The sequence below is a fragment of the Dermacentor variabilis genome, chromosome 11 (genome assembly GCF_050947875.1).
Source record: "Dermacentor variabilis isolate Ectoservices chromosome 11, ASM5094787v1, whole genome shotgun sequence".
NCBI classification, from domain to species: Eukaryota; Metazoa; Arthropoda; class Arachnida; order Ixodida; family Ixodidae; genus Dermacentor; species Dermacentor variabilis.
This window is the reverse complement of record NC_134578.1, coordinates 8,189,775-8,261,863: the sequence shown is the minus strand read 5'-3', so window position 1 is coordinate 8,261,863 and position 72,089 is coordinate 8,189,775. Positions and strand designations below refer to the sequence as shown.

General features: G+C 45.5%; 1 protein-coding gene across 2 annotated transcripts; it reads right to left on the bottom strand.

The window, feature by feature from the left end:
* Window positions 1–20,602: 20,602 nt before the first annotated feature.
* On the bottom strand, window positions 20,603–56,113 carry LOC142564210 (venom metalloproteinase antarease-like TfasMP_A). 2 transcript variants are annotated; one of them, XM_075675117.1, is made up of 14 exons: window positions 55,956–56,113; window positions 49,234–49,400; window positions 46,876–46,968; window positions 45,185–45,308; window positions 42,582–42,620; window positions 41,893–42,029; window positions 35,611–35,682; window positions 32,955–33,079; window positions 26,469–26,518; window positions 24,870–24,978; window positions 24,662–24,793; window positions 23,669–23,819; window positions 22,143–22,253; window positions 20,603–20,792 (listed from the first exon to the last, which is right to left on the bottom strand). In XM_075675117.1, the coding sequence occupies exons 1-14, from the start codon at window positions 56,002–56,004 to the stop codon at window positions 20,751–20,753; spliced, it is 1,401 nt and encodes a 466-aa protein (XP_075531232.1). In that variant the 5' UTR covers window positions 56,005–56,113; the 3' UTR covers window positions 20,603–20,750. The 2 variants fall into 2 exon arrangements, with proteins under 2 accessions (XP_075531232.1, XP_075531233.1); XM_075675118.1 differs by lacking the exon at window positions 49,234–49,400 and having other exon boundaries at window positions 55,956–56,107.
* Between the last annotated feature and the right edge of the window lie 15,976 nt (window positions 56,114–72,089).

Below are 72,089 nucleotides of genomic sequence, written 5' to 3'. Positions count from 1 at the left end.
TTGCAAAAAAAGTTATTAGGTTTTACGTGAAAAAACCATTTGTGATTATAAGGCACGCCGTTGTGGAAGACACCGAAAATTTCGACCACCTGGGGTTCTTTAACGTGCACCAATCTAAGTACACAGGCGTTTTCGCATTTCGTGTCCGTCGAAATGCGCTGCCGTGGGAAAAAAAAATCTTTGTAGTGTTCAGTTAAAAACTAACCGACGATTACGATACCCCCAATGCAAAATTTAGGCGCAGCTCTACACGTGTTTGAATTTCCCTATATATTGGCTAGCGTGGACAATCTATCTAGTACGGTACGTTGAAAAGTGAGGGAAGTGTGCCGCGACTGCCTCACTAATCGGGATATCATGACAGGCAGCGCGGGGGTTACGTGTGGGCGCTATTCAGAGCAGCCACAGCACACAGACTTGCGCTCATACAATACTGTTTCCGTACAGACTACGCACGCTTCTCTGGCGCCATCGAGTAGTTATCCAATAAAGCTTCGACTGGGGTTAGTTGTTATGGCACCGTTTTGCTGGCTTTGCTATAATGTTTACACGAAGGACAAAAAATGAGAGCACACATGTGCGCAGTCATAGTCGCCGCAAAGCCTGTCTTGCGTGGCACTACACTTCCCGCCTCCGCTACTCCGCGTTTGCTTTCATCATTCGCTGTGCCTATTCACTCGGTTACGAGGAACAACGCCGACGCTGATGGTCGTCGCAGGAACGGTCGCCTAAGACCGGCGCTCTAAAACATCGGTATTAGTTGTGTGCCACGAATTTTCACTTGCGCAGGCGTTTTGTTGCGATAGCAATTATATGGACACTCCAGACGCTTCTTTGCCGTCGCTGTGGGCTTCACCGTGATATTCCGTGTCAAGTCCAAAGATGATAACACTGTCGCTGCGCACCGTAAGCTGTATGTGTGAATGAAATTAAGCACGCGAGACCCGTCGACGATTGGGGCTCAGCCTGGCGCTCGTGAGAGTGGAAAGTGGAGATCAAGAGTGACGTCTTCTGTCGTGCGAAAGGCCATTTTGGGATGACAGGGAGGGAGAGGGTGTGGCATTGTGCTCCAGCGGCAATTGCTTATCTAGCGACCGGGTGCAACGGGAACAGCCGATCGCGGCTCAGTCTCTCGTGCCGAAGGTAGGATAGCTGAGAGGCTACGCGGGATCGAAAAGGGCGGCTCTTTCTCAGCCAGCAACTGCGTACTTGAACGCCCGTACCTTGAACGCCACTACAGAAGGCTCACGCTTTGTGCGTGCTGCGTTCTCGCCGCTCAGTATGCGCTGAAGCAGTAGACAGCGTAGTCCCTTCGCTCGCTGCTTCCGTGCTTGCTCACGCCAGCGATTTGACAGTGAGAATCCGCGGTCAACGAGTGTGATATCATGCTTGCGTGTGCGCGCTGCCACCACGCTTGTTAATTCAGTTACTAAGCGAATGTTTCCAAGTCCATACGGTCGATAAAAATACGGCTCTTACTTTGTATAGCTGTCTGCTAATTAAATAAAGCAATCGATGCTTCTCCTTTCGGGAGAAACTGTGAGTTTGCTGGTTGCCTAAAGGAAAGCCGCTGTGGCAAGCAAGCACCAGCCCACGGTGGATTCATAAAGGCATCGCCCTCTTTCTTTTAGGCTCGGTAAAAGGAGCAACTGGTAATGTGTCCCAAAGGAGTGAAACTGACGTGTTCAAGTGTCCTTTAGAAACCAAGCATTGATATTACGACCGTGGAGTTAACAGATCAGTAATCTTTGTAAGTTGATCAGTACTAATTAGGCTATCAATAAGAACGCGGATACTGGAGCAAACTGCAGCAGGTCGCTGAAGACATGCACTTGATTTCGTATGCGCAGAAGGCTTTGGTTTCTATTGCGATATCAATTATACGGACGCTAGAGATCCATTCCCTCCACCGCTACCACCGTGCTGTCTGATTGTCGACGGCTCATGACACGGAGTAAGCTGATACGCAGCCCACGCGCGGAAGATGACGTCTTCGTCGACTTGTTTGAATATAATCGACTACATTTTGGCTGAAAGAATTCCGCAGTGCGGTTTTAAAACGTCATTAATAGCTTATGCAACGTTTATATAGGCGATATAATAGTTTTCTCGATCACGAAAGAAGCGCACGAAAGTGACTTTTGCTACGCTCTCTATTCCCTGAGTCTCGCACATCTCGTAAGAAGCTTGAACAAAAGTGATATCTTCTAATGAAAAGTGGTATTTCTAGGCCGGGTATTGGACAACTGTACCACAGCACAAAGCAGGAATCCGGCGAGGAAATGTTTAAGTTGACAAAGCCATACTACCGACAGGCCCGGTGTGCTTTTCTGGCGCTTTCCAGAAATTTTAAGACCTTTATTAGAGTCTATGCAGTCAGTATATGATAGCTGACACGATGGATGCGCCATTAGGCAACTAGAGCAGTGCTTTTTCAGGAACCCAGAAACCAACCCGACAGCCTGAGGCACCGCGTGCTGGAACTTTGCAGGCACCGAGCACAGTCCGAGTGGCATGACCTTGAACTTATAGAGGCCGTCTGGCGTGATCAAGTCGGTGTTTTTGCGATCCCTCTTGTCGACTTCTATTTGCCAGTAGCCAGTCGAGATCCATCGACGAAGAGTATTTAGTGTTGCAGATCCGAACGAATGCATCGTCTATCCGTGAAAGGGGGTACGCGTCCTTCTTCGTGATTTCGTTCAGTAGACGATAATCGACGCAGAAACGTAGGATTCTTTCCTTTTTCTTCACTAAGACTACAAGAGATGCCCACAGGCTTTTCGACAGTTGGATGATGTCATCTCGCCGCATTTCGTCGACTTGTTGTTTTATAGCTTGACGTTCTCGCGTCGAAAGTCAGTAAGGGCTCTGGCGGAGGGGTCGAACGCACTCTTAGGTTATCATGCGATGTTTTGCAACTGGTGTTTGTCTAATCTTCAATGACGACACCGTACGAATTTGAAGGCCAACACATGCAGTTCTGACTTTCTTCAACTTGGCGAATAATCCGCCAACGACGGAGGAGTCGGCTCCAGCCTCTGTAAACGCGGTGACTTCGTGGCCGCCGAGAAGCACGTCGAGGTCGGTAGTTCTTTGTATTCCGTTCCAGTTATGTCTAGGAGTCGGACTACGCCGGCGTCGCGCCGACCTGTGGCTTGTACGTGGTATCGTCAGCTAGTCCTTTGTCGGCGTATAGTTGATTTCCAGGCTTCGTCGGGATGGCGGCGTGTCGTTGCTGCTTGGTTGAAATGATCAGGAAGCGTCTCATTTCGACGTGCACAAACCGCACCTCCATCAGTTGCTGCTTTTACATTTCGGAATAGGGGCTTACGGACCGGCCCCGGACAGTGCCAGTGGCTTGCTGGGTCGGCGCTGCGGCGACAGGTAGCGTTCTGGCGACGGCGCACGCGAAGGACGCCGGGGTCTACACTATGTTGCGGTGGTGCAGTCAGCAATATCACGAGGCCGTTCTAGAAGCTGTGGATGCGGCTCGTTGACGGCGAAGCCTCGTAGTCCCATCTTCCGATATGTACATCGATGGTAGACGTGGCCCCCTTCTCCGCAGTGGTAGTAGAGCGGGATGTGGTCGGGAGCGCGCTAGACGTCTGTCTTTTTTGGTAGTTTGCACTGGTAGAAGAGTGGGCGAGCTGGCGGCAGCAGCAGTGGCGGACGACAGAAGTACAGTGTTACGGGGCCCTGGCGTGGGCGCGGAGCCGTATTTCGACGGCGGTAGATGGCGGCGTACGTTATCGCTTCAGGCTGAAGCTGTAGCCATTCGGCTAGTCTTTGTGAACTCCCAATGATCTCTGGTTTTCATGATGAACTATGTCTGTAATCGAATTGACTTGATACTGTAAGGTTGGGAACTTCCTCTGGAGTTCTTCGCGCACAACTTGTCTGGGTGTCTCTCGCCAAGTTTGGAGCAGAGGGCTTGAACTTCCGTATAGTTTGGCATTGAGCTGCGATTCAAATGCCTGGTGCGCATTTCTAACGTCTTCTCAATCCTTGTTGCTTCTGAGAGAAATTGTGTTACGGTGATGGGCGGGTTCTGCATCAGTCCGGCGAGGATTTCTTGTTCTTCCCCGCGCATGAGAAGGCGTACTTTCATCTCGTCAAACATTTCCGGGCATGCGTTACGGAAAACAAATTCTCTCTTCCGTGTATACCGTGACGTTCTCTTTAGGGAGCTGCGCTCGGGCTTGTAGTAGAAGTTCGGCCCTTTTTCTTCTGACGACGCTTGACAAAGTCTTCAGGAACTCGCTGTAGAACAGATGCCATGTTGTAAACAAGAACTCTCAACTTAAGAACCAAGTCCTGGCAGAGTCTTGCAGAAATAGACGTCACGAAACTTATCTTCAGGGTTCCACTTGTTGTAGGCTGACGCCTTCTCAAATGTATTGATACAGGGACGCTATAATGTAATGCTATTCCAAACTTTTTGATCCCAATTCTGCAAATCAGACCTCCGCAATTGGTCGAAAACTTTTTTGGACCACCCCCACTTCTACTGTCTGTCACGCGACATCACGAAAACCGCGAAAGCTCTCCATCTGATATGACGTCTACACACTGATTATGCATGATTGGACCAAACGAAAGAAATAGTCATTTCTCAGTTTTAGGGCTGCACCCACCTCCCCTGCCTGTCACGCGACATCACAAAACTGCGAAAACTCACCGCGTCAAAGTGACGTGTACGCGTTACAATATGCATTAGTGTGCCGAACAACATTAATTTTTCTTCTTAATAGCTGCAGGCTGCCCCGTTCCGAAAGAAATAAAAGATGGCTGCCGCCGATCGCTCAAACACTGGCTACTCGCATCTGCCGGAGAGCATGGGCTTGTTTGCGTATAATAAAACTTTCTGCGTGGACGTGTAATGTTTTCGAGCATTTTCGGCACATTTACAACCTCGCGCTGCGAACTTTTCTTTGCTGAGAATTCATTTTAGCGGCATTCTTAAGCTTTCGTTGCCCGCCGCTGCAATTTTCAGCCAGCCACCACAAGCTAAATAAGGGAAAGCGCACCAACCGCTGTCGCCGGTACCACTCTTTTCATCCGGTTATCTATTTTCAGTGCGCTAGTTCGGCCTCATCGAAACCCTCTCCACTGAAGCGTGCTCCTCGCATCCTGGCAGCCGGAAACCTACAAACAAGGCATCAAGAGACTTTGACAGCAGACTCAACAAGATGCGGTACATACAAGCCGATTACGAGGATCTAATGAGGAAAGGTGTTGGGACTAGAAATGTGGAATTTCGTCGACCGTTCCCTGTGTTAAAGTCTGCATCTCAGCATGCCATATTGAAGACAATGTGGTATGTGGGAGCTTGCGGTCAAGAAGAATGCGCCTCAATAGGAAATGCACTGAAGTACTGCATAACGAGGTATTAACAAAGAGAACAAACTAGGGTGAAGCATGCTGCATTTAGGCCATTAAAGAAGAGGAAGAACCGTGGGAACGGAGAAGGAAGAGGAGGACGCCGCATTCGAGTAGATTAAATGGTGGAATACAACGATATGTACTAAGCTGTCATTTCCCTTTAGTTGGGTTTCTTAGGAATGGTAGCCTGGTTAAGTTCTCATTGTTCGCAAGCCCATCAAGGGCGACATAGCACTTGTAAAGTCCCCTGATGTTTCGCCAGATACCTGTAGTGTATAAAAACCATCGTTAAGAAGCAACGAAAGTAATAACTATGCCGGCAAAAAACAAAAGAAGAAAATGCGTCTCCATTTCACACTGTGAAAGGAGATGTACGACGAGGCTGGTGCGAACGTTAGACAAGTATCGCAACCCCAAATGACGTTAGACAATGTTACACTTGTACCACCCCGACAAGTGCCGTACGTCACGTGCGCACGCGCGTGCGCAGAAGTGCAGTATGCAACCTCATTATTCTTGGCCGCCCGCAAAGCATCTTATTGAATTAAATTAATGTTTAAAAGTAAATTGCGTCAGAAAAGGCATAAAATACAACTTACACACACGCTGCAGAGATGATAGGCTTGGATTGTTAGTCGAATATACGAGAAAAGATTAATATGTTACGTGGAAACTGAAAGACAAAGCCCTTTTCCAGCTGATGTTCGAGGTCTGTCTGGGTGGTCGCGGTCGCTAGGCGCTGTTAGCGTTAGCACGGCATGCATCATCATTAGTGTAGGCCGTCCGCCTAGTGCAACTACGGTGTTGAAGTAATTTAATTTCTCAAAGTAAAATGTGTCGGAAAATTAGTAAAGTATGACTTACAAACAACCTGCAGACATGACATCATGGGATCTAAATTTGACTATATGAGAAAACTTAATTCTATTACGCACAAACTCAAAGACAAACCCCCTTTCCAGGTCCCATGTTTTTGGTGAGCACGCCACGAAAAATCCCGACCAACAAGAGACTAACACGTTCGCTGCAATAGGAAAATGGCCATGCAACTGTATATGCCGTAAATAGTTTGGCCTTACACCTTTCATCTCAATTCTTCCTTGGAAAATCATCATATATCACGTTTGTCCACGGGACTTTTGTGCGTAAACGCCTCTCAGAGTGCATCCACCTAACCTACGTGGTATTTGCACTTCGGCATAATTTTTGAGTGCATGATATTACACGCTGTGTGAGATGAAAATAAAGAACATTGTACAAATCGCATTTAGCTTAGCATTGAGTTACTCCATTCAGTAAAACTTATTTTCACATTGACAACAACATGTGCATGAGATCTGCCTGATCTTAATTGATTGGAGGGGATAGTATAGAAATTAGGGTCACATTTGCGCTGACTATTATGAAGAAGAGTTCTGCACCAAAAATGTAAAAAACAAAGCTTGCGCTGAATCCTGCGAATATGAGCAGCTCGCTGTGGCTGCTCACAGCTCGCCTGTTTAACCTGTTTGACAAGACAAAGTGTTTTAAGGCTACTTGTACATGTTCCCTTGACATTATATTACAAGTAACACTCAAATCTTTAAGAAAAGACCAGCTTGTCAACGCTGCGCGCTTGCTCGCCCTTTGGACTATCGGTCGGCTGGATCCTCGACCTGGTCATGCGACAAGGCTTTTGAGAATTGTAAAAGTAAACGCATGTAGTAAAACAACATATGGCTAGCATGATTCTGCATGAGATCCGATGCATGACTACTGATACCATCAGACATAGAGAGACGGAGCAAATGCGTGCAAGGCCGTGGCAGAGTGTATTCTCTCTGATCTTGTCAGTTTTTTTCTTTTCCTTGTTTAGTATACCTCTGCGCAATGCAAAAATAAAGAAAACGACCAAAAACAGCCAATAAGAGAAACAATATACCGATACAACGCACACGTTAAAATCTACAGGAGCGAAATCCTTAGTGAAGCGCTTAATGAATTATATGCAATTAATGGTGATGCGCAAAATTCCTCCTGTAATTCTTGTACTCATGTACGATCTTTATTTGCAAGATAGGCTGTCCGTCGTGCGCCGACGTCTCACCGATTTCATGCGCTAAATTTGATGCTGGCGTTTCGGCATAGCTTGTGAATGATGTAATGCACACAAAAACATTTCATATGCTCATACGTAGTATAGGAGGAAAATAAAAAAAATTTACGCCTTGCATTTATTTGAATAGAATTTATTTACTAGCTTCAGCAAAGCTTCACTTCGACTTGATTCTAACATGTTCATCGGATCTCCATGATTTTCTTTTGTTTAATCAAAGAGGTTAATACGGAGGTGAGGGTCACATTGGCGTCGGTCTTTGACCAGAAGCCTCCCTGATTTTGTTTTATTTAATCAAAGAAGATAACACGGAGGCGAGGGCCACGCTTGCGCAGGTCTTCGACCAGAACTGATCCGCGAAATGCCAAGGAGAAGCTTGCCCTCAACCTTTTGTCTATCGTGAGCTCACGGTGGCTGCTCACACGTCGGCTGTCTCACCTCTTTGACGGGAAAAGTTGTTTTCAAGACGCAGGTACATCTAGCCCTGACCTATATGCTGAACGTATGGCTTAGACCTTCATAAAAAGGCCGGCTTGTCACAGCTCAGAGCTTGCTCGCCCTTCGAGTTATTAGCAGGCCGGATTCTCAACCTAATCCTGTGGCGACGTCGTTGTCAATTGCTAAATTAAGCACATAATTTTGAAGCAAGATATACGCGTCACGGTAGCTTATTCGCTGAGGCGCTGCACTACTGAGCCTGAGCCTGCGGTTTTAATCCTGATCGCGGCAGCACAATTCATAGGGGGGGGGGGGGTATGTGTGGGCGCTCGTGTACTTTGACTTAGGTGCAAGTTAAAGTACCCCAAGTGGTCAAAGTTGATGCGGAGTTCCCAACTACGGCGTGCATCCTAATCATATCGTTATTTTGGTGCGTAAAAACACCGAACGTAATTTTCTTACAAGCAATTGAGAAATGCCTTGGGCAGTTGTGCCTGTCACTCCTACACACGAATACAGTACTAATACCGTCAGACCCTCCTCATCTAATTATCTATTTTCAGTATGGTGTTGGGCTGCTGAACACGAGGTCGCGGGTTTGAATCCCGGCCATGGCGGCCGCATTTCGATGCAGGCGAAATGGGAAAACACCCGTGTACTTAGGTGCACGTTAAACATCCCCAGGTGGTCGAAATTTACGGAGTCCTCCTCTACGGCGTCCCTCATAATCATAATGTGGTTTGGCACAAACCCGATAATTGTTTTATCTAATTTCACTGTGCTACCTCGGCCCCATCGAATCCCTGACCACTTAAGCCTGCTCCTGGCCCCTTGTCAGCCAATTAGATAGGATAAATTACTCAATGTAGGCAATTCTATTATTTTCAAAGCAAACAAAACTTCCTACAAAGGAGGAGAGCGTTTGATTGGACTGTTCAGACAACGCTGCGGGTTACTTTCGTATGCTTGTGTCACCGGTTACGTAAATTTGACATCAGGAAATTGTAATATAAGAGATTAGAAAGGTTTTAACGTTAGAGGGCTCATAATACTATAATGTTACGATATTCCAGACTTCAGTAAGGGAGTTAACTACTGCATTTCGTACAGGCGTCAGCTGGTGGGCATCGTCCACCAAGAGTACAAAGCATTACCTACATGTACAGGCAACGACGAAAGTTTATAGACCATGGAATCCTGGAAAACGTTCAATTTCCGAGCAGCCTGTAACAGTAGTCAATAAAACCGACCATCGCAATGTCGTTCACGTATATTCTGGTATAGCCTGTAAATGCGAATACGAGGCTACGTTGTGAGCCTGCGCAGACAGTCAACTTTTTCTCAGATCTCATGTCCCGTAAAGATTTGTGGTTTACTGTATGCTAGAAGACAGCGATCGGGCTGTTACTGTTAGAAATAGGCAAGTACAAAAAGCGAAAAAATGGACAAATACGGACAGAAACTGGCCAACAAGGCTAAAGAAAAACAGGTTATATCTGGGTCTTGTACATTTGTAATTTTCTCACTGTCTTTACTGAGGCAGTATTAGAAAGGCATTTCTCTTTGTTTTTGTGCGGCGAGTGACTACTGTCAATTACCCTAATACCTATTCGAAAAGCCTTGTCGAAAACATCTGGTCTAAGAAAAGTGTGAATGTCACGCCCTGTGATTGTAGCATTTAGGGAAGATTTCATTAATATTTCTGGAGTAAGGTGTTCTTGTTTGTAAAAAAATGTGAATGTGCAGATCATATGATCTAAATTGACACATTTTCACCCGGAGGCACTTCGATCAGCGTAATCTTGTTGTGCTTGAAAATTCGGATACCACGCTCGAAGGCGAAGGAATGATTACATTCAAATGACGATGAAGGCGTAACGACGATGGCATGATGACACTGGAGAAATTACATTTGGAGAAATTCCAGTCACTACTTCTCCGCACCGAACTATGAACACCAGCCGTGGTGTTGTTTCTGACGATGACCTAATGGAGCTTACAAAAGCTGAACTGATGTAAGGCTGGACCGAGCAGAATGTTATTAATGTGGAGCGAACTATGCCAAGGCGTGACGGTAAGTAAATCAAGACAAAGCCTCTAATACTTACTTTTGGCTCAAGCATCCTGCCTGAGACAATCGAGGCAGGCTATGTAAAGCTACGTGTCACACCCTATGTCCCAAACCCTCTTCGATGATTTAAATGCCAACGTTTCGGCCACAGTTCTCAGAACTGCCGAAGCCAACAAACATGTGCTAAATGTGGTGGCGGAGATCATGCCTCTGAATATTGCGAAAGCGCTTCACACTGTGTCAACCGTGATGGCGAGCATGCTGCATACTCACGGTCACGCCTGTCATGGAAAAAAAGAATAAGAAATCGTGACGATAAAAGTCAAAGAGAATATTTCATTCAAAGAAGCACGCAGGCGGGTTTCCTACCTGCACAAGAGCAGCTTTGCCGATGTGGCGCGTCAGGGGGCAGCGCCACAACGGCCTCCGGCGGCTGTCCGACCCACACCCAGTGAGGTAACAGTGACGGGACTTTTGTCCCGTCACTGTTACTTCACTGGGTGTTTCTGAAGAGTTAGCTCTTCAGAAAGAAGAGCTAACTCTTCTTTCTGAAACACACAGCACATAAACCACATTCAACATGCTTGCACAAATAATACACTAAAATGTCAGATGTCTCCTGCACATTCTTCACGACATCAAAGAAATCCTGCACAGGTATACTCCAAAGGTGTTGTGTGTTCAAGAAACACACATCAAACATACCCAAACAAACTTTCTTCGACAATATGCTATTTTTTGTAAAGACCGCGATGACTTCAATAAAACTTGGTGCTGGGCAAGTTGGTGATGCATTCTTTAGAAGTGAAGGTAGCACTAAAAAGGACGAACACGTTTCGCATGTGATGGTTTGCGAGTGCGTGCCGCGGTTCAAAGAAGCAAAGGTTCTGAACAGAAGTGCAAGCGTTAAAGCTAGAGTTTTGCTGGAAGCTTTTCACATACAAACAAAAGGCGGGTTTGTGCATCAGCGATGCTTCAATAAATTTGTACTCGGCTGAGCACACACTTCTGGAAAGATTTGAAAAATCATAACATATGGCCTTTCTTCTATTGGTCATGTGCTCACTTCTTGCTGCTTAGGTGGTCTATCTTTTTTCACTTCCCGTTACTGTTTGCGATATTGCGATAAAGAAGGCTGGCGCAGTTCGGTTGTGCGCATGTGGAAAAGTGATTCTCTTAAATATTGAACCCTTATAAAAAAATAAACCAGTTGTCAGTAGCGTTTCTTCGTCGTTGTGTCGTCTTTTCACAGTGTGTTCGTCCTTTTTAGCGCTACCTTCAGTTTTAAAGACCGCGATGACACTCTCGTGTCATCTGGTGGTGATGCAATCATTGTAGAAAGAGTTGTTGCTTGCCGAAAATTAAAACTTCGTACGCCCCTAGGGGCAGTTGCTATACGAGGGGTGTTGTTTGACAAGCTGGTCCCTATCAGCTCTGTATACATTCCTCCCAATTATCAACTTACTAAAACAGAATTTAAAAGCTACATACGTGAACTTCCCGCACTATACTTTGTTGTAGGAGATTTAAACGCACATAACACTTTGTGGGGAGACTCGTTGCGATGCGAGAGGTCGCCTAATCGTTTTCTCAGGAGCATGTATACTTAATAAAAAAAAGCCGACGTACCACAGCGTGGCACATAATACATTCTCCTCAATAGATGTAAGCATAGTGTCGGGTACATTAATGCCGTACCTTCAGTGGTCCGTTCTGAAGAACCCCTTTGGGAGCGATCACTTCCCAGTTATGTTAAACTTGACAAAACAAGATGGATGCTTGCCACAAGTTCCCTGGTAGAAGATTGAATCAGCTAACTGACAACTTTCCCAAGAACTAACATATATAATCCGGGATGATATCGATTCTCTCAATATAGACGATGCTGTGGCGTATATTACAGGCTTTATAATTGAGGCTGCGAGAAAATGCATTCGTGAAACTAACGGACTGTCGAATAAGCTTCGTATCCCATGGTAGAATGAAGAATGTAAAAAAGCACGGAAAAACCAAAACAAAGCTTGGGGACGACTTCGTGACTTTCCAACCACCAAAAACATCATTAGTTTTAAACAAATAAAGGCTCAGGGTAGAAGAACACGTCAACGTGCTAAATAAGAGAGTTGGGAAAAATACATCTCTGGTATAACTTCCTACACGGACGTAACAAAAGTGCGGAATAGGGTGAATAAATTAGTAGGCCTACAGACGCATCCTGTACCCTTTGTAAGAACTCAAGTTGATAGGCTGGAAGATTAGGCGGATTGTCTAGGTGAACACTTTGAATATGTGTCATGTGCATCGCACTATACAGAATCTTTCCTGAGGTTAAAAGAACGTGAAGATAGACAGCCCCTTAATAATAAAGACTCATCGAATAAGGTTTACAATCGTCCATTTAGCTTAGCTGAACTTAAGGCGTCTCTCGCTTGTTGCAAAAACTCGGCGCCAGGTGGCGATCACATTATGTATGAAATGATTAGATACCTACGCCCTAAAGCACTGAAAACGCTCCTATCGCTTTTCAATGCCATGCTGGGCGGCTGGGTAAAATGTGTCCTCGTGGAAAGAAGCGTTAGTCATCCCGATACTTAAACAAGGCAAAGACCCGTCCTTAGCCAGCAGATACATGCCAATAACACTAACATGCTGTCTGTGCAAGATATATGAATGAAAACCAGCGCTTAACCTTTTTTTCTAGAAAATAGCAAAAGACTGGACCCCTTCCAGTGTGAGTTCCGAGTAGGTAGATCGACAATGGACCACCTCGTTCGCATCGAGGTGAACATCAGAGATGCGTCTATACATAAGCACTTTTTAGTTGCGGTATTTATAGATTTAGAGAAAGCATACGATACGACATGCCGCTTCGGGATTTCGCGAGATCTTTCCGGGATGGGGTTCCGAGAAAATATCTTAAACACAGTGAAAACCTACTTATCCAACCGCATGTTTCGTGTGAGAATGGGCACTGCTTTATCTAGAACATTCAACCAGGCGACTGGGGTGCCGCAAGGGGGTATGCTTAGTTGCGCACTGTTTATTGTAAAAATGAACTCCCTGTATACAGTCATACCACGCACAACGTTTTATTCTATGTATGCCGATGACGTACAGATAAGTTTTAAATCGTGTAACATTGCGATCTGCGAACGACAGATAGAGGTTGCATTAAACAAGTGATCTAAATGGGCGGGTGCAAATGGTTTTAACATAAATTGCCATAAAAGTGCGTGTATACTCTTTTTAAACATAAGAGGCATAACACTAGTGCCAAAACTCACCACCAATTCCTGAACACAGATTCATGGGAATAATTCTAGACTCTAAGCTTACTTTCATCACCCAGCTTAAATATATGAAGGCAAAATGTATGAAGACGATGAATATTTTAAATATTCTGTCTCGCACAACATGGGGGGCACTAATCGAAAATGTCTTCTGAACATGTACAGGAGCCTTCTCCGCTTTCGTCTTGACTATAGTGCTATAATCTATCATTCTGCAACGCCGAGTGCGCTAAAAATCCTAGACCCTGTGCACCACCCAGGTATCCGTCTAGCGACCGTTGGTTTCAGGACAAGCCCTGTAGAAAGTTTCTATGTACAATCAAACGAGTGGTCACTCCGTCTACAGAGGTCATATTCCAGCTTTACATATTATCTGAAAGTAAACTCGAATCCTGAACATCCTTATTACACAACTATAAACGATGTATCCTGTGACATACTTTTTAATAACGGGCCTAAAGCCAGAAAGCCCTTCCCGCTCCGAGTAAGGAATCTTAGTGAAGAAATGTGTGTCCCACGTGTAGAACACCCTCTAATGCTCCCAGCGAAGCTGTCACCGCCATGGCAGTGGCAGCTAGTGGAATGTGACATGTCTTTTATTGAAGCCAGTAAGTGTGATCCTGAGATGCACATTCAAATGCACTTCCTTGAACTTCGATCGAAGTACTATTGTCCAGAGTTTTACAGCGATGCATCTGAGTCACAAGCCGCCGTTTCTTATGCAGCAGTTTGTCCGTACTTTTCGGACTCTGGCATTCTGCATGCGCAAACAAGTATCTCTACGGCTGAAGCCTAAGCAGCATTATCGGCTTTGAAACACATAAAGCAATTAAAACTAGGAAAGTCAATTACATATACTGACTCTCTGAGCATTGTTAAGGCGTTAGTATCGCTAAAAAGCACAAAAATACTGTAATTAATAATCTTTATCGACTCTTGTGCAGTGTTTACGCATATAATCAACGTGTCATTATATCATGAGTGCGAGGGCATAGAAGCATCGAGGGTAATGTGCTCGCTGAAGAAATTGCCATATCCACAGCAAGAAAAGGTTTCAACACTATCCCCGCCATAGATTTCAGACCTTTCATTAGCAAAAAATTAAGAGGTAATTGACAACGCTTGTGTGACTCGCAAACGTTGAATAAACTTCACTTAATCAGGCCACATTTAAGCACTGCCCCATCTATAATAAAATTACGAGAAACTGATGTCGCGTTCTGTCGATTAAGAATAGGGCACACATACAGTGCACACAACTTCTTGCTGACTGGTGATGAACCTCCTACATGTGGTAGATGTGGTAAAAGACTGACGGTCATCCATGTCCTTGTGGAATGCAGGGAAACAGAATATGAGAGGAAAAAGCACTTTCTCTTGGCGTATCAGCACCGTATCCAATTACATCCAGCACAATTTCTCGGCGCGAACCCATTATTCGACACCAAATTAGTTTTAAATTATCTAAAGGACATTCTTACATTGCCCATTATCTGACCAAATGTTACGCAGTACGGCTTCTTACCAGAGGCTGCTGCTGCGTTCGTTACATTTAGCATAGCACGCATGTCCAGGCCCTTGCATTCAAGGGCCCTGTTGGGGCATCAGTGTTGCGTCCATTACGCGTCCTGTTACATAATCCGCGGGAAACAAGACAGTATCATAGTTCATATCTCTGGCCATTGTCATTGTTTTAATACTTATATATTTTACGAAATCTAGATCGACTGATTTTAGGCCTATTTACAGCCATGCCACATCCACAATTCGAAGTACATTCCTCCATTTCACGAACAATTCATTGAAAACCGATCACCATGTGTATGGCGCTTTGACCATATCTGGCCTTTCACCCATCAAGAAATTGTGCTAAAATAATAAAATAAAATAAATAAAATAAAACCCCAACAATAAATCAATCAATTGTGTTGAATTGGTTCTCTAAAGAGCAGTCATGAATAAATTACGATAGTTACTAAGCTGACTGCTTGAATATTTTTCAGAAGGTTCGCATCTTTGTGGTTTCGTATGACTTACCCTGCTCATAGTAACTCCAATAAGCTTGAAGACGATGCTAGGCATCCTCATCTCAACATATCTGAGATTCATCTGGAATAATGCGCACAAAAGTTTTAGGCGAAGCAGGCTGACCTCGGCACGAAGAAAAACTGGAACTGATATTATATTTGCTCGTGCACACTGAGCAAAAGAAAAAAAAAGGTGGTGACACTAGCTGCTTTTATTTCGGTGCGCGTGTCTAGCAGCCGGAAGGTGGGACTAAAGATCACCACAACTTTTCAAAGAAAAAAAATGAAGACGTCACACACGCCTTCAGTTGAATAACTATGGTAGCTGAGTATTACTGTAATTTATTTGTATATGCAGGCACGCACCGACCCCCAAGTAGTTGCGCGCAGGCATAGTTTAGAGACGAGACCAATTTGAAGTCTAAAAAAAATTGTTAAATAATACGCGTGCCACTGAGAACGTCGCGTGTATGAACAGAGTTTACATGCTTAGAAGCAACATGCATGTGCGCAAAGGCGAATAAAAAAAACAAGAGGCTTAAAAAACAGTTGGTAGAAATTTAACTCCCCTGGTAAATAAAGTATTTCTCAACCTTTGTAAGGTATAGTTTGTTCTAAAACGGTATATTCCCCAAAGTTATGCGTATCTTGCGATGCGTAAAAGTACACTTTATCTATACATGCTAGTTCCACAAGGAATTGATCAGGCGAGTGAATCTATCGCTCTTAAACGATACAGCGAAATAATAAATATCGTTGCATGTGGTATCTCTGAGGAATTGAATATTGTTCAATTGGACTTCTTGGAGCCATCCTCCCTAAACAGAAACCGCAGTTACTGATTATTCCTTTAAATTTATATTCTCACTACTACATAACGAGATAAAAAAATTCCTTGCTAAAGTACAGCCCATACAAATATTGTACGTTCCTTTCCTGATGCTCACCTTATTTTTGGGAATCTCTCTATGAAGACGCCACTTCATATGAAGAGCTTTTGGGTAATAGCAGCAGTCATTATTCTAAAGTTCCGTCAACACTGACCATCAAAACACTTCATGTGTGTCTCATCACATGAAGGCCATTAGTTTTCTTATTATCATTGACGTAGTAACACAAGCGTCCTAAGCTCGGAATGTTCAATAGTCTTAGCGATTTTAACGCTCTTTGACTTACGTTAATCCGTGAACAGTCGAATAAAAAGTTGTTTTAACCACCTCTTCTGGCAATTCTGATACTTTAGTTATTCTTTCCATACTGTCGGTGCGAGAGATAAAAATAACAGAATATTTTAGACACATTAAAGCACCATCTCCCCCCAAAAAAAATAAAACAGGAAAGACTATCATCTCCATGAACTCGTATCCGTTGTAATCTGAAAAATACATTCAAAATTCTTCGCAAGGCCTCTATGCTGCCGACGTGTGTGCGCGCACGCTAGCAGCATGCTTCCCGCCGAGCGCATGGATGGATGGATGGATGTTATGAGCGTCCCCTTTGGAACGGGGCGGTGGGTTGCGCCACCAAGCTCTTGCTACTATGCTGCCTAATATGCTACCTAGGTTAACCAATGAAAAAAAAAAACCCTATAAACTACCACGTCCCAATTTTCTAATCCCCTATTGCGAACTGTGCTTTTGTACGTCTCCGTCTTTTGTCGTTTCCCTACTTTTCTTCCACCAATCCTCCAATCGCCTCTTACTAATGTCTATTGCGGACCTGTTTGCTTTACCACTGCTCCTGCTGAACCCAAGGGCTTCAAGGAGGCCAGTGGTGCCTAAATCGACCGCTGAGTGGACGTCTTCACATTCTAATAAAATATGCTCCGCCGTTTCCCTAGCTTTACCGCAGCAAGCACATGCTTCTTCTTCCTTCTTATATATCGCTTTATAGGTGCGTTTTCTAAGGCATCCCAATCTCGCTTCGAAAAGTAATGAGCTTCCCTTTGAGTTATCATAAATGGTTTCTTTTCTGATTTCGTTTTTTCCTCTTAAGTATTTACTCATGGCAGGTTTCTTTTCCATTGCCACCACCCATGAGATTAATTCAGCCTCTCTGACTTTCCGCTTCTCCTTCTTTGTTGCTGTGTTGCCCACCCCACAGGCCGCATACTTGCTGGTAAGCTTCCTAGTTCTTTTCCTCCACTGTGAATCAACGTTTTGCCTGTACAGATAGCTGAACACTCTCCCAGCCCATTTACTTTCTTCCATATTCCTCAGCCGTTCTTCATACCCAATTTTACTGCGAGCTTCCCTCACTTCAAAACTAGTCCAGCCCATATTCCCCTGCACAGCTTCATTTGTAGTCTTCCCGTGAGCGCCCAATGCGAGGCGACCCACTGACCTTTGGTTCCCGTCGAGTCCTGATTGTACCCTTGATTTAAAGCAAACAACCGCATTTCCAAAAGTAAGTCCTGGAACCATTACCCCTTTCCACATACCTCGGAGGACCTCGTACCTGTTGTATCCCCATAGCGCACTGTGCTCAATCTAAATCTAAAGAGGCAATCTAAATCAGAAGAGGCCTCCTTGTGTCGCAGCTCTGTACCTTTGGCCCGCATGTGTTCGTCGGCTCCACTGGCCGCCTCAACTTGCGTCGTGCCAAATATGGCAAAGTTATCGCGCATGTATGCCTTCATAACTGGTGTCCTTGGTATGATGTTGCACCATGCTCTGAGAACCAATTTTCCGAGATCTGTAGTGACCTCCTCTATCTGCCTGCCAGGGAAGACTTATGCACATCTTTTTCTAATCCAGCCTTGTTATTAATGGTTTGTGATAACAATTATCTGAGGTTTATGCATAATAATTACATAATAATTCTCTCTTTTATATCTTGATACAATGAATTGATTCTTTTTTATTTGTCTTATTGTGAGGAGAAAGTACTCCCTATGCAAGTCTTCCATGTGAGGGTGTTGAATTCTCCCTTTCGCTGACATTCCTGTTGTGGAAAGTAGCCTTGACGGCGGCGCCAGATCCCACTGATCACATCGAACAAACCAAGCGCAAACAAAAGAACGCACCTTGATGACATCATGAGCAACGGCGCGCACATAGTGGCCCAAGGTGGTAAACAACGTGCGTCTCTCAGCCTGGGCCTAAGATTTTAACTAGATAGATAGATAGATAGATAGATAGATAGATAGATAGATAGATAGATAGATAGATAGATAGATAGATAGATAGATAGATAGATAGATAGATAGATAGATAGATAGATAGATAGATAGATAGATAGATAGATAGATAGATAGATAGATAGATAGATAGATAGATAGATAGATAGATAGATAGATAGATAGATAGATAGATAGATAGATAGATAGATAGATAGATAGATAGATAGATAGATAGATAGATAGATAGATAGATAGATAGATAGATAGATAGATAGATAGATAGATAGATAGATAGATAGATAGATAGATAGATAGATAGATAGATAGATAGATAGATAGATAGATAGATAGATAGATAGATAGATAGATAGATAGATAGATAGATAGATAGATAGATAGATGTGCCGCTTTTTAAAGAACGTCTTTCACGCCAACGCATTGGCGAGCTGCGCCATGAATGCACTGGGTATGCACCGCTCGTCTAGCCAACTTGGGTCATTGAGTATGTGCTACTGTGTGTGCAGCAAGTGAAGGAACAATTCTCAGCGTGTGCAAGCACCGGCACCACGATTCTCGTCTCGGAGGCCACGCACAGACTTTCGGCCGCGCTTTTAGAGGGCGCACCTCGGTCAGAGAGAACAGCGAGAGAAGAGTTCGGCTCCCACGTGACGCGTTTCTCAGCGTTCGCACGCACCTGAGTAGTATGAAGAGATAAAGGAAAATGTGCTGTCATATTGCAGTCTGCAACGTGTGAATAATTACTTTGGAAATTTGTCATCTTATGTGATTAGTCCAATAAAAATAAGCTGTTGCTACTCTTAATAACTTGTTCCCTTTCCACTGTCTTTACTTCTTTGAATTCTGCCCCCCCCCCCCCCAAGGCTCCAAGAACCAGCACTCATCTCCTGCTGACACCAGCCATTGCTCGTCCACTCCCTTGTACGAAATAAATTTGATCTAGAAGCTCCCGCATCTTCAATCTTCTTCCACTAGCATATTTGTTGCTGCGTAGAATCTGTTAAGTTTGCGGTGTGAATCGTAAAAGTAAGCAATTCATATGAGGCAGCGACCGCGCGAAACCGAGGAGAAGGGGGGCAGCACTCCCAGGAAGGGGGCGGTGGCCCTCTCGGACCCGCGGAAGTAGCGAGGAACCAAGACCTCGAGCAGCACAACGCACGAGACTGACGTAGGGGCCGCGTCGCGGTAAAAGCTTGTCCTCCCTGCGTGGAGGGAGCCTAACCGACTCTGCAGGCATTTTCAATAAAGTTGTTCTCTCTCTCTCTCTCTCTCTCTCTCTCTCTCTCTCTCTCGTGTCTGCACCGCATATATCGAGAACATGCAGCTGCTGTGAACGAGGTTTAGGGATGCATTATTACGGTCACGGTTAACGGTCTCTGACATAACTGCAGGCTCGATAGTTCTCTTGGCGACATTCATTATTCGTCTTGTTTCGGCAGCCAAAATGTGCTCACGTAATTGTCTACCACACGTGTGTGAAGTTTTCTTTAAACACCCTTTAAACATTTCTTGCCTTCCGCCTCCAAAAGAAAATTTCATATACATGCTGAGAAACATTTCACCGCTTTTTGTTGGAAGGTAATGCGCGCTTGCATGCGAACTTTTCAGCTGTTCGAGCGACGGGTGTAGTGAGGATTTTATGTTGAGCGATCGTGGGGGCTCCTATTCCTTATATGTAAATTCGCGCGTGTGTTTGTATATGTGTGTGTATATATCTGTACACACAATCTAAAAACTTCGGGGGGTTCGCACCTCTGTGGCTACGCCAATCGTTCGAGCTCAGCCTGCATTAAAAAGTGTAATCTTTCTCAGCGCTTGCGAACAGTTGCCGCATGTAGCTCGCGACCCGCAGACAAAAATCAAATGCAAGCTGTTAATAGGTATACAATTAGTGCACCCGTTTATGCTACTGGTAGTATGCCGCATGTGTGTTTGCTGAGCTACAATAAGCGGCGGATTAGGTGGAGGGGCTGTTTGCACTGAACGCCCAGTTACTGATATTACTTTAACTACGAAGGCCAAGTCTGCACGGGCGTTCGTGCCTGTGTGTTGTTAGTCACACCTGTAGCACAATAGCCTGCAGAGAAACCAAGAATACACTTAAGTAATAATTTTAGTACTTTTAAAGGGCCTTTGTGAAAGGAGTAATCAACCATAAGGTGAAAGATAATAAATGCTTTATTGCTCATTAAAATAAAAGTAAGCTTCTTGTATTTTCATTGCTATTGACATGTTCAAGATCAGTTTGGTCCACATTTGGGCTGCTTTCTTGGGATGGAAAGATACAAACTTAAAGACATTTCCTGAACTAGAACCACTCATGGATCGCACACACTCCTCTTCTACATGTCTGCAAGAAGAGAAGAATGACACGCTATTTTCTCATTTTCAGCACGTAGTAATAGAAATGGCTTTGAGCGCGAGGACGAGTTTTATTCTCAATACTATGTGGATGACTGCAGCCACCACAATCTGCTAGGGTTAAACATGTTTATCAAGAAGAGAAGCATCGGTTATTTAAAAAGCTGCATTTACTCAGACGATTAGTCAGTCCATGACCTACAGAAGACATATGCACGTAGACGGTGCGATCAAGAGTGAGAAAAAAAAACAGTGCCACGTGAGTGTGATATTCAGTTACAGTGGCTGTGATTAATCAGTTACAATAAAATCAACCAAGCAGAGACAGAAACCAAAGACATGACTGAGGAAAGTGTTTGCTTATTTTATTGAAAGGGACAAGTAATACGCGAAAGGGAAAGGAATGTGTACCAAATGGACAATTCTTTGCAAGAGGGGACCGAACACACATCTTGCATGTTACGCGTGCGATGCTTTACGGATAGAGCTACCGCAATTGTCCTTCTGGCCTCCATTTTATTTTGGTATTTGCATATGCGCACTAGATCTATTATCGGGAGTGTGAGTTATCGCCACCACTCACCACTCACCGACCCGAAAAATTGGGGACCTCAACTCCTTTTGTTCTTTGTGATCAATGTATAACGAAGGGCTCTCTTTTGGAAGCCTTGACGCGATGACAGCGCATACGATGGGCAGTTGGCCAGTTCCCTTCTGATAATTTCTTTTGCGACTGGAGGACGCAGTTTCTATGGAAATGTCTTTGGTGTCGCAGGGGACGGGTCCCACATACACTGCCCCAATATTAATAATAATAGTTGGGGTTTTACGTGCCAAAACCACTTTATGATTATGAGGCACGCCGTAGTGGAGGACTCCGGAAACTTTGACCACCTGGGGTTCTTTAACGTGCACCTAAATCTAAGCACACGGGTGTTTTCGCATTTCGCCCCCATCGAAATGCGGCCGCCGTGGCCGGGATTCGATCCCGCGACCTCGTGCTCAGCAGCCCAACACCATAGCCACTGAGCAACCACGGCGGGTTGCCCCAATATTACGTCAACCTTTGATGTGAATAGGTTTTAGGTTTAGCGATATTTAGGAAAGCGAAGTAGTGTTCTACATAATCTTAATGCCATTTCGTAAAACATTTCTTCCGATTGCAAAACGTACGTTGTGCTTTGTACTATATGCCCATGCGCAGAGTACTGTCTAAAAAGGGAAATCCTTCTAAATAAGAAGGAAACTCTGCAGTATATCGCCTATTGCATAGGCTTAACAACTCTGTGATGCAGCTTCTTACACTAGAAAACTAACTTATGATAACGAAAATACGAACCTTTCTAGAGGAACAGCGCATGCCTTCCAGAATATCTACAACCGTGCAGTTTACCTTTTTGTAAATTTTGGTGCAGCATTCCATTTTGCATTTCATACTTAATTCAAGAGGCTGAAAATAAAAGAATAATCACGTATGAACGGACGAATTTCTTCCGTTGACTATCTCGTATCAATAGGACGCGGTTGGTGTTAATTCCCTGCTTAATGTATACTGAATTGTCTTTATCACAGGAGAACCACGAGACATATTGCATATTGAAACCCAAATTTACGTAGTCAACACACTCTAGAATCGAAAATGTCGTTTTAAGAATTGCTCACAGGATATCGTAGCAGAAGGGTATGCGTTAACAGACATGAGTCGTGCGGCCTAGGAAGAAAAAAAAAAGACGAAGCGTTCGTTTGGTGTGCTGCAGCAGTCTATAGAGCGCTAGGCATGTAAACCAAATTCTGGCATTATTGTTGCCTTCGTCTATCTGTGTAACGTGCTTTTTTCCCTATACTTTTCTAACGGTACCACTACTTAGTGACTGGCGAATAAAGGTTTTTGGCGAGGATTTGTGAAATCGGTGAATTCAGTGACGCCTGCGATATTGCATTGGGACTGTTGAGGCTATGTAACAATTTCGTTCAAGTAGTTTTCATATCGCTGATTAGCATCGCTCACAACCAATGGGCCCTGAAACACCTTTTACGTAATCATGGAACGGCTTCACTATTAAATGACGCCGTCTCAGAAATTCCGGGCAGCGAAAATTTTTCGAATTCTTCAAGTAAAGTGGAGTTATCGCACCTATAGCTTGATGTTCTTTTTTCTTTTTGTCCCGGCTAACGTGCTGGAAGCTATACAGCGGAAAAGCCAGGAGAGAAAGCGCCGACCAAAAGTTGAGTGTCGCGGCAATCCGTGGCGGCCGCGGTAGACTAAGCCGCGCAGCCCGCTGCCACCATCGCAGGGGCAACGCGCAGCTGGCGCAGCTACGCGTAGTGCAACGATCAAAGGATTTTTCTGTCTCCTTGAGATCATAGGCACATATGTTTTTCATATATTTAACTCAAAATTAGCAATTATGTATCACTGAGAATGCTTTCACGATTACGAAATCAGCCAATGGCTTTGAAGGGTGCAGCTGCTTTTGATGACGCTTCACGAGCGCAATGTGGAAGCGAGAGGAAGCGACGTTTGCTGTTTTGGACACGAGATTTTAAATTACCAGCCGCACGCAGTACAGTAATATTTGGCTCACATGTTCACAGCAGGCTCTACGACAGATCGGCACGGTTTTCTTACTAAATTAAAGAAGTAATTCAGGGCCCCTAAAGCATGTTTTGGAGAGATAGCGGGAGAGAAAATTAAGAAAAAGAAGGAGAAAGGATGGTTAGTAAGTGCCCCAGCTTTTTTGCCATGGGATAAATATCTCAGCTTGTTTACCGTTGTCAAAAGTTTTCTACAACGCTACGGAATATGCCCAGCGTATCCACAAATGGCGCTCAGAATAACGAATCAACAAGCATTTCTGATTATACCTTCTTAGCTATGATTCCTATGTCCTTGTTAGGTTGTCTCATTATCTTCCGGCAGTAATAGAGCTCACTTATTTTTTGTCCAGGATAAAACTTGTAGCGAGTCATGTAGTTCTTGCTCGAGAGTACGCTTACGCATCTACGAGAAGCTTTCCTGTAGTGAAGAGAAACAAAGTACACATATAAACTGCTGACTCTCGAAACAAAGAAAGCTGAAACAAATTTATACGGTATAGAACTTGCCAAGAAATAGCTAGGATACGTCTGACAACCCGAGACCGACATTTAAAGATGACTTTGCGAAATCACTCAGGCATATATTTTTTAGAAGGATACGCTCCGCTGACAAGTGTGCATACATTTATTAAGCACACTGGGTATCTTCGTTGCTTTAACGTGACGCCTCGTGTGCCTAAATTCCACATGAGCACATTCCATGTGAGGCTACGAGGATGTTCGTGCATCAAAAATGTTACAGCTATATGTACGAAGGCGGACCCGAGCTATGAAACAGCACGTGTCAGGACCATTACTATGGTACGTTCTTACACTTCAGCGGTTATCGAAAGGTATCCTTGAATGCACGAAGACATCCCTGCAATATAGGACAGCACCACAGCCGCATTGTTTGTTAAGACAAACGGCGACCACGCTTGTTTGCATCACCCCCTTATTGTCTTTCCTCGGCCTTGATGGGAAAAGTTAATCCAGAAAACTGCCTTCTACCATGGTGGTTTGAGTGCCGGCGCACCAGTGCCTTTAATCTGCCCTTGAGAAAATTCAGCACACGTGATCAGTGCCTTAATTTTTTTTTTGTACATGTTCACACTTAGGTTTTTCTTCCGAAAGGAATAAGCAGAACGAAATCAGTGCCGTCCTCATCTCTTGAGTCTTCGCGCTGATAGCCATAACTAATTTATTTGTCACTCTAACGACGTCACTAGCTTCAATCTAGCAAGCTATAATCAAGAAGGCAGTTCATGTACAGAAACTTACTGCATCGTACTTCTTATACTGTCTCGACTGCATGGTGACAGAGTGTATTTTTTCGTTCCTCCATCCGCATAACTCATTAGATATCCTTCTTCCCACGGGCACCGTGGCGTCTTGTCATGTGATGCTCCCATCCTGCATTATCGAAGGGGGGCTCAGTCCTTTACATCCACCTGGTGTGTTGTCTTGTGCTCGAATCATAAGCACTTACGTATGAGCTAGCTCATGAGCCATTGTGCGGGTTCCAGAGTAAGACGTAGCGATATCCTCGCCTTCGGCAACACCCTGCGTTGTGCAGACTCTACCAGTATATGCGAGTCCTGAGGGGAAGAAATTTGTACCAAGCTAGAAAATCGCTTCGCTCTTTCTTAAAGCGAGTGTGAAAAAGAGGAAAGAAAGTTCACTAGCTACTGCATGCGACACTCCAATTCAAAGAGTAGTATACACTTTTTCTAGGTTCTATGCTGCATTTCGTAAATTACACTGCGACAACACTTGAACCTAACAAGAAGACTAATGGAACACAAGCCGAGGGACGTGATCAATTATTGTAACTTAGTCATATGGAATACTTGTCGGATTGCGTTTTAGATATCGTCTCAACGCATCCGGCGGACGAGAGGGCTGACGCTTAGATGGAAGGGGCGTCGTAGCGTAGAGTTTCATATAAAAATTTCCAGGGTGCACTGTGCTGCCGCGATCGTTCAGGCACTATGGTAATTAGCAGTAGTACATCGATTAGGTTAACTTTCGAGCTTTGGCATCAGAGGTTCTTGTGTCGCTGTTTACTACGCTTTAATTTTCTAAATTCTGAGACCTAGTTTTCCTAAACACAGAAAGGCAATAAATTTCGGTGTGCACATGTATAATCCGTGGTAATTGTTGCATTTAGAACGCACTATATTACGGCAAATGATCGATTTCCAGAGGTGCGAAATTGTTTGTAGAAATAAAGAATAATAATACAGGTAACTTCATAAGTAATCATCAAATAAAAGCGCGTTGAAACTAGGGGCAGACATTTCTGTAAGGATATTTCAAAAGAAACTTTGCATAGTAAGAGCGCCAAAGGTCACAGTGCACCAGGAGCAGCAGCAAGAGCGGGTTGGAAGTAATGCGCTAGTGACCTGTTGGTTTGTGGTTACTGCAGTCGCTGTGTTTGTTTACTAGTGAAAAAATGACATAAAAGACCACACACAAGAGCTTTGGTCCCTATAGAATTTCACGAGCAGAAAAACACAGAGAAATAGACGGACAGGAAGCTTAAAAGATGACTTGTATGTTGCGTTTATTAATTGGTAATGTACAAATGCATTATTAGAAGGGAAGAGATGCCAAAGTAAGAACTATTAGGGACCTCCTAACAAACATGTTATTGGGGCGAAGTACAGTAGCCGGCAGGCTGTGACGGTTTGTGAAATAATAAATGCGCAACAGTATACGATTTATACTCAATTGTAACACCACAGTAAATGCAGATTGCCTAAACAAGGGAGGCATCTCCATCTCTATCACTCATGGGTATAATGAGGAGCTGTTAGTTTTCATTCAAGTAGAACTCCAAAAGGCGTTCGAGCTAACAAATCGAGGTAACGTATTGCGCGCTGTGAATTGGTGTACATCTAGCAAACTGAGTTTGAATGAACGAGTTATTTGTCCGGAAGAGTCACGTTTATTACGGTGCCTTATTCAAGCAGACCTGAGTAAGTACATGCATCTAGCCTGACCTGCCAGTGTCGGCCAGCGCAAGTAATTTCTGATATCTTTCAGGAGATGCCCCGCACGCAATCTCGCATAATTGTCCACTGACCTGTGAAAGTTGTGTCCAGTTTGCCGTCTTCAACGCCGGAGAGGTCTTGGCTGCGAGTGATTTGTATTACGGGAGAATAATGAAAGAAGTGCGCTCATGAACAGTCAGTTGTTAAGCGGTGCTCATTGCAAGCAATGAGTTGCGTTGCTCAGCTTGAGGCGATGAGCGTACGCATGATGTCGTCATGTATACCTGTGTTCCCTCTCTCACCAAAAAACACAAGAACAAACAAAACAAAACAAAAAAGGAATAATGCAAAAAGAAAACTGAAAGGACTACTTCAGCCTTGGTAAATGCAGGACCTACATTTAACTGTCACATGAGCTACGGAGTCAAACAGAAGAATTATGCAAGGAACGAGTGTAAAGGGAAAATTAAAACATAAATCTAGTAGCCACAGAGTACACTCTAAGAACAGTTTACACACCTTGGCTTGCCCCTTCTGCCACATAAAAATAATCGTCATCTGCCTTGTTGCGTTTCCTTTTTTTATCGCTGCGAGCCCAGAACTTTCCAGTAACGAATGGCACGCGCGTTATCAGCATAGAACAGTTTACACCCTTTGGAGTGTCCCTTCTGATAACGCGCGTGCCGTTCGTCACTGGAAAGTTCCGGGCTTGCAGCGATAAAGAAAGGAAACGCATCAAGGCAGATGACGATTATTTTTGTGTGGCAGAAGGGGCAAACCAAAGGGTGTAAACTGCTCTTAGAGTGTAATGCAGACAGCGTAAGATGGAGCAAGAAAATATCGCAACGTTCCTTTAGTGCGGACGCCCTTCCGGTTGGATCAAATCTTGTAACAACATTGGGATCTTAGGATGGATGGATGGATGTAAAACTTTAATTGGTCCTGCAAGTAGTGACAATTAACCACTAAGCGGGCCGCTCCGACGTCGGGACTGGAAGGCCAAGCCTCACGGCCACGTCGTGAGCCTGATGGACAACCCAGTATTGTTCATCCAGGTCCGGGCTGCGAAGTGCAGCCTCCCACCTGGACGCGTCCTTGATCGCCGAGTCTTCAATTATGCATTAAAGCACCGCAATCCTGGCAAAAAGGCTCTGTATACACCTCAGGATAAAACATGTGCAGCCTCCGTGGGCAAGGATAAGTACCAGTCTGTAGTAAGCTTAATGTAAGTGCCTGAGCCCTGTTTAGTTTAGGATGCGGCAAACCATAAACACTGCGATTAAAAAGGCAATACTTCGTGATCTCATTGTATATGGAAGGGGAGTCTCTGTTTTCGAGGAGTACCGCCACGTCGTGGTGCGGGCCAGAGCGGAGGGTAAGATCTAGCGCTGCCTCATGAGCGGACTCATTGAGATTCGGAGGGGCTCCCTCAATCATCCCAAGGTGAGCAGGGAACCAGCATAAGTAGTGTTGAGAGATCTCACAGGTCTGCATAATTTTAAAAGGAACCTTAGCCACCGAGCCCTTCTCAAGGGTCCTAACGGTCGACTTTGAATCACTACACGCAAAAGGTCTGCGCCTGTCAACCAGGGCGAGCGCAATAGCCGCTCGCTCCGCGACCTCTGGCCTATCAGTCCGAACGGTAGCAGCGTTAACGACACCGCTCTCGTTGTCCACGACGACTACGGTAAACACCTTCCTCTCCTCGTTAAAAGTAGCATCGACGAAGCTAGCCTTCTGATTCTCATCACGAATGAGTCTCAGCAGGCGAGCCCCCTTGGCCTTTCTTCTACCCGCATTTCGTTCCGGATGCATATTCCTGGGAACAGGCTTGACGTGATACCGCTTACGGACCTTCCAGGGAATACCGACGTGAAGCTGCGAAATCTTCTCCTGAGGAACACCTAACTCTCTCAAAATCTGCCAACCCGTGCTAGTCGTAGAGAGACGCACCATCTGCGTCCTCTCCTGAGCCTCGGTTATCTCACTGTTATCCTAGTGTTGCCTAGACAAAAGCTTACTGTGCTCCTCAATCAGCTCATTCAGCTCGGATGTCTTTTTAGGCAGCCTGCGATTAAACCGATGTGCCTTCCACCTAGCCAGCACAGACCGCTTGTCTTCAATCGGATGGGCCAGACTGCTATCAACACTGTGCACCTCCAAATCCGTAGTGATCTCCTTCGTAGCCTCCTTTACATCCTCCCTTGCCTGGGTGAACCATTCCTCCAGAGACGGATGGTACAGGCCTTGGAATTCCTTCCTCCTTTTTCCTCTGTCCTCCCGGATCATCCGAAACTTATCCCAGTCTATAAAAGTTAACGCCCTAGGGCGCCTACCCTCAACCCCAAAAACGACTTGGTTACTGTAATGATCACTACCTATAGGTCTTCGGCAAGATTTCACCAACTAGGCTTGGCCGCGTTCTTTACAAAGCAGAGGTCACAGGTAGTATCCCTACACGTCGACGTCCCTATACGTGTCGGAAAGGCAGAATCATTGACCAGCGTAAGCTCAAACTCCGCAGTGTTCTGCCAGAGGTCTCTCCGTTTAACTATGTCATGCTTGTACCCCCACACGTCATACGGAGCATTAATATCCTTGGGCACGATTAGCGGACGGTCTCCGGCAAGATTAGAAGCATTCTGCAGAAGCAGCTTGAATATCTGCACCCTGTCGCTAGGGGCACTGTATACGTTCAAAATAAACAAGCTTTTCTTGTTCACCCCGTTAGGAATCACCTCAATAATGACATATTCCAGGGAACTGAAAGGTATCTTAAGATCATGAACCACCTGTGTCAGTTTGCTATTCAGCAGAATGCAGGTCCCCCGAGCTTTGGATCCCCCGAAGACGGTTCGGTAGCTTCTCAGAGAACCTTCTTCCGTCATTGTCTCCTGGAGTAGAATAGCCTGGGCCTACCCTCACACGCGCGAATATACTGATGTAGAGGCGCCCGTTTACGAGCATACCCCATACAGTTCCATTGCCACACACAAAAAAGTCTAATTTTGTCGCGCCATGTTGAAGCAGTTGCTGCCATCCATCTTGCTAAAACTGACACTTCCCCCTCGAGGAACCAGCCGACTGTGATTCCGACCTAAGAAGGGGAGAGGCACTCAGACGACTTGTTTTCGAACGCCTCTATTCTACATTGCAGCTCCTTGAATCTCCCATTGATTGAGCCGAGCGACTCTGTGAGACGCGTATTCAGCTGCGCCAGACCATCGTTGACCTGTTTAACACTATCCACAACACTCGACAACATCTCATTCACCTCAGATCTCAGCTTCCTCGACGCGGGCTCCGCCCCATGGGTCATCGCCTTCCTCTTTGAGAGGCGCGACCCACTAGCCTCATCTACATCAGCAAAATCCGTGCTCCCTATGGGCTCCGGAATTGCCCTCTCAGCCTCTGCAGGGCCTGCCACACCCTTAAGAGCCGAGATTTCTGCCCTAAGCAATCTCACCATTTGTCTTAACTCTGTGTTTTCCTGCTCTAGCCTCTTGAATCTCGCCTCATTCTTGCTATGCTCTGGCCTTACCAAACTAGGCATCTCCATTCGAGCACTTGGGTGCTCCGTCCAGGTAGTACCACTGGGCGCTCCACCGGGGCCCTTGCCTTGTAGACCCTGCAACACACCACTCTTGCGCACACCCTGTCCCTCAGTCCAAGTGGAGCCACACGCAGTCTCAGTTCCCAACTTTCTGTCCAGTCCGAAGCGCACCTTAGACGACGATCTACTCCCAGACCGGCCACCGGAGCGACTGCGAGATGCTCTTCCTGGTTTCTTTGATCTTGATCTTGAACGTCGACGCCCATGATCTTGTCCTTGCGCAGCCTCCAGCGTCTTCCCCAACGTCGGGAACTGGTTTTCGGCGTACCTGAAGCCTCCCTTCTCTTCATCCTCAGCCTTGATATCCGCCATAGCCCGCTCAAAACGACGGCACAGGACCACATATGGGGTACGCAACCGCTGCTGGCACTCCTTGGCAGCCGTAATATGCTCTCCCCCACACAGTTCACACTTGGGCGTACACCGGTGGGCCTCACCGGGATTGGTTGAACCGCAGCCCCTGCAAAGCACTTCTTCCGGCGAGGAGCAGACGTCAGCACGATGCCCAAGCTTTCCACAAGCATAACAAACATCAGCCTGCTTGCGGTAAAACGTGCATGTAACCAGCGCGCTACCCTAACGAACGTAGTTGGGCACCTTGTACCTATCGAAGGCGATGATGACCGTACACGACTCCTCGATGCGTTTTGCCGCCAGGGCCAGGGGATTACGCGGGTTCACAATCTTGCGACTGAGCGCTTCGGGTCCCTCGCTGAGAGGAACATTTCTTATGATTCCCTTGCACGTTTCATGCGTCGCCGCACGATATGCCGCAGCTTCATGCATGTGCCCAGCAATGCATAATTATTATTTAACAATACTGTAGGCCTTTGCACAGGCCCAAACAGGAAGTGGATTGTACAATATACACACAAGCATGGGAAAAACAGGAAAAAAGAAAAACAAAAAAATATATAAAGCAAAAAAAAATGCCATACAACAGCACTGTTATACAACGCAAGACACCCTTATTTTGTTTCACATGAATCAGGGAAAAGATACTCAAAACAATTGCAATATTTGTCGTATAATATTCTTGTAGTTATTGTGGATCTATATAACACCACTACTCAGCACATTGCAATATTTACATTTGAAATGCAATCACACGTGCACTAGTGTCCAGTCAATCAACCAACGCATTACCTTTAAACTATGCGCTCAACTACTTTCATGAACAGCCAAAATATGACTCCAATTTTGCGACAAAGCCATCCACAGAATCTGAGTCTACAATTTCCTTTGGTAACGAATTCCAGATTTCAATTGCCCATGGGAAATATGAATAGCTGAACGTGTCGCACTGTGTCGGATATTGCCTGATGTGTTTATTATGACAGGTTCTATTGGAGTGTCGGTGTGGTGGCTGCACGTAATCTCTCTTATCTATATTAATTTTGTCATTACATAGCATAAAAAGAAATTTCATGGCAGCCACACGACGCCGACAAACAAGGGTAGGCAGTGCTGCCTGGCTTCTAAGAGCACTTACGCTTTCGTGTCGAGAATACTTATGGTAAATAAATCGCAACGCTTTATTTTGAATGCTTTCTAATTTCTGTGAGAGTCCTTTCTGGTGCGGGTTCCACACTAAGCTACCATACTCAAGAATTGGCCTTAATAAAGTTCTATATGCTGTTAGTTTCACGTAGGATGGTGCTGCAGTTAATTTTCTTCGCAAGAAACCGAGTGTTCGGAAGGCCTTGATCCTCAGCTACTTCGTAGCATGTTCTTCTTCCTGCGTGCTAACCACCACAATATTCTGCTGATAATTGGGGCAGACCGTGTCCGCTTCTCGCTTCACCTCGTCTACGCAAGCAGCAGCCGTGATTGCATCCGCCACCGCGGCCGCCCCAATTTTAGCAATATTAAAACCTCCCCTTATCCTGACGATAACCTGATATCATTTTTCGGCAGCGGAGGCCTTTTACCGCGCCGGATAAAACCCGTCTTGACGCTAGCAGGCGAGTTTGTACTCACTTTGCCGTTCTTGGGTCCCAACCCACCGTTAGTGCTAACAGCGTTGCCGCCGTACGATAGCCTTGCCTTGGTCATATAATTCCTCTGGGTGTTAATTTTCCAGGAAGCATCCTCCGAAACGTCTTCTGGAGCAATATCTTCACCTTCCACAGCGTATTCCATAATGACAAAAGCGTCAGGTGGCCGGGGAGCCGGCGCGGCCCACGAGCGCGGTGGGTTCGGCAATAAGGGTTAACATCCGGCGGCGTAGTCTAGACGAGAACGGCCGTAAAGCCACGTACAGTCCACTTACTGAAAAAAGTCCTATATCCCGGTGTAGCCTGTAACTTCGTGCATCCGTTTAGCACAGAATTATGCAACAAAGAGAGAAAAATCCTGTCAACACTGCCCATAAAGCGGAAGCCGACGCGGACACGTCTCACTACTTGTAGTGAGGATCTTAGGAAGCGTTTACCTTTTAAAGGTGGATAATTAACTGAGAGATATTGCAGTTTAACTTGACGATGGGGCTCTTCCGTTATGGGGCACAGTTAAAATAAGATTTAGTGAAAGTCTTCTACTTCAATAGTTGTGGTGGCACCTGTATAAGTAAGGTATCCTGTGAGCTGTGGCTTTTATTCGCAGAGTTCTTTGTTAATGAGACATGCCAGTTCTCGATGTGTCCTTCATTTTGCAATCACCGAGTAGTGCCTGTCTTTGCTGATATTTTAGATGTACTTTATCTCGCATATATATGTATTCTTTTTCGAACAAGCGTTTGTTGAGAGGTAGCACTTGTGTCTCAGTCTTTCAGAGCTATCATTCGTTAGTTTCGTGCTGTGCCTTCTTAAAAACGACGGAAGACTAACTTTCCCAACTATTAAACTTAGTTAAGTGACTGGTAGGACAATCTCGCGATCGCAAAGACTGTCAAAGCTCACCTCCAGCTCAACGTGTAACGACTTTTTCATTACGAGAATAAAAATATTCCTCGCAAATCGCTTACCCTGTTATAAAGTACACGACGTCAGGATTCCCAGGTATGTTCCCTTTGGAGTAGTATTCCACGAGTGAATCCAATGTCTTGTCAGCGTCGAGAGTTCCTTCATTATGTACAGCGAAAGATTCATGCTGTGTAAAATGCAAGCATTGGAGGTTTACAAGGGAAACCTATCAGCTTCCTCGAAAAGAGAATATTCGTCATTAATTTTGTTGCTTTTGTGTGGAGGGGGGGGTGCGGGGAGCTTTCGATCAACTAGGACTTAGAACAACCGCATACAACAGTTGTTGTATATCAACTTCCACGGGACGGTAATCGTGAAAGAAGCGACTTCGTAGCCATCAGACTAAGACTTTCTAAATTTTGTTGCTTGATGTCACGAATAACCAGATACAAGGGGTTCAGTTTTTTGTCCGTTACAGCCACACAACAAAGAAGACCGTGAATACAGATAAAGCATAGGGGAATACAAATTGTTCTGTTCAAATTAAATGTGAAAATAGTTAACCAAAGGAAAATGAAAGCCGACCAAGCGATAAACTGCCGCAAGCGGGAACAGAGCCCACACGGTGCGCGTAACGCGTGCAGTGTTCTACAAAATAATCAACCGCGACACCTTTCTTTCGCCGGCTTTATTTGCTATTTGAAGAGTGTGTTGACACTTGGGCGGGATGACAAGCGCCGCCGGTCGCGTTGCGGGCATCGCACGTCGACGATGCGGGAGATGATGAGACAGCAGAAAAAACCGCCGGCGTCGGTAGCTTGAAGTTCATTGTTCAATCTGCTCAGACTCCTGCATGCACATAGGTGGTACATGGGAGGAACGCTAGTGTATGTGCGCACCATAACGTTTCACGTATTAGGTGCTAGAAGGGACTCTGGCGCTGTGACTGTTCAGCCACCTTGGGAAGAATGGTTAGTACACGAATTTGTCTGGTCTTCGTGCTTGTGGACGCATCGGTTTTGTGGCTTTGAGTATGACGCTTTATGTGCCTTCATTGTCGTAAATTTCAAAGTTATCTATGCTTTTCTCAATGCATAAGATTCTGCTGGCTCGCATAATTGCTACTAATTCCATCGGTTCAGCGTATCAAGGGGATCAAATTGAAAACGCGCCAAGCGTCTCGACACGCTGACGTGACCATGAGAAATTCATTTTCGGCTCAAGCGCTCGTGGTGTAATGGCTTTTCAATATCGAGATTGTGAGTTAGAGGTCTTGGGTTAGAATTCTGCCGTCGGACAATTTTGATAATGTTCACCTAACTATGTATAAATCACACTACTTTGTTGAAAATGTTGAGCTCACGTAGTCAAGAAGCCTTTCCAAGCCAGAAGGACAAGTTAAGGCAATTTCATGTATTAACCATCGTTTCCGTGCTGGCTAAACCACCCGCTTGCAGCTCCCGTAGTCAATAACGCCAGAGTTGCCTCCATTGTTAATGCATGAAACTCTATGGTCTAGACAACGCTCTAGCAAGCAATGGAAAGTGGAACGCTGTCCTTGATCTGCTGCAGAGGCGATTGAGCAGAGCGTGATGGGGCGTTTACTTGGCTTCATCGTTTTTGCGTGTCAAAAGGACTGAGCGCTTGCCTTTTGCCTCGAATTTGTTCCTCCATTTCTTCTCATACTTTTCCTGCTTCCTTACGGGCTCCTCATTTTCCCCTCTTACTCTCTCCCGCAGGCTTTGGAATGACGTCAAAGCATCTTCCTAGTCTTCGGCCTCAAGCTTTACGCTTCACTTTCGTCTGCGCGCAGTGGCGTTACACGATGGAATTCTGACTGAAAGCTAGGCAAAAAAGAATTATATACATATGATTTTAGGAAACACCACACAGCAAGTCATTTCAACCTACTTATGAACCAAACTCGCATATGAAGATACAGATAAACTTTTTCTCAGCTGCGGAGTTCTTTAAAAGGCAAGTTAGCCCCTTTTGTTCTTTTTTCTCAGACTCGTTTGCTTTCACAATATTTCCTCCATCTTGCGATATTGTGCAGAAGTAACAGCTGTTGAGGTAGTGGGAATTATATGTTGATTACGGCGAGCGGAGGAGACATTCTTCGGTATTTTGTCAAGTCATATGCGATCATGGCCTTACGAAGACTTCGCGAGGCCGACACTTCTATAGCAGCAGTAGAATTCTACAAGCACTTAAAACAGGAAAGCGAGAAGTAGTATGGCCCAACCTACTGCTCTGCACAATGTAAGCATGAAAGCCGACTAAAAATAACATGAATAAATATGATGTTGAGCACACGAAAAAGGGATACGTATATACAGTAACCGTAAAACAAGTGGTCTCTTTGTGGTGTCGAGTCCAGTCCTGTGCTCTGCAAATAGTCTATTATAGGCTTTGTAGCTGCTCTTGCTTTCGTTAGAGCACTCGATGCGGAAAAAATTGCAGATTTCTGCTATCCTTGCCTTTATATGGCGGCCTAATCGTATGATAATGACTGACTAATAATGATAATGACTAATCGTATGATAATGACTTTGGTAAGCTATAGCTCAGACTGCAAATCCTGCTAACCTGTCCAGTCTCCTAGTGGAATACCGCAGCCACGGAGGCAGCTGCACCCAAACGGCTGCAACTCGCACTAAAGTTTTGCCTTTCCGCCACTCGCTTTCTAAGCCAGTAAAATTGTCCAAATGTACTTACCTTACTTCTGGTTATTCCGACAAGCCTAATTTTTATTGCTGGATTCTTCATATCCAGGTACCTTAGGTTTGCCTAGAATTAAATAGCAGCTGATTAGTATTGCGACCAACAGTACGGAAATGTATAGCAGATATGGCTTTTGAAAGATGTCTCTTTTGCACATGGCCTAAATGTTAGAAGGGTCGCTTCAGTGCCACATCTGCTATGACTTTATGCGGTTGAGCGTGTTAATATAAGAGCGAAGAAATGGCTTGCGCAAAAAGAAAGACGAAGTGCGGCGATCGAGCACGCGTGGCACGGTAGCTGTTCGTCTTCTCGCTCAATTAAACAGCGCCGTAAGACGCGCTGCTCTGGACTCTTTCGGCGTATTGTCCTGCACCGAAGTTGAAGCCTGGTCGAACAAACAACCAGGTCCTCGGTCTTTACAGAGGGTTCAATTTCCCGCCGCAAGTGAACCATTTCCTGGGACAAAATGCAGGTTTGCCACACTTTGTGGTAAGGATCGAACTTTGTAGTGGGGAAGTACGCATTAGCACAGTTGCATGACTTTGGTGGTACTAATTATTTCGAATTCTCTACTACGGCGCTTCTCATAGCCCCGGTGCTGCTTTTCGACATCGGGCTCGATCAATCAAATGGTCAGAGAGTCATCGATTCAAAGATGTTGTGGTTCCGTCCAAAGTGCGAAACAGTGAAGGTGCACAATGGGTTAAAGACACAAACTCTCGTGACATTAATCGTGGAAACATTTGCATCGAGATGCCAACAATCTCTTGCTCGCTATTTAAATAATGACACGTCTCGACTGCTGGTGGTTGGCCTTGAAGCCGGCGCTTACTAGGCGGGAGTGGAAAGCAGAAATTAAAAGTTAGTATGCGAATTTCAAAAAGCTATAGTAATATCTCTTTCAGAAATACCCCAGAAGCCATCCTCGATGATTATCTAAGCCAATCCGAAGCATCTTCCCGCTGGGCGTGGCGCAACGACCGTGGGAACTGGCGCTCTCCCGGAGAAACGCTCGCTCGGCGACCGCCACATGCGGGGCCGTCGATACCCTGGCTTCGTACGATCGAAACCAGAGGAGGTGATAGGCGCTGCACGCCGCACCAAATTCGTCTTTGACAGAGTCGTTTTCAAAGTACGCGTCTGCGTCCTGTGAGTGCTAGTCCCCCAATTGGCTTCGCTTGGTCTCGGCGGCCTGTTTAGCGGCACTTGGTGTGCCGGCGTTCTTCGGCCGGGCTTTTCTCCTTACTCGCTTTTCCACGACCGCGTGTACCTCCTCGACCATTACTTCACCTCCTGCGTCGCCGCTATATGGTTGCGCGTCGCATACCTCTGTGGTCTCCGGACAGCCTTTGCACTCCTCTCCTTGACACTTTAGAGCACCCGTTGTTGTATCTCCAAGTAGAGGCCTACTCGAAAGATAGCGCATCTAGGGCAACCCAGCCACGTCTATTTGTGTCGTGCACACCCGTGCCGGCGAGCAGAGCAAGGAGACTCTATTAAGCCAGTAGCGGAGCGCGAACGGGCACGGGAAGGTGGGCGCGCATGCGCGTGGACCAATAAAGATCCGCGCTAATAGCAGCAAGCGAGACAAGACGTTCATTTGAGGAATCACCAGTCGTTTGTGCGCAGGCGCGAGTAAGAGCGCGCGTGAGAGAGAAAACGTGGGGGCTTTTGTTCCTGGAATATATGACTCTACCTAGGCACTACGGAGGAGGTCTCTTATCACGTGTTGTATGCGTTGTATGCGTTTGTCCCCTAGACATTCCGGCATTGCGGAGTGCGGTCGAGTTTGTTTACGCTCTGCCGCTGGCTGCCCGCGTGGTGAGGCAGTTGGTACGGACGCTGCATTTGGTGATCGCTGTGTCGGAAGAGGCAAGGTTCTGACTGGTAGGTGTTGTATAAGTGGAGGGTCACTTTTTTTGTTGCGACGATAAGGCTGGATTTTTCCCAAGAACTTCTCCAGGAGGGCATATGTAACCGGAAAACGGAGACCTCAGGCGAGCACCTGAGGTTATGCGGCGCAGGATCTCCAGGGCACCCAGGGGTAGCGGGTGATCATAGCTGGAAGCAGGGCGACCCGTAGGTTGGGGCCACGGAGGCCGAAGCGTGCCAGGGGGTGTTCGCATAAAAAATTGTCTGACAACCGATCTTCTACACTCCTGGCACGCGCAGGCCACGGCGAGCCACGACCCACGGACCCGTCCGGGTGCTAGCTTTGGTATTTCCGTTGCTGCTTTGGTGTCCCGGAGGCGCCGCCAATAATGCGAAATAATGACACGTTGTTACAATTAGTAAAAAAAAATACGTTTGAACAAATATAATTACGTACAGCCGCCAACTAGTGATGCTAAGTCCAGCACTACCGCGCCCCGCGACTTCTGCAACACCAGTCAGAACTTTGCGTGTGAAGGTAGTACGTCGGACAGACTTTCTCGCGCCTGCGGCGTTGGTGCTGGGTCAGTCATCGTCAGCGGCGGCCTTTCAGCCACTCGCGTTCAATCGCGGTTGCTAAAGGGTTCTGCCTTCCAGATTTTAAAAATATGCGGCCCGGGCTGTACTGTATACGATCGCTACTGCTCCTACAGAAACATCTGTGATGTTATTAGACAATTTTAGTTGGGCGTCCGCAGCAGCTCTGCGTACGCAGCAAACACGTGGATGCGCCAGTGCGCTTGTGCAGTACGCAGGAGCACGCACGGTATCTTGCGTACGCTCGCAGCTTTTCAAAAGCTGCGTAGCGTCCGCTGTGGGCTCAGCGGCCTTTGCGGAAGGTTGTCGCGTGTCCACGAGAGCGCATTTTTCGATATCGCTGTTGCTCAAGATATGATTCTGGCATCGTGGCGATATGACTTCGTGGCGGCTGTTATTGCCTACACAGTTTCAGAAGGTGGCATGTGGCGGCGCTGAGTAGCACACTACTGGTTCCTACGCGCGCAAGTCAGCAATCCCCTTGTCAGCTTTTGCGTGCGGCCAACTTATTGCCGTATCGAGCGCGCGCGCTACGCTACGCACGCACAACCTCGCGCCCTGCGCACGTGGGTGGTTACGGACGCCCGACTAAAACTGCCTATATACAAGGCACATCGCCGTAAGGTGCGAGAAAGCTACGATCCGCCACGACTATTAGCCCGCTGCTTCACCTACTTTACCGCGCCGGCAGCCAGCGTCCGAGCGATGCCCATAAATCTGGGATGCCCATGTCCCATTATTCTGGGTATATAGCGCCGGATGGGGCAGATATATTTTATTTGTTTGAAGCGGCAAGTGGGTAGTTTACACCTGTTTTTCCGTCTTCGTTTTGCAAGACTTACTGACGGAAAGCTATATGCACATGAATAAACGCAAGGGATACATGCCGCTTGAAAAAGAAGACAATTACTTCTTCTCCAAAGGGAACCGTAGAAAACTATGTTAGAATAAAAGCAGCCACTGCGGCTGCAATGCACGGGCAGTCACTGCGCATCATTAAAAAATAAAATGAAATAAATAAGAGAAAGAAAGGCATTTATTATAGGACATAAATACATGTCATATGCCAGTATAAACTCCATTTGAGGTGTCGCAACACATATACCATCGCGCGAACTCCCTTCTTTGTAGTATCGCCAGCAGTTTCCAACGGCGGGACCTTGAAGCGGCACACTCCACTTCGATCGCAGCGCCGCCACAGCACTTTTTGTCGTCGCGCTCCTCACTGCAAAGCATGCGCCGCCCCAGCAGCCCGTACCCCTCCACCGTATTGTAGTAAACTAAAATGACCGCTCGACCGCGATAAACCGCCACATACGCAGTTGAAGCCGGTGTAGAACGCCGCCCTCGCCTCCCTCCTCTTCCCTCGGTGCCTCGCAACGTTGGGTGCCTCTCGGACGACGGAAGACGGCGCGCTTCCTCCCTGCTGCCCTCCCAATTTCGTGGGCGAGATTGATCGGCGATCGTCGGTTCACTTCGCACGCTTTCACTTGAATATACAGCGTAGGGCGTGCGGCGACGGTGTTATTGCCCTTGTATTTTCTATGGAGCATCACGGCGACGACGAAGGGGACGGTGGCGGCCGAAATGTGCCTGGAGTGTCCATATAAGTGCTAGGCCCATAAAGATGCTTCGCATTCAGATCTTTTTGGGCTGGAGATGATATCGTGAAAATGAGGCCGGACACTCACCATCTTCCTATAGGATTTCGTAGACGCCACCAAGTAGTGGAGAATTGGAAACGTTTTCCTCTCACATTTTTGTTAATTCAAAATGGCTGAGTATTCCCTGACGAGACTTTTCGACGTGGCTCTTTATGTCACTGTGTTAATGTGAAACTTGAATACATGTGTAAATTGTATATCACTGCATGGTCATCGGTAAGATTTTTGCGCGAAACAACCAGCTTTGATTTTCTGATTTCTTTAGCTTTCACATTACCAGCGCAAACAGAATTAAGCTGTGAGAGAGCTGGCGCAGCTATGTGTCTGCAGTGGAGTAAGGGGTAAGCGCTGGCTTCACCTATGCGCTTAATAATCTGATGGGGTTGCCACTCCAGAAATGTTTATTTTAAATCGGCTGAGTATTCAGGGATGCTAAATGGGAAAATAGACTGATATTAGTAAATAACTTATTCGAAAAGATTAAACTGATTTTATATGCAATAATACGTTTTGGAAAGGGTTCAAACAATATTTGAGAAACTTTACATAGTAACATTTTATTTGTAGCGAAGGCATTCGCAAGCAACAGTCTGCTTTAGAGGAGCACGCTTTTAATTTTCTTCTCTCTTTATTTGCATCCTCCATATAAATATTTTGGCCTCGATTCTCGTTTATCCCTCCCTTTCCCCTTTTACCACGTCTACTGGACTGTGCTGTGAGTTTACTAAAGCTTTGATATGGCGCAAGTTCGGAAATATATATCTGGGTTTTTTGTAGCCTGCGTTGTGAAGACAGTTGCTGCCGCTCTTTCGTTTCATTTCGTGCATTTAAAATATACAAGCTTCGGCGAATGCTTTCTCTGGCATATTTTATATCCTTTTCAGACGTGTGGAAATCTCCTCTGGATAATGGCTTTCATCATTATCAAAGCAGTAATGATACAAATAAGCTGAACAAACAAAGATACTTAAAGACGACACCCTAAGTCTGTGTTAACACCGACACCGACGAAGTCTGTGATATTTTGTTACGACTTGTTTTCGAGAAAAATAACTTTTTTTAGACGTACAGCTGCATCGTAACAAGCAACAAAAAAAAAACAAGCAAAACGAAAGTGTGGTATTCAAGTTCCCCCAGATAAATAGTGATGCCGAGGAAACGCCATGTGATGATCAACCTGTAAATATGTGTTCATAAAAACAAGAGATGTATTAATTTGGATTATCTAGAGGAATGGACTGTGTATCCATATTTATGAAGGTGCTTATGGAAGAATGTGCCCCTGTTAGTATGACCAAGGAAATACTTTTGCAGAATCGTAACAGGCTGGTTGACCATAACAAATTACATTAAGAGGTGTCAATAGGATTTTGTTGGGTCTGTCGAAGGTGCACATTTTATGCCTTATCAGGGTAGTTTGTTGGGCGAGTTGGTACGGGGTACTGTGTATTGGTTTCCAGCAAGCAATGTCTTTCCTTAGTTTTTCCTTCCTCTCGTGTTCCTTCGCTGTTCTACAATTCTGTTGTATGACGTCCCCTTGCTCAAATCGTTTTTATGGCCAGGAAAGTGGGCTGAACTGGACTGGTTGGTGCCTGTTTAGAAGTGGATCGAACAGCGCTACACGGGAAGGACGAAGTGAAGACGGCCTGCCCAGCGCTGTATCTTCACTTCGTCCTCCATATAGTGCTGTTAATTTCCCTTCTAAACATGTTGTGGCATATCTGACGGGGGGCATGAGAGTGATCTGGCATTTCTAGTAAAGTTATGTTTTGTCGTTTTCAAAATTGTACCACTAGAATAAGCTGTTCTCATAGTGATAATATTGCTTTGTTATCGCCAAGCGCCATTATTATCGCCGAAGGCTTATTATCGCCCAAATGAGCTTCGAAGTGCTATTGGTAGAGAGTAAAGCGAGCAGTTGAGTATGCCATCGGTTTGTTGCTTTCATGGTGACATAAGCGGTCGCTGCGGCCCTCCCTCGCTAACATTTGACAGCAGAAAAACACGTATCACTGTGATTGCAGCAAAACGTCTTGATTAGGCTGGCATTTCACATGCACCAAATATCATGGATGCAGTGCTAACAAGCGAATGGTGAAAATGATTAGGCACAAAGACGCACAGTTTGAAACAGCATACTCACAGCATTGGCCATGATGGCCAAGTAAGAGATTAGATCTTCGTTTTCTCCGAAGTGCTTATTATGAGCCTGGTCGGAAATTACATGGACCTCTAAGACAAACGTGTCAAAGGTAATTCGTTCCTCTTGGTTCCTGTAAGCTAAGGAAACGAGCCGACGTAAGCAATGTAATATTATTTTCTTTTTCAGAGTTGTCATTGTTTGAGTTGTTTATTCAACGCATAGAGCTTTTCGCGTGTAAGGTCGAAGGCTGAACGATCTCCAGTTACCTTGAGCGCGCCTCTAATTTCGCCTCTTCATTTTATCAAGCACAGATTCTTCAGTTATTGTGGTACTAATTACCACATCAGCGAAACACATAAGAACAGTCGGTCGTCAATATGCTTGAATAAGGTGAGTGAAAATGAGTGCGATATCGTTGAATAGCATTATTAATGCGCGAAATAACGTTGTCTGCAACATCTAACAGTTAAAACGTGTAATTTTATTCAGTATGCTTTGGGACAGCCTTCTGCGCATAAGAGTGACTCCGTTTTTTTTAGGTTTGCTCATACTTGCCAATTACGTGAGACTGATCGGATGCATGATTGTTTATTATTTGAAAAAGCAATTTTCACTGCGCTTTCTACTTCTTTATGCTTTATTTGAGGAAGTGCTATAATTTCCGCCATATGTTAAGTAGGCATACTGACCTTCATATTCTTTACCTTTGTGCGTGCCTGTGGGCTTGACTGAAAAGCAAATTGAGGCAACTGAGATGGAGCAAGCAGTCACATCTATACTGACAATTATACTGACAATTATACTGACAAGCACACAAGAAAAAGAACATGGGAATCATGTATTAGAGGGTAACACAAAGGATAAGTCTAGATTAGAACACGATGTTACAGTGCTCAAATAAGCATATTACATCTAGTGCAACAACAAGAAAATAATCTGTGAAGTGCCAGAAAACACACGCCCGCAGACACTATGGCGTAGCCAGAAATTTCGTTCGGGGGTGGGGTGGGGTGCGTGTTCACGTTGCATCTGTCACCTCGTTATAGAATTTCTCGAGGGATCAAACACATGTTTAATAACTGTATTGACATTGCCAAAGATATTTGAAACTAATTCTTGAACGCTACTCACAGTAACGACAATTAAAATATATATCGTTTAATGAAAGAATATATCCATATGTCTCAAAAATTGTGCAGGAAGTAACTGATATCGATGCTTCCATGTTTCTTGTCTGTTTAATAAGTAAATGTCACACATATTTTGGAACTATATCAGTTCGAAACCAGCAAAGCAGTGCATGGCACTGATATAAAAAACGTAAAGGCCGTGAAATGAACAAGTTGAGGACAAATATTTTAATGAAATATTGTCCCCCAAGAACCTTGTTTACATTTTTCTACATATGCAATGGCCAGTGAAAAATCTGAGTGACGCTGTGTCTTTCGTTCGAATATGTTGCGCAGGAGCAGCTGTCGCCAGTTGTGTATTGTGAGTAATCGCACCGACATTATAGTCACAAAATTGAACACATTTAAAAATCGGCATTCTGCAAAATCTACATTAGAAATGCGAAGAACAGAATTACACAAATGCGAAGATACACCTTCATAAAGGGTAAGAAAGTGGCACTGGAAAGAAAGTTCACTGCACGTATACAAAAAACCTAGCAACAAGGTATGTAAACATGGGTATAAGTCTGCAATAAATGTACATACGTATCTGAGCAAAAGTCACTGCATAAAATGTGTCAAACAAGGCAGATAAACATGTTGCGTAATCATATTCACAGATCACAGAATAGTAAGGCCCGTCCCCCCTCCCTGCACTCCCCCGAAGCACTGCGCGCGACGGAAGTCGGCGCGCTTTCTCCTCGCCTTTCTTTCTTGTGCACACACGAGCTACCCGCCATCGTGGGCTACCCCCTCCCCCCCCCCCCACCGCTTACACTCGCACATACAGCATACGGCATGGGGGTACTATGTTATCGCCCTTGCACTTTATACGCAACATGATGGCTACGGCCACTACAGGAAAGAGTCTGGAGTGTCCATATAATGGCTATCGCAATAATAAATTTATTCAGAAACTAAAGAGTATCGTACCCCATTGCTTTCTGTAAAAGAAGTAACAAAATCGAACTTTTACCATGCGACAATTCGCTGCGCCGCAACAATGTCTTTCTTTTCTTATGTGGTGTGGGGCCGACGAAATGAAACAAGAGAAACAAGGGAAAGCATGTTGGCCAGAATGAAATGCCTGCTTTGGTCCCCTAATGCGCTACTGAAAGAATATCCAAGAAAACGTCAGACGCTTAGCCTACAGAGAATCATACGCATATTGATCGGTATCCTACACAGGCGAGACAAAATACTTTCCGGAGAGGTTGCGATAACATCGCAGTGAAGTTGATGCCCTCAAGCGAATGCTTTGCAATCCGTGCAGTCCCCACAGTGATGGAGAGGAGCGACCATTGTTTTTTTTCTCGTCTGCTAGCCAGAAAGCGTCCAAAACTCAGCCAGGCCAAAATCCACCCTGCCAGAGAAAAAGGAACGCGCACCGAAGTGCGCCGCGCAGGGGTCGGGGCAACAACAAGAAAAAAAACGCATGCACTCTCGCTGGTTCTGGATATATATAAACCGGGGTGCGCTCGAAAAGCACAAGCCTCGTCACCCACTACAAACGGGACCAACGGGGCTAGTGCAGAGTAGAGTATAACCCCGGGTCGACGCTTGGCCAGCGTCACGACTCGTTAAATCGTCGTTTGCCGGCACTTTATTAAAGTTATTCCTATCCTATCCTATAAAGCGCCACAACGCAGGCAACTAGTATCCCAATTTTATTTGCCCACGTCCAGTGCGTGCAATATAAGGATCACCACAAATACGATGGCCTAGTTGTTTTCTTCTTTTAAGAGCATGAACTGGATCCTTATCTCTATTCAGCCTGATTTTGCGACTCGGAGCCTTTGGAATTAAGATAGAAATCACAGTGTTCCATTACCTGGAACTGTGTTCTGCCGCAATACACGGTCGCCACCCCATAGGTTTGTCGTAGTGGTGGTTGTATGGTATTATTTAATGCTGCTTGGACAACGTTTGACTTATGGCTTAAGTTGTATTGCGATCGCCAAGGAAAACATTTACATGCTACTGTGTTTCGCAGACACACGTGAAAAACATGACCGAGCCATTAAAATTGAGTGTGGTGAAACGGAAGGAAAGAACGTAGAAGTTTTAATTTTTTGACCTACTTCTTGTTACTCCCTCTTAAAAGTAAAAAAAATGCTTGCCTGAATCTTTGAAATTCTCTTTTGTCTCTTGCACTTCATATAATTTATGCAGCACTTGACCTTGCAGGGAACGTTCACCTTCTGGGAGAGGCTTAATTCTCAGGTTGCTGTTGAGGATCCCTTCCTATGACAAAAAGTGGGTGATACTCATCAGCAATACACGGAAAATGTGTGCGCTTGGTTTCTCATTTTCGAAGGCTGATGCTGTGAATGGCAACCACTGGATAGACGAGCAATATACCAAAAGCAAGGACTAAAACAATTTAGCCAAAACATAAGTCTCGTAGGAAAAAAACTGCCTTGTTGGAGTGACGCTTTTTCTCAAACGAGAAGGAGGTTAACCGAGGGGCTCGATTTGTATTAGTCATACCATAAGAAGCCAACAAACACTGACACCAAGGACAACATAGGTTATATTACTGGTGCTTATTAATTGAAATAAAGAAAGGATAAAAAAGGTTGTGGGATTGTTCCCCACCTGCAGCAAGTTGTTTTTTCATCCACTTTCATTTCCAATAATTTATCGTTTCTTCATTTCATTTAATAAGCATAAGTAATTTCCCCTCTGCTTGCCTTGGTGTCCGTGTTTGTTGGTCTGCACGTCAAGCCATTTATATTGACAGACACCATCTATTTAACATTTAGAACAGACACCATCTCTCTGTGGTCCTGGTGCAGAGTGTGTTCGTTGAGATGTGCAAGTATAAATAAACTAAACCGGCAACATTCTTTCAAAGTTATTTTATTATATAGATCAGAAAGAGAACTGCGCTATAAAAAACAAGAACTATAGCAAATTCTCGACCTTTCGCGCAATAAACTAAGCTTTGAAAGCAGAAATGAAACTGGCTTTCGTTAAGGGGGATTGATTCCACTGTTTGAGTGAGATATTTCTACTGGGTTGTAATGAAAGGCAGCAGCAATGGCTAAAAAGAACCTAGCGGTTCATCGGGAGCACTTGTGGGGCCTGAAAAGTAACGCTGGAATAAATTGTACGCGGTCAATAATCGCCGAAGTTAAACGTAGTTCTCTACATACTTTGAAGATTCGTCATTGTGAGTCAAGAGAAGTCGGCTGTGCTCGAGTTGGTTTGAGCATGTTACTCAAGTGCAGTCAACGATTTGTAGCCGTTTTTCACGCCGGCCTTTCAATAACATGAGTCCCTATCAACTTGATCAACTTTCACTAGAGTAGCAGCTTGGACTTGTTGGTTTTCCATGTTGGTGTTAACAACGCAAAACCTAGACGGCACACGAGACGAGAAGACTCGTCTCGCGTCCCTTCTACGTTTTGCGCTGTAAACACCAGGATCAACTTTCAGCCCTCCTGATTTTCGAGAATGCAGTACCTATTATAGGTTTAGCGACAAGCTTATAACCTGATTTTCAAATCATCTTATCAGGCTAAATAGCACAAGTACAAGGTACAAACGCATCTTTTTCGAGACCTATAACAAAATAGCAGCAATAACCTTATGAATGCTATCAACGGCTGAACAAGGCTGCAATAAAAAGAAATATGAAGTGGAATTTCTGATTTCATGTTCTCCCCAAAATACCCTTGCATGAAAGCAGCAGTACGGGCAGAGATCGCCTGCAGCATAAAAATGTTCGGTGCTTGTCTTGCATTTACTGCGCTGCCATTCACTACTTTGCTCTCTGCGGACCAATAGACTTTGAGAGAAAACTCACGACTTGCACTGTGCCATCTCTCTGGTGTACCATCACAGAGGATTGGTGGTTAGTGTCGTGGTATAAATCTTCCTGAATACTTGTTGTGTTTACCTAGAAAAATATTCAGCATGAATTCACCATGTTTTTTCACCATGAATTCGCTGTTGTAATATAGTACAGAAAAATTGCTGTACGGGCTTTCAGGTTTTTTATATTTATACGGAATTTATTCATTCTATCTTACCACCAAGAAAGCGTACATTTTGTTAGCACGGAAGCAATGACTACAAGGACAAAGAAGGGTTAATTCACAACTGCTCTTTATTCTGGAAAGATTGACATATATATCGAAACAAACGCACACGCACAATAAATAAGGAAGAAGAATTTCTGCAGATTAGCACATGGATAACATTTTAGAGTCAGCAGAGAAGGACCAAATAGAGACGCATACGCCATGGTGCACACCATCATGTGCATCACGGTACCTTCGTCTCTTTTCTATCGGCGGGCACTAAAATGCTATCGAAACTTATCATGCCACCATGACCAAAACACACAGTAGTGCTGCAGATTAGCAGGGTAAAATTGGACGTGCATAGCGATAGCCTAATATTCGATGCTCAATTGATGCTCTCTGTGCAATCCATCAATCAGAACTCGCGGCCGTTCAATATCCCAAACTTAGTTTCAAACCCAATTCCTTTCGGAATCAGGTAAGTGAAAACTGTCTGTCTACTGACATATTGATTGGTATTGACTTATTGTGTTTCCCACTACGGAAACGTTTCTGCTGATTTTATGTGCAATTAAGCTTCACAAGAGCGTGTGCTCATGAGAAAACCATTGCGCATTTCCTACTTTTTTAATTGAAAGCAGGCTTCGAACAACTTATATAGACAAAAACCCTTTTTCTAAGTTTATGTGAAGTAATCCTTAAACAATCTTTGACGCTATCAAAAAGAAGTAACATCACTCTTTTCGCGAGGTGCTGAGCTGTTAAAGAAAACAACCCACTTCTTCGAAACAATTTGAAGTGCGTTACTACTAAGAACAAATGCTGTTTCCAGCTCACTGCTTTTCGACGCAACAAAATCAATAGGAGACCACTCATTTCTCGATATAGGAGCGACACAGATGAAAAACTGTAGGTGCCCATCAATGCTCGTATTCTGAATTGTGCGCTCAATATTTGTAGAACAGAATTACATCACCATTGGGTCATGTCAATTAATCATCTCATAATTCATCATCATCATCATCATCATCAGCCTAGTTACGCCCACTGCAGGGCAAAGGCCTCTCCCATACTTCTCCAACTACCCCGGTCATGTACTAATTGTGGCCATGTTGTCCCTGCAAACGTGTTAATGTCATCCGCCCACCTAACTTTCTGCCGCCCCCTGCTACGCATCCCTTCCCTTGGAATCTAGTCCGTAACCCTTAGTGACCATCGGTTATCTTCCCTCCTCATTACATGTCCGGCCCATGCCCATTTCTTTTTCTTGATTTCAACTAAGATGTCGTTTACCCGCGTTTGTTGCCTCACCCAATCTGCTCTTTTCTTATCCCTTAACGTCACACCCATCATTCTTCTTTCCATAGCTCGTTGCGTCGTCCTCAATTTCAGCAGAACCCTTTTCGTAAGTCTCCAGGTTTCTGCCCCATATGTGAGTACTGGTAACACACAGCTGTTATACACTTTCCTTTTGAGGGATAGTGGCAACCTGCTGTTCATGATTTGAGAATGCCTCCCAAACGCACCCCAGCCCATTCTTATTCTTCTGGTTATTTCAGTCTCATGATCCGGATCCGTGGTCACTACCTGCCCTAAGTAGATGTAGTCCCTTACTCCTTCCAGTGCTTCGCTACCTATCGTAAACTGCTGTTCTCTTCCGAGCCTGTTAAACATTACTTTAGTTTTCTGCAGATTAATTTTCAGACCCACCCTTCTGCTTTGCCTCTCCAGGTCAGTGAGCATGCATTGCAATTGGTCTCCTGAGTTACTAAGCAAGGCAATATCATCAGCGAATCGCAAGTTGCTAAGGTATTCTCCATCAACTTTTATCCCCAATTCTTCCCACTCCAGGCCTCTGAATACCTCCTGTAAACATGCTGTGAATAGCATTGGAGATATCGTATCTCCCTGTCTGACGCCTTTCTTTATAGGGATTTTGTTGCTTTCTTTGTGGAGGACTACGGTGGCTGTGGAGCCGCTATAGATATCTTCCAGTATCTTTACATACCAGATCTCATAATTATCACGCGATTATTTTGCATTATACGTACATCACTTTTTTATCTCAATGCGCCATCTAAGTCAGAAAAGTGTCATCCAAATAATAAACTCATCCAGTAAAAACACCTCGCACTTACTGCTTCCAGCTGGGTGCTCTCTTTGCTGTTGGTAGCAAACAAGAGTGTCTCTGCGAGAACCGAGCTTTTTTTGAGATTAAGTGTGATGTCTTCAGTGAGCCTGATTACTAAATGTTTCTCAGTTGTCCGCCCTTCCAATATAGTAGGGTAGACAAATAATTCCTTTTCTGTTCGAATAAAATGATGAAAACACCAGTGAGTCACCTAAGATATCGTACTTTGATGATTAGAACAAAAATTATTTAGATATGTTTAATAATTCGTAGGTTTCACGTGCCGAAACAACAATCTGATTATGAGGCATGCCCTAGCGGGGCACTCTGGATTGATTTTGATCACTTGGGGTTCTTTAACGTGCACGCAAATCTAAGTGCACAGAGCGTTTTCGCACTGTGCTTCCTTCGAAATACGATAGTCGCAGTCGCAATCAAACTGTCTGCCTAGAGTTTAGCAGCGCAACACCGCATCAATAAGCTACTACGACAAGTACTCGAGTATTTTAAGTAATCTACTTGTTAATAGGTTAGATGTAATGACACGCTGGCAACTGTTCTTGTCGGCTTTCAAGACAGCAATAAATTTTGTATGAAGGATTGGTAACAAGAACACATAAAATTTACTTTTATAATGTGAGGGGCACCATGGTGTAAGTACAGAAAGCACGTTTTGCGCTTTGTTGGCACCTCACAAAACACTAGCACTATTATCCCCAGCGTGACTGTTTCCCTCAGTGGTCATAGTGTTCTAAGCGGGGTAATTATAACAACGTACACAATGGGAAAAAGGGAAGTAAACATGTAGGACGCACAGAATAATTTGAATGTAAGCCATTGCCTCCGGATGTACACTGCTCAACGACTCCAACCAAATGCAATCATCAAATCCAATTCTTATTCTGTTTACATACAGATCGAAGGACAGCGAAAAAAGCTGTTTTAGAACAGGTGGACTATTTTGCAGCTGTCCGATAAATTTCGGAGCGGTAACGGCACATCGTTAAAAAAGAGAAGGAACACTACACATGGGGTGCATTACAGTAACATATACAGACTAGAAAATGAAAGCGTCCAGGTAAAGCAGAGTTACGAACAGTTTGAATCAATATCTGTTCTAGAAAACGCAACACAAACATTTTTGAAACTTCAAGAAGCTTGAATACAATAAAGATAAAATTAAATACAAGATATCTGAATAACAGCCCTGCGCAATGGAAACACACAAAAGAAACAGGTATAAGACCGATAAATACAACTAATTAATACAACTACATACAAGACTATTGATTTCTCACTGAAACACACTGCGTAGTGCAAGAAGAAACCTGGGAAACATGTTTAAGTACTTCAAGTATCAAGTCTTCAAGTTGCTCTATATAATTTGTGGATATCTCTGCATGCACAATAAAAATTATAAGGATAAAAAAGTGTCAACCAAGTGTCGGCGCTAAACGAGACATGGTCGACAACATATTTGTTGAAATGATACCAGGAGCGAACCTTAAATTGAATTTAAATGTGAGGTTTTACGTGCCAAAACCACGATTTCAATATGAGGGACGCCATAGTGGAGATCTCCAGGTTAATTTTGACCACCATGGAATCTTCAAAATGCCCCCAAAACTCGAGATATGGGCAGGAATAAATATTGAGTATATGCCTTACTTGTGACTATTTTCCTGTTTATGAGTCACTTCGTTATCTCTATGGAGTCATATCTCACGCAGAAATACGTTAATGCGCACCGGATCTCCTTGGCAATTCTGCAACCTAGGAGACGCTCTTCAAGAGTCTCCGCAGCCATGCATCTTTTGTAACCGCCAAACGCTACTCGATATCCTGCGGTAGAACGTTCATCGACGAGCGGCAACATACCTAGTGACACCTACGTATAGACTCAAACTTTGTGACACCTACGTATAGTGACACCTACGTATAGACTCAATATGGTTCGTTGGAGAGCAGCCCATCCCCACTGGCACCTAGCCATTGACCAAAGTTGGCGTGAAAGAGGCCCGTTGAAGAGCAGTACACACCAAGTGGCACACACCCAGTTACTTAAGTTGGTCCACTAAAGGTTGATTTAGAACCTGATTCATCCAGCACAACAGCCGTGTATTCTACCCCTTAGACCATGTATTAGCTAGTGACCAAAGTTGCAAAAATGTTACTTAACCCCTTCATGTGTTGTGCACACAATTGTGCACGCTAAGCTATGGTGCATCAGAAATAAAAGCGCAGACGAATATAATTAGAATTTAGTATGCATTGCATGCATTTTGAAACACTTCTCATTGGACTTGTGCTGCAAGTTTGAATAATATGTGTAAAGTGCTTTGGTAAAATGAGTTAGATGGCAGATAGTTGAGCGCTTGCTGTCAGTGTCAGTATGTAGTTATGCAGCGAGTTCACTTCTTTCATTTTTTTACTATGTTTTGCACCAGGCATATTTTTCAAGTGGCTTCACAGGTTCTCCCCATGTATGATAGACACGAAATAGTTCATGTTATCACATTTCCTGTGAAGTTCTCGTATAGAGTTCCCATTATGTAAACTCGAGAACGCTCACTAAAATCCTAACCCTTTCTGCTTCTGTAGGCTTTTTATGATTCTTGAAATGCAGGACTTGTGGCGAAACTGCATTTTCAATGAACAGAAATATTTGATGCCAGAAGGGGTGAAGAGCGGCACACACCAATGCCACCTAGCGATTCTCCCAAGTTAGTGTGAAAGAGGTCCGCTGAAGAGCTTTATACGCCAAGTGGCACACACCCAGTTACCTAAGTTGGTCATCTAATGGTTGATTTGGAACCCGATTCATTCAGCACTATAGTCCGATGATGTACCCCTTAGACCATGGATAAACCAGTACCCGAAGTTAGCGTAAAAAAGGCTCGTTGAACATCAGTACAAACTAAGTGGCATACACCCAGTTACCCACGTCGCTCATCTAATAATTGATTTCGAAGTCGACTTATTCAGCACAACAGCCCGATGCTCTATGCTTTAGACCAAGCACTAGCCAGTGATCCAAGTTGGTGTAAAAATGTTCGTTAACAGCGCCACATACCAATGGCAACTAGTCATTGACCCTTGTTGGCATGAAAGAGGCCCGTTGAAGAGCACCACACAAGTGGCACACACCCAGTTACCTGAGTTGGTCCTCTAATGGTTCATTTCGAACAGGATTTTTTCCGTGCAACAGCGCGAAGCTGTATCCCCCAAATCATGGACTAGCCATTGACCCATGTTTGCATAAAAATGTTTGTTAAAAGTGGCTCATACCAATAGTACCTAGGCATTGTACAAGTTGGCGTGAAAGAGGTCCGTTGAAGCGCAGAACACGTTAAGTGGCACACACCCAGTTACATAAGTTGGTCCTGTAATGGTTGATTTCGAACACGATTTATTCAGCACAACTGCCAGATGCTGTACCTCTTAGACCATGGACTAGCCATTCGCCCCAATTGGCATGAAATGTTCAAGAGTGGCACATACCAATGGCACCTAGCCATTTACCCATGTTCGCGTGAAAAAGATCCGTTGAAGAGCACTACACAACAAATGGTACACACTGTTTTCTTAGTTGGCTCTCTAAAGGTTGATTTCGAACGAAATTCATTCAGCAGAAGACCCACATGCTGTATTACTTAGACCATGGACTTGCTATTGACTCAAGTGCGCGTGAAAGATATTCGTTGAAGAGCTGTACGCACCAAGTGACATCTACCTAGTTACCTACGCTGATTCTCTAGCGGTGCATTTTGAACCAGATTCATTCACCACAATAGCCCGATGCACTACCCTTTATATCACGGAATAGCCAGTGAGCCAAGTTGGTGTAAAAATGTTCGTTAAGGGTGGCCCATAGCCCATGGTACCAAGCCATTGACCCATGTTAGTGTGAGAGAGGTCTGTTGATGAGCAGTAAACACGAAGTAGCACACACCCGGCTTCCTCAGTTGGTCTCTAATGATTGATTTCGAATCCGATTCATTCAGCCCAAGAGCCTGATGGCTTGGACCATGGATTAGCGTGTTACCCAGGTTGGCGTAAAATGTTCGTTAAGAGCGGAACATGCCAATAACACCTAGCCACTAAACCAACTTGGCCTTAAAGAGCTCTGTTGAAGAGCAGTACACACCAAGTGGCACACTTGTTCACCTAAGTTGGTCCTCTAATATTTGATCTCGAACCCGATTCATTGAACATACTAGCCTGATGCTGTATCCCTTATACCATGGACCAACCATTGACCGAAGTTGGCGGGAAAGATCTCCGTTGAACACCAGTGCAGGCCAAGTGGCATACAGCCAGTTAACTAAGTTGTTCCTCTAATGGTTGATTTCGAACCCAATTCACTCAACACAACAGCCTGATTCTCTGCCCTTCAGACCATGGACTAGCCAGTGACCCAAACTGACGTAAAAAAGTTTGTTAAGGGCGGCCTATACCAATGGCACCTATTCATTGATCCCAAGTTGGTGTGAAAGAGATCGTTTGAAGAGCAGTACACACCAAGTGGCATACACTCAGAGACCTAAGTTGGTCTTCTTATGATTATTAAACCTGATTCATTCAGCACAACAGCCAGATGGTGTACACCTTAGATGATGGACTAACCACTGACCCAAATTGGTGTAAAAATGTTCGTTAAGAGCGGCACATACCCATGCACCTAACCATGGACCCAAGTCGGCGTCAAAGAGGTCCATTGAAGAGCAGTACACAACAAATGACGTACGCCCCGTTACCTAAGTCGATCCTCTAATGGTTGATTTCGAACGAAATTCATTCCGCACAACAGCCCGATGCTCTACCCCTTAGACGATGGCTTAGTAATTACACCAAATTGCCATAAAAATGTTCAAGAACGGCAAATACCAATGGCAACTAGCGATTGATCCATGTTGGCGTGAAAAATGTCCATTGAACAGCGCTACACAAGTGTCATACACCCAGTTACCTGGTTTCGTCCTTCAATGGTTGATTTCAAACCGGATTCATAGAGCATAGCAGCAAGATGGACTAGCCAGTGGCCCAAACTGGCGTAAAAATTCTCCTTACAAGCGGCACATACCGATTTCGCCTCGCTATTGGCACAAGTGAGCGTAAAAGAGGTCCGTTGAAGAGCAGTACCCAAGCGTCGTATACTCAGTTACCTAAGTTCGTCATCTAATGGTTGATTTCGAACTCGATCCATTCAGCACTATAGCCTGATGCTGTACCCCTTGGAACATGGACCAGCCATTGACCCAAGTTGGCGTGAGGGAGGTCCGTTGAATACCAGTACACACCACGTAGCATACACCCAGTCACCGAAGTTGGTCCTCTGATGGCTAATTTCGAACCCGACTCGTTCAGCACAAGAGCCCGTTTCTCTACCCTTTAGACCATGGACTAGCCAGTGAACCAAATAGAGTAAAAATGTTGGTTAAGAGCGGCACATACCAATGTTACATAGGCATTGACCCAAGTTAGTGTGAAAGAGGTCCGTTGAAGAGCAGTACGCATCAAGTGTCATACACCATGTTAGCTAAGTTCCTGCTCTGATGATTGCTTTTCGACCCGATTCATTCAGCAGAACAGCCAGATGGTGTACTTCTTAGAAAACGGACCAACCATTCCCCCAAGATGGCATAAAAATGTTCATTCATAAGAGCGTCACATACCAATGGCACATAGCCCCTGATCCAAGTTGGCATGAAAGAGGTTCATTGAAGAGCAGTGCCCACCAAGTGGCATTCAACCAGTTACCTAAGTAGGTCCTCAATGGCTGAGTTCGAACTCGATTCATTCAGCACAACAGCCGGATCCTTTAACCCTTAGATCATGGGCTAGCCAGTGACCCAAGTTGGCATGCGTCGGCCATAATGGCTAGAGATGGACATAGATAGATCGATAGATGGATAAATAGATAGATCGATAGATAGATAGTTGATAGATAGATAGATAGATAGATAGATAGATAGATAGATAGATAGATAGATAGATAGATAGATAGATAGATAGATAGATAGATAGATAGATAGATAGATAGATAGATAGATAGATAGATAGATAGATAGATAGATAGATAGATAGATAGATAGATACCGGAAAGTGCCTGAGTTATCCTATGAAGTCTAAGTGAATCAAACTGATTAAGCAACAGTAACAAGAACGACATAAGCTAATTTACATAAAATTATTAACACTCTCATGAATAAGTGCCTTGTACATGTGTTATTAGTACCCAACAATGCCACTGTCCTCAAGAAATTTTCTCAATGCTATAAAATTGCCCTGTTGCGTCACCATTGTTGGCGTAAGTTCCTTGAGATCAAATAGAACAAAGCGTACGCTTGTTTATTTTCTAAATTTTAGCGAACAGAGCAGTACACGTTGTTTCACTGAATAGGCCAGGTGCAGCAACAATAAAATTATATGTTTTAGCATTATATAGTAATCCCCTCATTTGGACGCCTGAAAAGCAGAACTTACCCATCTCGGTGGCTTAGCGGCTATGGCGTTGATCTGCTACTCACGAATTCGCGAGTGAGGTTACCGATAGCAACAGCCACCTTTCTATGAAGACAAAACGTTAGGGGCGCACTAAATAATTTCTGGTGGTTGAAATTATTCGGAGTGTTCCACTACATCGAGGCGCGTAATCATATAGTGATTCTGGCAAGTGAAACCCCAGAACAGTATGTGCGGTCATTAAAAGCGCAATTTTACACCTACCAGCGTAAGAATATGCTGCCAATCGAAGCAACACGATGAGGGCTAGCATTTTGCAGCGGTCCTCGCTCGCTATGCACACCTGTGCAGCTGAAACACTGTGCGTTTGCGAATCTTGGAAACACCGTTATATAGACCGTGCACTTCAAAAAAAGATGGTAAGCTTGAGTCTCCTTGTATATCATGGGAAGTTGCAGTACCGGTAAGTACACCAGGAGTACTAGATCAATCAATATGCTTGTATGCCTTGAAGTTAAACCTTTTCACTGTCGAGGGCGTGATGTTAACCTCAGCGGCTGACAGGAGGGAGATGGGTTTCACCTGTTAGTGGGAAATGTCTAGAAGACACGTTGCATCAGCCGTCCATCAACTCTTTCAGTGAGAAATGAAGCCGTACCCAGGCGGTCTTGATGCAAGAAAACATTTAAATTTAGCTGTGGACGCCTAGTTAACTCGTATACTCTCCATAATTCAGGCATGACGTGCACTTTGGTATAAGGACGGAAAAAGATGTGCCCGCTAGGTCGTATCATGGTCGTATCGTCGTATCAGCCCGTCGCAAAGAGGTTGCCCCATCTCAGACGTACGTAAAAGCATATTTGACAGAATAAGCTCAGTGAACGTCATCAGGAAACAATAGCAAATAAAAAAATATATGGACCGTCTCCTAGGTGTGGCATTTGCGTCCTGACAATGTAATATCTATTCGGCTGCAAACACAGCAGAATGCGTCTCAATTTCCTTTCCAGCTTTACGCTTTGCAAGCTGCATTTGCAACGTTGTTCCGCTGGTCGGCGTTTGTATATGTTATACCTATCTAAACGAACAACAAAACTTGCCTAATTCTGCATTGTATTTTTCTTGTTTGCGTGTAAAGCAGCTGCAAGTTTTGGAGAGGCCTGGTAAATAAATAAAAACATTGAAAATCCCTAGATGTGAGCTTAGTGGTTGCCGCGTAGCATATTTAGGGCATTGCTAGTACAACAGGTCTCTGTGAAATAGTGAACCGGGCGTTGTTCCTAAGCACAGCTCGATTAAATAAGACTTTTTCAAATTGATATCCACATACTTTGTATTGCAAATGGCGGAAACGGGAGAAGAGGACAAAAAAAAAGGAGACAAAGCAAGGGTTACTTAAATTTTTTGTTTCGAAGACATAGGATCCTTAGGTTGTCCCGACGAAAGCATGAACAATTTGACAAAAAGAAATCTAATCATTTTCTGCAGATGAAATCAAGTGTTTGACCAAATCTCGTTTCGTCAGAAATTAACGGCATAATGGGCCATCAAAACTCTCTGCAGGAAAAACGACATTGCGATTTTGCCAGCTGAGAAGGGTAATGCGACAGTTAAGAACACCAACAGACGTTTTCCGATTCGTGCCGCCGGAACACACGTCACTTTACTATTCACTTCTTGGCCACAACGACTACGCTCTGGCACTGTATGGTCTCCCGAAAATCCACCAGTCAAGCACTCCGATGCGGCCCATTGCGGATTTCACGCGTTCCCCTCTGTGCATACTGCCCAATTAACTACCTTCACCGTGTGTGGGCTGCACTTATTGCGTGTGGCCCCAAGTTTATTCGCAACTCACAGGACTTCATTGACAAGGTAGGCCACCTCACGGTGGATGATGATGAAGTCATGGTGCCATTTGACGTGGTTTCCCTTTTCACTTGTGTCGCTGCGGCCCGTGCAGTGAACGCGCATACAAAGCTGCCCTATTGGCTGACGAGAAGATTTGTGAACGTACGGCAGTATAAGTCCAGTACCACGCCAGATTACTGAAATATTGCTTGAAAAATACTTACTGCAATTTCTGCGGTGTCACAAGCGAGTACATGGTACACCTATGGGCTCGTCAATTTCTGTAACCACTGCAAATCTGGATATGGGTTCCGTGTAAAGCCGGGCCTTCGCTTCCGTTTATCCTCCTCCCGAACTCTTCTTGCGCTACGTTGACGATTGCTTTTGCATCATAAAAAAAGACGCCTTGGCTGCCTTCACAAGTCGCCTCAATAGCATTGAGGAAGCCATAACTTACACTGTCGAAGAGGAGGATTCCGGACGCCTACCTTTTCTACACGTGGCGGTAGAACGGGACAGACAGCGGTTATCTTTCAAAGTTCACAGGAAGGACCCGTACACAGGGCGGTAACTTCACTTCACTTCTTCGAACCATGTTTGCCACTAGCGGTCCGTGGCATTATCATTATTGCAGAGAGCCCGAAGGATTTGTGTTAAGCCATAAAACTTGGTTTCTGATTTGGCCTGCATACGACGCGTGCTTGGCGCATGCAGCTACCCAAAAAGCTTTATTGCTTCTTCAGAAAAAAAGAGACTCACGCCCTAGGGTCTCACGTGATTCCTCCGGCCAACGTCGCGCCACTATACCACATGTTCCCGACATCAGCGAGCATGTCAACGTAAAGGACATACTAAGAAAGGGAACGTTTGCTGCCGTTCTATATAAGATACCGTGCGCGGACTGCATTTACGTTTACGTTGGTGAAAGTCGCAGTTTCGAGCCGCGACTAAAGGAGCGCATTAACCATGTCAAAAAGAAAAGAAAGGTCACTTCCAGTGCAATCGCTGAACACGCAGAATCTAAGCAACACGATTTCAACTGGAGCGAAGCTTCAGTCATCGCCAAAGAAAAAAAGTGGAAGAAGCGACAGTATTTGGAATCCCTGACTATTCAAATAACAGCACACGCGCTTAACAGAAACGATGGCAAACTCCCTCCAACATATGCAAGTGTCTGAAGCGATTATTCACGCGGAAATAGGCTGAAGCTTTCTTTACTCTCAGTTCAGTGAACACGGCTTCCGTGTGGAAGCCAAAACATATCAGATTTTTTCGACAACGCCATTTTGGTCAGCGTTCCGTTTTTTTCCCCATTATGCTATTTTCTGCAGATGAAGCCACCCGAACACAGTTAGCAGGTTTCTAACGAATTCTCCAGTATTGTGGGATCAGTAATATAGCGATTAGCATTGAATTATAAACAAGCCTTTGTATTCTTAAGTTTACGTAGAAATTTGGAAATACTGTTTTAAAAAATTATTGGGTTGTACGTGCCAAAACCACTTTGTGATTATGACGCACGCCGTTGTGGAGGACTCCGAAAATTTCTACCACCTGGGGTTCTTTAACGTGTAGTGGTCAAAGAACAGGGGTGTTTTCGTATTTCGTCCCCATCGAAATGCAGCTGCCGTGGGAAAAAAATCTTTGTAGTGCTCAGTTAAAAACTAACCAACGATTACGATATTCCGCAATGCAAAATTTAGGCGCAGCTCTACACGTGTTTTAATTTCCCTATATATTGGCTTACGTGGACAATCTATCTAGTACGGTATGTTGCGAAGTGAGGGAAGTGTGCCGCAACTGCTTCGCTAATCGGGGTATCACGACAGGCAGCGCCTGGTTTACGCATGGGCGCTATTCACAGCAGTCACAGCAGACAGACTTGCGCTCACACAATGCTTTGTTTCCGTACAGACAACGCACGCTAATCTGGCGCCATCGAGTAGTTATCCAGTAAAGCTTCGACTGGGGCTAGCTGGTATGGCATCGTTCGGCATACTTCACTATGCTGTCTACACGAAGGACAAATAAGATAGGCACACATGTGCGCAGTCATCGTCGCCGCAAAGCCCATCTTGCATGGCACTACGCTTCCCGCCTCATGATCCCGCTGCATCCTCCTCCCCCGCTTTCCTCATCGCGCTCTCTTCGTATCCCGTCTCATCTCCCGCTTCGCGTTCGCGTTCATCTTTCGCTGTGCCTGTTCGCTCGGTTCGAGGAACAACACTGACGCCGACGCTCGTCGCAGCAATGGGCTCCTAAGACCGGCGCTCTAAAATATCGGTGTGAGTTCTCTGCCACGCATTTTCACTTGCGCAGGTGTTCTATTGCGATATCAATTATATGGACACTCCAGACGCTTTTTTACCATCGCTGTCGGCTTCGCCGTGATATTCCATGTAAAGTCGAAGGACGATAACACTGTCGCTGCGCACCGTATGCTGTATGTACGAGTGAAATTAAGCACACGAGGGCCGTCGACGATCGCGGCTCAGCCTGGCGCGCGTGAGGGCGGAAAGTGGAGATCAAGCCTCACGTCTTCCGTCGTGGGAAAGGGCGTTTTGGGATGACAGGGAGGGAGGTGTTGCGGCATTGAGCTACTGCAACGGCTTATCTAGCGACGGCGTGCAACGGAAACAGTCGATCGCGACTTAGTCTCTCGTGTGGAAGCGAGGATAGCTGGGTGGCTACGCGGTATTGAAAGGGGCGGCTTCTACTCAGCCAGCAACTGCGTACTTGAACGCCCGTATCTTGAACGCCACTGCAGAAGGCTCACTATTTTGTGCATGCTGCGTTCTCACCGCTCAGTACGCGCTTAAGTAGTAGACAGCGTAGTCCCTTCGCTCGCTGCTGCTTCCGTGCTTGCTCACGCCAGCGATTTGACAGTGAGTGTCCGCGGTAACGAGTGTGATATCATGCTTGCATGTGCGCGCTGCCACCACCCTTGTTAATTCAGTTACTAAGCAAATGTTTCCAAGTCCATACCGTCGATAAAAATACGGCCCTTACTTTGTATAGCTGTCTGCTAATTAACTAGTGCAATCGATGTTTCGCCTTTCGGGAGAAACTGTGAGTTTGCTGGTTGCCTAAAGGAAAGCCGCTGTGGCAAGCAAGCACCAGCCCACGGTGGATTCATAAAGGCATCGCCCTCTTTCTTTTAGGCTCGGTAAAAGGAGCAACTGGTAATGTGTCCCAAAGGAGTGAAACTGACGTGTTCAAGTGTCCTTTAGAAACCAAGCATTGATATTACGACCGTGGAGTTAACAGATCAGTAATCTTTGTAAGTTGATCAGTACTAATTAGGCTATCAATAAAAACGCGGATACTGGAGCTAACTGCAGCAGGTCGCTGAAGACATACACTTGATTTCGTATGCGCAGAAGGCTTTGGTTTCTATTGCAATATCAATTATACGGACGCTAGATATGCATTCCCTCCACCGCTACCACCGTGCTGTCTGATTGTCGACGGCTCATGCGCAGTCCACGTGCGAAGGATGACGTCTTCGTAGACTTGTTTGAATATAATCGACTACATTTTGGCTGAAAGAATTCCAGATATGTTGTTTTAAATGAGAATAATAGCTTTTGCAACGTTTATGCAGGCGACATGATAGTTTTCGCCTTTGCGAAAGAAGCGTGCAAAAGACACTTCTGTGCGCTTCTTCAAAGCAGGAATCCATCAAGGAAATTTTTAAGTTGACAAAGCCTTACTACGCACACGCCCTGCGTGCTTTTCTGGGCCTTTCTGGACATTTTAAGGCTTATATCAGAGTCTATGTAGTCAGTACAAGATACCTCATACGATCGATGCACGATTATGCAACTAGAGCATTGCATTATTAGGAACCTTGAAAGCAATACGACAACCTGAAGCACCGGGCGCTCTAACGTTGCAGGCACCGAACACAGTCCGAATTGCATAACTTTGAATTTATAGAGGCCGTCTGGCGCAATGAAGGCGGTGTTTTTGCGGTCCCTCTCGTCGACTTCTATTTCGCAGTAGCCGTCTTGAGATCCACCGACTAAAAGAATTGAGTGTTAAAGAGCTGAACGAATGCGTCGACTATCCGTGAAAGGGGGTTCACGTCCTTCTTGGTGGTCTTGTTCAGTAGACGATAATCGACGCAGGAACAGAGTGGTCGAGCGCACCCTTACGTTATTATGTAATGCTTTGCAACTGGTGTTTGTCGAATCTTCAGTGACCAAACCGTCTGAACTTGAGGGCCATTATATGCAGTCCTGACTTTCTTCAACTTGGCGGCGAATAATCCGTTGATGACGGAGTAGTCGACTCCAGTGTGTAAACGCGGTGACTTCGTGGCCGCCGAGAAGCACGTCGAGGTCGGTAGTGCTTTTTATTCCGTTCCAGTTATGTCTTCGAGTCGGACCACGGCTGCGTCGCGTTGAATTCTGGCTAGTACGTAACATCGTCAGGTCGTCTTTCGTCGGCGCATAGTTGACTTCCAGTCTTCGTCGGCATGGCGGGGTATTGAACCGTTCTGTTATGCCGTTCGTTTGCGGATGATAAGCTGTAGTCGTGCGATGGACGGTATGGCACGTGGTCAGAAGGGCGTTAAGAACTACGGAAAGAAACGCACGCCCTCCGTCACTCAGAAGTTCCCGTGGTGCCCCATGATGCATTATGAAGTGATGCAGGAGGAAGGACGCAATGTCGCGGGCTGTCGCTGTTTGCAGTCCCGCAGTTTCTGCATAGCGGGTGAGGTGGTCGACAGCGACAATTATCCAGCTATTGCGGGCTTATGTGCAGGGAAGAGGACCTTAGAGATTGATGCCGACGTGGTGGAATGGTCGGGACGGACAAGGAATGGGCTGAAAAGGACCAGACAGACGAGGGGCAGGAAGCTTACGTCGTTGGCACGCTGCGCACGAGCGAATGTACTTTCGCACAAAAGTATACAAGCCACGCCAGTAAAAGCGGGAGCGAAGACTGGCGTAAGTCTTGAAGAGGCCGGCCTGGGCGCATTGCGGGTCTGAAAGGAGAGCGGAGCATACATCGGTGCGCATATGACGGGGGACGACTAATACCCATTTGCGGCCATAAACGTAACTTCGACGATAGAAAACACCATCCCGTAACTCAAAATGAGAAGCTTGGCGGCGGATAGCGCGTGAAGCGCGTGTTGTTGAAGTGTCAGAAATGCAATCAACAAGTGCCGCAATCCAGGGATCTTTGCGTTGCTACACAGCCATGTTGACGTGAACAGGCCACGAAAACGCCGATTCGATTACTGAAATGCAAGTCATGTCACCTCGTGTGGGCGACCGAGGGAGGGCATCCGTGACGGTGTGTTTACGGCCAGACCGGCAAATGACGCGTATGTTTAAGTCTTGTAACCGTAGAGCCCATCGCGCAAGGCGGCCAGACAGATCTTTTAAAGTCGATAACGAACATCTGTAACGACGCCGAAGGGGCGGCCGTACAGGTAGGGTCGGAATTTTCGAAGGGCCTAGATGATAGCCAGGCACACTTTTTTGGTGGCGGAGTAGTTGGATTCCGCTTTCGTTAGTGTTTGGCTTGCGTAGGCTACTACGTATTCATCATGCCATCTTTTTCGTTGCGCAAGCACGATACCAAATGCTATGCCGCTGGCTTCGGTGTGGACTTCCGTGGGGGCCGTGGGGTCGAAATGGCGCAGTATGAAGGCGAAATGAGCAAACGCCGCATTGTTTCTAAGGCATCGTCGCAAGCTGTGGCTCAAGTAGAAAGTCGTGTGTCGCCGCGAAGCTGCCGAGTCAATGGAGCAATGATAGAAGCGAAATTTTGGATTAAACGACGAAAGTAGGAGCAAAGCCCGATAAAGCTCGGAAGTTCTTTCAGGGACGTGTGCTTCGGGAATTCGGCGACGGCGCAAAGTTTGGAAGCATCAGGCAGTATGCCATCTTTCGATACGACGTGCCCGAGTACTGCTAGCTCCTTGGCTCCGAAGAGACATTTCTTCAAGTTGAGCTGGAGGCCTGCCTCGGTGATGTACTGCAGGACTTGTTCGAGACGGTGCAGATGTGTGGGAAAATCTGGAGAAAAGACGACGACATCGTCAAGGTAACATAGGCATGTCTTGCATTTTAGCCCACGAAGGAGATTGTCCATCATTCCTACGAATGAAGCAGGGGCGTTGCAAAGCCCAAACGGCATAACGTTTAATTCATATTGGCCGTCTGGGGTCACGAAGGCTGTCTTCGGCTGGTCAGCAGGATTCATAGGCACTTGCCAATAGCCTGAGCGTAAATCCAGCGAAGAGAAATATTCTGCGCCTTGCAAACAATCTAGAGCATCGTAGATGCGCGGTAGAGGGTAGACGTCTCTGCGAGTTATGTTATTAAGACGGCGGTAGCCGACGCAAAATTGAATTGAGCCATGTTTTTTCTTAACCGGGACTACAGGTGACGCCTAGGGACTATTACAGGGTTGAACCACTCCACGCTCAACCATTTCGCTTACTTGATTTTCAATAACACGGCGCTCCGCGGGTGATACAGGATATGGCCTCTGGCGCAGTGGTGCGTGGGTGCCGATGTCGATCTCGTGACATACAGTCGATGTACGGCCTAGCGGGGCTTGTTGAAAGTCGAACGTAGATTGGTATTTCCGTAGAAGACTGAGAAGCTGCGAACGCTTCATAGGACTCAGGAGCGCATCTACTGAGCTATGGAAGACGTCTTGCGTAGGCTGGGAACAAGGCAAGCTATAAGTCAACGAGTTCACGTCTGAACAGGTATTGTCAAGAGGTGCGTGAAAGATGGTCACTGAGTCTGCAGGCTGAAGACGTCCAAGGCACTCGCTACGGCGTAAGACGAGCGGCGTGGCCTTAGTGTTGGAAACGAGCAGTCGCGTGCAGCCACCGCTGACAGTTAGGACAGCGAAGGGAAGCGAACAGCGTCGGCAAACAAAAATGTCCGATGGGACAAACAGGGCAGTAGTGTCAGTGGCGAAAGTAGAGCAGGCATTCGCAATCACAGAAGTGTGCGGAGGGATCGTGGTGTCTTCTGTAACGGCAAGTTTGTCACCAAAATCGTCACAGTCATGTAAACGGGTATCGGGAAGCGTAGAAAATTCAACTTCGGCGCGAGAACAATCAATGATGATGGCCTGATGATCAGAAAGGAAGTCCCACCCCAAGATGACGTCGTATGAACAGGATGAGAGGACGGCGAACTAGACTGCATACGTGTATTCTTGAATGACGATGCAGGCGGTACATGCGGCAACAGGGGTAATGCATATGGGTATTTGCTGTCCGGAGTGACAGTGCAGATAAGGGTATCATTACTTTTCGAAGCTTGCGGCAAAGTTCTTCCGTAACTACTGAAACGGCGGCGCCTGTGTCGACTAATGCCAGTATGACAACTCCTACAGATACTTCGATTACGTTCGTCGGAAGAGAGCGAGGCTTTTTGTGGTTCGACTGGAACGCAGTTCTCGCCTCTTGAACTGCGGTAGCTGGTTTTGCTCCGATGGGGCCGGACGCCGCCGCATGGGGGAAAGTGAGCGGCGACAAGGGGATGACGAGCGACGATCACGGGCACAAGGAATGACGTTGCTCGTAAACGGCAAGTGCGAGTCATTTGGTGGCGAGAAGGACGAAGCTGGCGAAGTCTAGGAACGGACAGGTTGGTCATTACCTTGAAGCCATAAGCGATGGCGACAGTGCCGTGCCACGTGACCATGGATTCCACAGAAGAAACACGGGGCGATTGTCAGGTGTATGCCAGGGTCCCGTGCTAGCGGGTGATATGGTGGTGTACACTGGGGGGATTGGACGTGGCGGTGCAGCAAACGGTGGTGCTGAAAAAGTCGATGGAGGTGGTCATGCAACCTCAGCATAGCTTAGAGGTGCAGGCAATGGTGGCGCTGCACGAGCGGACTGAATAGCTTCGGACGCTTTTTCCTGGAGCATCTGACGCAACGTAGGAGCAAAGGACGGCATAGGCCCTGTGACGGCGGTGAGTAGGGATAGCTGGCGGGCGACTTCAGAGCGTATAAATTCCTTGAATTCGCCGAGCAGATGGTCGTTATTAGTCACAGCAGCTAAACTTGTAATGGAAATATCGGGGACCGAAGAACATCTAGTGAGTAGACGTTGTCTCCTGAGTTCGTCGCAGCTTTGAAAAAGTTCAGCGACTTCGACCACGGTCCGCGGGCTTTTCGAGAGGAGCATTTGGAATGCGTCGTCTTCGATGCCCTTCATTACGTGACGGATCTTGTCAGACTCGGTCATCGGTGGATCAACGCTCTTGCAAGGGTTCACAACGTCTTCTATGTACTTGGTGAAGCTTTCACCGGGTTGCTGGGAACGGCTGCGCAAGCGCTCTTCGGCACGGAGCTTCCGCACCTCAGGGCGACCGAAGACTTGCGTAATGCGCGCCTTGAAATCTGGCCAGGTGCTGAGGACGGATTCGTGGTTGTGGTACCACACGCTAGTGACACCCGTGATATAGAAGTTCCCGTAACTGAGCTTCGCAGCATCGTCCGATTTATTGTGGGCACTCACCCGCTCATATGTCGAGAGCCAATCTTCTACGTAGTATTCGTCGGAACCGTTCAAGATCAGAGGATCGCGTTGACGCACTTAGCCAGGACAAATCAATGCTGGCAATGCCGAAGGCGTTTGGCTGGCGTCGTCAGGAATGATGGCCGGCAGTGTCCGATTACGTAGTTCTAGGTGGTTGTTGAAGTACTACCAAGCACAACTCCACCAAATAAGTAATGCGGTTTGTTGAGCAGTCAGGAACGCGACCGTCTCAGCCGAGCATCAGACACCGAGAGCGCGAACCCCTCTTCGTCGGCGGGACCATGATGATAATGCGTCCATAGGGCGCGCCAGTCTTCTTCGCTACAATAGCAATATCACGATGCCGTTCACCAAGCTGAGGATTCGGCGCGTTAACGGCGAAGCCTAGCAGTCCGATCTCCCGGTATGTACATCGGTGGCAGACGTGACCCCCTTCTCCGCAGCGGTAGTAGAGCGGGCGGTGGTCAGGAGCGCGTTAGACGTCTGTCTTCCTTGGGTAGTTGCACTGGGCAACGGTGGGCGAGCTGGCGGAAGTACAGTGTCACGCAGCCCTGGCGTGGGCGCGGAGAGGTATTTTAACGGCGGGCGATGGTGGCGTAGCTTATCACTTCAGGTCGAGGCTGTTGCGATTCCGGCTGTGCTTTGTGAGCTCCAAATGACCGCTGGATTTCACGATGAAGTACGTCAGTAATTGAATTAACGTCAGACTGCAACGTCGAGAACTTCTTCCGGAGTTCATCGCGCACAACTTGCCTGATTGTCTCTCGCCAGTCGTCGAGGCACAGGGCTTGAACTTTCGTAGAGTGTGGCATTGAGCCGCGGTTGAATGGCCGGGTGTGCAATTCTGACGTCTTCTCAATCGTCGTTGCTTCTGCAAGAAATTCTGCTACGGTCATGGGCGGGTCGCGCATCACTCCGGCGAAGAGTTCTTGTTTTGCACCGCGCATGAGAAGACGTACTTTCATCTCCTCAAACATTTCCGGGCATGCGTGACGGAAGAAGCGTTGTCTCTTCCGTGAATACCGCGACGTTCTCGTTAGGAAGCTACGCTCGGGCTTGCAGTAGAAGTTCGGCCCTTTTTCTCCTGACGACGCTTGCCAAAGCCTTCAGGAACCCGCTGCAGAACAGGTGCCATGTTGTTAACGAGGACTCTTGAATTTCGAACCAAGTCCTGGCAGAGTCTTGCAATGAGAAATAGAGGTCCCGCAACTTATCATCAGGGTGCCACTTGGAGTAGGCTGAGACCCTCTCGAATGTATCCATGCAGGTCTCCGGTCCTTCCGACGAAGCTCCGCAGAAAAGTAGGTGGCTCCCTGGCTTGCTAAAGCACTATTGTTGATGGTGTTGCTGTTGTGTTCATTCTAGCTGCTGGCTTAATGTTGTTCGTTAGGACCTGCTAGGTTAGAACACCTTGCTCAGTGGGAAAGTTGGGCGGCTTGGACGATGATCTGTCCCGAAGTTGGTGCTGTCTTCTGGGTTCAGGCTCGGATAACGTTCTTTCGGGGGCGTTGGGTGCATGAACGTACGCAGCACCTGCACCAGATGCCACGTAATAGTGACAATGAAGAAAGCAACAAAACTGTGAATGACGACACTTGCGTTTTGTTGGGCGAACTTGTGCCCTCAAAAACAGGCTACACGGAAAGAATAACGATGACGAAGAACACAATCGACGATCGTCGAAAATTTGAGCAGCGGGTCAAGCAGGTCGGCTTTTATACATGAGTTATCGAAGGTTGCAGAGTAATTGTTGGTGCCCGCGTATCTTCAAGAAAGCACTACACAATTCGCGTCACGCACACATGCAATCAGAGTAACAGGGTTTTGTGACAACAGAGAGTGGATAGAACCACCGATAACATTCGAGGAACTTCTGATTTATGCAAGTGCGTCCTCCGCTGACCGATAACATTTGTTAGGCGGTGAAAATGAAGTCACCCTATAAAGATGAACAAGTACGCGTGCCAATATTATTTGCCTTAGTGAGGTTACCAGACGATGAAACTTATACATTGCTGACAAACGGCCATGTACTTTGTTATTACAGAGGTCTTCCAGATAAGAGGATTTAGTAGGATTTGTAATCCATAAGGACATAGCGGGCAACATGGATGAATTCTACAACGTTAATAAGAAGTTTGTAGTCGTCGTAATAAAGCAAAAGAGGAGGTATAGAATAAAGGCAGTGCAATCCTTTGCTCCAACTTCCATACATGGTGACATTGAAAGAGATCAGTTTAAGTTGTTCAATTTGGAATGAACGAGGTGCAAACTGAGTTTAAGGTAGTCATGAATACCTTCAACACAAAAGTAGAGAAAAAGAAGGCGGGGGCAAGCATTTCGAAACTTCAGCATCGACTCGAAAAATAGTAGTGGATACATGTCGATAGAATTGGCAGAAAAGAAGAGATTCCGAATAATACATACCTTTTTCAGGAAGCGCAGTAACAGAAAGTAGGCCCGAAAAAGCTTCAATGGAAAAACAGGAAATGAAATGGGTTTCATACTTTCGGCCGATCCCAGCAGAATGCAAGATGTAGAATTGTTAGGTCGGGTAAATAGCCGTGACCATAGAGTGTGGTCTAAGATTGCTGTCAATATAAAAAAGAAGAGTGAGCAAAATTTGTCACGAAGAAATAGGCCAGTCTAGATGCAGTAAGGATAAAAGCTCACGAATTCAGGTTGGTGTTTGCAAACGAGCCTGTTTAAATAGATAACACAGGCGTAATAGATATAGATAACATAGGTATAATAGGTTAAACGTAGCTAGGCTGATGTCAGAAGCAGTAATTGAAGTAGGAAGCCAGACTCCAACGAGGGAACCAGTAGCTTACTTCTCCCATGTAGCAAGGCACCTAATAAAGAAAGGACAAAGCATGAGCGTGTCTCCTTTGAGAGATCGGACAGAATTCACTTAGCTGTCAAACCTGATAAACAAGAAGAAAATAAGTAATATTCGAAAGTATAAATTTGGAAAGATTGATGAAGCAGTAAAAAATGGAAGCAGCTTGAAATCAGTGAGCAGAAAACTTCGCGTAAGGAAAGGCAAGATGTATGTCCTGAAAGATAAGCAGGGTAACATCATCAGTAATTTCGAAGATATAGCAACAGTAACGGAAGAATTTTATACTAACCTGCACAGCACCCAGAGCAGCCACGATACCTCCATTCGGAGTAGTATTGAACAGGTTACAGAGCCTCCTTCTTTTATTGGCTGTGAAGATAGGAGGGCGTTGCAAGACGTGAGATGGGGAAAATTGGGAGGAGAAGATGGAATAACAGTCGATTTAAACAAACATGGGGGAGATATCATTCTTGAAAAGCTTGCGACTCTCTATACGAAATGTCTCACGACTTCAAGGGTTCTAGAGAACTGGAAGTATGCGAACATTAATGTATTCCATAAAAAGAGAGACGTTAAATAAATGAGAAAATATAGGCCCATTAGCTTACTTCCAGTATTATATAAAATATTCACCAAGATAATTTCCAATAGAATAAGGGCAACACTGGACTTGTGTCAACCAAGAGAACAGGCTGGCTTCAGGAAGGAATACTCCATAATGGATCACATCTATCTCATCAACCAGGTAATCGAAACATCTGCTGAATACAATCAGCTTCTCTATATAGATTTCATAGATTCTGAAGAAGTATTTGATTCAGTATATAGATACCAGCAGTCACAGAGACATTGCTTGATCAAGTAGTGCAGAGTCTTACGTAAATGTTCTAGTAGAAGTCAACAGAAATTACACAGCTACATTAATTCTCCACAAGAAAAGTAAAAAAAGATTCCTTTAAAGAAAATGGTCAGACAAGCAGACACAATCTCGCCGATGCTATTCATTGCATGTTTGGAAGAGGCATACAAGCTATTCAATTGGGAAGGCTTAGGAATGAGGATTAACGGCGAATATCTCAACAGCCTCCGGTTTTCAGATAACATTGTCCTGTTCAGTAACACTGGAGATGAGTTACAAGAAATGATTGAAGACCTTAACAGAGAGAGCGTAAGAGTGGTGCTGAAGATTAATATGCAGAAGAGAAAGGTAATCTTTGGTAGCCTGGCAAGGGCACAAGAATTAATGATCGTCAGTCAACCTCTGGAATCTGTGCAGGAATATCTTTATCTAAGTCAATTACTCACAGAGAACCCGGATCACGAGGAGAAAACTTGCAGAAGAATAAAAATTGGTTGGAATGAATACGGCAGGCATTACCAAATCCTGAGAGGGAGCTTACCACTTTAGTTGAAAAGAAAAGCGTACGATTATTGCATTCTACTTGTACGAACAGATGGGGCAGAAATACAGAGGTCAAGAAAGAAGCCAAAGAACAACGACAGCGCAAAGAGTGATGAAACGAAACATGTTAGTCGTGACGCCGAGTCAGGAAGAGAGCGGTGCGGATCAGCGAGCAAGCGGGGATAGCCGATATCCTATAGACACTAAGAGGAAAGAATGAAGCGGTGTAGGCCATGTAATGGGTAGGACCGATAACCGGCGGAAAATGAGAGTTACCAAATCGAATGGCTGCCGAGGGAAGGGAAGTGCATTCGAGGGTGGCAGTAATTTAGGTTAGGTTACGAAATAAGGAAATGTCCATTTGCAGGAGGAAGTTGGAGTCAGCTAGCGCGACACAGGGGTAATTAGTGATCGCTGGAAGTGGTCTTCACCCTGCAGTGAACATAAAAATAAGCTGATGGTGATGACAACTATAATGAGATTCTCAAGTACTTTACATGACCAAGAAAGGAGCAAAAAGGCAAGCAACGACGTACGTACGTCGTACCACATATGTCAAGAAAACAAATTAAAGTTCAGAGAGGTGGCAAACATCATGCTAATCCCGCAACGTTCGATAGTTATCTTTGAAGTCGTTCACTTGTATATTGAGGAGTGAAAGATAGCGGGCGAAAGCGTCAGGAAAACGGTAGCTTCTCTGATTTGCTCATAGGGACGCACCGAGATGGTCGCGACAAAGGCAGGGTAACAAGACGCCATCAGTGTCATTACCCTTCTTCAAGCTAAATGTTTTCCAGAGTGTGACAGTTGCAGACTAGGACATACATCACACCAACAACACTAAGCAGGATCAATCCTGACCTTCCTACTGCATTCCCACACTGCGGCCACGAATACAACAACTTCGAACACATGCTCTGGCTGTGCCCTGCCAACGCGAGCACGGACTTTCACGACCAGTCTTCCTGGGACTCAGCGCTCAGAAGCACAGAGCTCATCACTCAGCTCAAAGCTGTCCAGAGGGCCCGGGCCCTCGCCGAAGGACTCTGTCTACCTGCCCCGACCTGGGTGGAGCCGCCGGATTGATTTTCTTTCCCCTCAGGACCTAAATAAAGTTCTAACTCACTCAACTCACTGTGTACAATGAACCTGCCTTCAGTAGTGAAAAGCTAGCAAAGTTTTGATTACGGATTGACTACAAAATTTTGCTCGCTCCATGCTCCTCCAGGGAATGGCCTTACAGAGCGCGCTGTCTGGTATGTCAGAAATTCCAATACTGTATCCAAAGCTTGGATATGGATGGAACTACGACCTAGAGGCTGCTGTCAGGCACCATGGCCATTCATATACAAGGGGTTGTAGATTCAACTTTCTCTTTACTGCCTAAAGGCTGTTTCACATGGCGCGATTTTCAGTCAGCGACACAGCGCATTTCGTCGCTTTGCGACCGCCGCGACGTTGTGGGCTCTCCGCGACTGAATTCCAACAAGTTGGTCACGCCGTCGCTGAGTCGCAGCGATCGGCGCGATGTGGGAGGGGCAATGTGTGTGACGAAACAAAGCGCCGTCAAAATAGGCGCTTTCCTGTTATACCGCGTGTTGGTAACTCTGTGAAGCAATGTCGCGCGCCAGTTTTAGCTATGCTTAGGGCGTACCCACCAGTGTTTGCGGCTTAGAAGCTTCATAAATATTTTTCTTTTATTCCGCTTGCACAATTCATCTGAAAGGAGAAGCTGCACGCTATCCAAGTCGAGAGAAGGACGCCGCT

Coding starts and splice junctions, on each gene's coding strand:
- LOC142564210 (XM_075675117.1), bottom strand. CDS start 56,004: ATGCTAGCCCTCATCGTGTTGCTTCGATTGGCAGCATATTCTTACGCT. Junction 49,401..55,955: donor GGCAGCATATTCTTACGCTG/GTAGGTGTAAAA, acceptor TTATTCGAACAG/AAAAGGAATTATTTGTCTAC. Junction 26,519..32,954: donor GTCGTGTACTTTATAACAGG/GTAAGCGATTTG, acceptor AATCACTCGCAG/CCAAGACCTCTCCGGCGTTG.